Source organism: Ostrinia furnacalis, unplaced genomic scaffold (genome assembly GCF_004193835.3).
Source record: "Ostrinia furnacalis isolate ACB-3 unplaced genomic scaffold, ASM419383v2 OfSCF4268, whole genome shotgun sequence".
NCBI classification, from domain to species: Eukaryota; Metazoa; Arthropoda; class Insecta; order Lepidoptera; family Crambidae; genus Ostrinia; species Ostrinia furnacalis.
Genome location: NW_021134507.1, coordinates 40,311 through 112,399, shown reverse-complemented (window position 1 = coordinate 112,399; position 72,089 = coordinate 40,311). Strand labels below are relative to the sequence as shown.

The window sequence follows — 72,089 nt, the reverse complement described above, 5'->3', positions numbered from 1 at the left end:
CAGAATACCAACCCCATATCACTATACGAGTGTTACAATCACGCATATCAAATATCCCATTGAAAGCTTTAATTAGCAACCCCCGTGTCTAAACATGCCAAAACATGGTCAGTACAAATTAGCCGTCAGTGTCAGACTGGCAGTTAATAACCGGGTGAACTGCCGGTCGAATTAGAGCCAACTGGGCGCTGTGTGCCTAGCGAGACCATGAAAGCTGTGGAGTTTACCAAAAAGCTCTTTCTTTAATCTTAGGTTATGCTACTCATTAATGTAATGTTACTTTTTACATAGCGCAACCTAGCCCTGAGTTCAGGTAACATTCAAAAGCTTTTCTAAGGGCTATATTTCACCGGGACACCATGGCGGCGCAACCAGTCGCTGCAACCAACAAAATGTATAGAGCTTTGCGCAACCAAACGCACACCAAGTGAGTAACTCTCTATAGAGCTGTATACATGTTGTTGGTAGCCGGCGACTGGTTGCGCCGCCATGGTGTCCCGGTGAAATATAGCCCTAAAGGTGGGTTGCACCATCTTATTTTAACTTTGACAAACGTCAAAAATCTGTCAAACTCCATACAAAAAACACCGGTTATCGTTATAGTTACGGTCAAAGTTAGGTGGTGCAACTCAGCCTTAGTTAAGCAAAGCTTTTGTTAAGTTACCAAATAGTACATTCGAAATGAAAAATGTAGGTATGTCGTGTGATACCATAAATGAATGTTTCAAGATAACAACTATATGATACCACAATAAAGGTATTACAATAAACACGTAGGCTAATTGAAATATTTAAGTACCTAGATAATAAATACATGTTGCTTTTGAAAAATATTAAAACATCTTAGCAGTAGTAAGAAACGTAAGGTACAAAGCGCAGGCAAATCAATATTTTTTTATACTTACCTATCTATGTAATGTTTATAGAAAACTGAACTCTTACTCTACTTGAATCCAGGGCATTTTGATCTTACTCATATAACCATCTTGTCTGATCGAATAATTATCGTATTATCGTAAGACTTCGTTGGTATTAAATTGGCTGGCTTTAAATTAAAATTTTGCAATGTCAGCCTGTATGAGGTGGGCGCTAGCAACTGCGACACAGTCCTTGAAAGTGTTTTTGTTGCCAATAAAGATTTATTTAATTTCATTTTATTTAAAATTCCTCTTAAAATTATCTTCCAAGTCCAAAGCTTACCGGTTGTTTGGCCAACACACACACTGGCCACTAATTGAACGCTGCATGTATCAACATTATACATCACTGGATTCACTGGTTGCACCCTCATATATACAAGTTACTCTATGGTTGCACCCGGCTCTAATAACTATATTCTGTGCTTAGTGCTACGACGTTACACACTGCTACGATACAGCTACGGACTCTCGGAGTGCTACGATGATTAATACAGTGCAAATATTTGTTTTAATTAATGTTTCCAGTTACTTTCAAAGTATTTTTTATGAAATTATATTTGCAATAAAATAGATTGAGAAACTCGATTTTCTTCGCTCTTGTAGTAAATAAATATGTGTTACTCGTATCACTAGTTCTATTACTCAGACATAGCTTTAAGAGGATTTATTATTATGATAACTATAAGATTACCTTTCCAATCAATAGAACTTTTATTAGAATATAAATGTCTGATCTACTTACACCAATTCGCTAGATTAATATCTGTGTTGATACGTCACAGCTCCCCTCCACCACCCCCGCTAATCCGCAACTATCGGAATGTAAACGAGCGCCAAAAATCCGTTCCGAATTTGAAAATCACCCCACGTGATCGCTTGATGCGATTTTCTATCACTTGACGACTCAAGGATCCTGGTGTGATCGTAAACCAGTTTTAGAAGACCTCCTGTACCCCCTTAACTGTTAAGGCGCAGTTACAGTTACGCTAAACTGATCGAACTGAAGCGCGAACACGCGTACGGAAGTATGAAACTGCGTGTTCACACTACGTGATTCGATCAATTTCGCACAAAGTGTAACTGCGCCGTTACTTTTTTGAGTGTAATTGAGAGAAAGAGACACAAAGGTAGAGGTCAAGTTATACTGGTGATCGTATAGCGGGATTTACACTCATCGCCACCCCGTTTTCGTTATCCAATCTTTATTTGTGTTTAAAACGTTCCGCCGAAGATTTAAGTGGGACTTTTGTGATTCGATTACGATGGATTACTCGATCCTCCGAGTTTAACCGATTGTTGGAGTTTAGCGAATACATTTTTTCATGTACTTAAGTACCTACTTAGTAGAGATGTTTGTAAATATTTTCAGGGAATATACGAAAGTATATGTATAAAATATGCATTTAAAGTACTTACTTAGAGCTTACACAATAAATGTATACCAATTTTTTTCAGCCTAATAGACTTTTTCTTTTATTGAAATGTAGTCGTTTCGTTAATCAATCACCACCACCAATAAAATAAAAAACAGAAAAGAATACAATTTTTTTTTCTATTTTGTAAGCTATGTAATATTTATTTATACAAAACTAAACACAATACATAGGTACGTAATGCCATTCGGCATTCTACTCCACTTAACCTTAGAACCAAACCGAAAATAGAGTAAGGATATTATTGAAATTGTTTGTTTGTCTACAAAAAAAACTGAGGAACAACTTAAAAAAGATTTCCCCACAGTTTTTAGTCCTGTTCCGTCCTTCCGTCATTACCAAATTACTACCGCGTCAAACGAGCACAAACAAATACTGCGGATGAATGCGTAAGGCACGTCACACACATACATTGCAAGGCGTTTATAAGCGTAAACCATTGCACCTAATGATATACTTAAGTTTTTAGAACAGTCAATAGCACTTTAGACTAAAAATTCCTATTGAAAAATAACATTTTTACCACTACATAGGAAGTTACAGTAACTTACAGCGTTTAGCTTGATGTATGATGATGTGTCGTCTATATAAGATTTGTAGCTTAGAGCTTCATTCAAGTTGGGAAAAGTCAGAGAAAACAATTGAAGCCCTCAAAACTCAATTAGTTTTCAGTCAATAAGATAGTATACCTAAGGGACTTGCCACACTGGCGGATTACAAACGTTTTCAAAGCGGAGTGGCCGCGGATGCGCAACGTTTCCGCCTCGTGTTCGCCACGGAGCCGCGGCGTCTCCGCCGGCAGCACACTAGTATGAACATACTTTATAGTTATTAGCTTTTCAGGAAACTTATGTACTTAATAATAATTAAAAAACTTGAAATTTTATCTCAATTTACCGTCCAATTTTGTTGTTTACCTCAATTTTAAGCCGCTTGCAGGGTGACTTCTCTGACTGCTAGCTATTCAATTTTAATCATCTTTTAAAATGAGTTTAGAAGAGCTCTACAGTAGTTGTAGTGTGGCTGTAGTGTGTCACAGTCCCTCTGTGTTCCTCGCAGCGCCCTCATTAAGCATCGTGAATGGGACCTCGCGCTTTCACACGGCTCTTTGATGTGCCCGACCTGTGATGAAACCGTACGAGGCTATGTAACAGCACATCAAGCTACCCCAATTGGATTTCAACCTTAAGGTAAAGGCTTAAAGTTGAAGATTGAATGGGGAAGTTTGTTGGTGCTCTAGTTCGACCCCTAGGCAACTGTATCATATGTAAGGATTAGGTACTAGTCCAATGTTTAGACGCTAATGAAGCTTTGAATAGTAAATAGTAAGTAACTATGTATACAGGCTGTCCCAAAAAGTAAATAATCATAACTCGAAAACTATCAAAAATCGCGGAACATACATAATATGGGTGATTCGGGTAGCCCTAGTTATGCTATACCTCTGGGATTTTGCTTGACACTATTTTTGGCACACCCAGTCATGAATATGCAATAGCGACAGAGACGTATTTTCGAAGCGTTTAAATATGACTAAAGGTGAGTATATACTAGAGCATTTCCTTGTAACAGAACTACGAGCCGCTCTCAGAAATGCTCTAGTGTCAGTGTTACCCTTTTACGAACTAAACGTCGTAATACATTTTACCTGTATTGTACCATTACCATATCGTAAGAACGTCACATTACATAGAAATGCTCTAGCTTTATTTAAAACACATTCGAAATAGGCCATATTATTATCTTAGTGTTAAAAGTTACACATTCGTATCTAAAATAAATTTAATTCTAGTTTAAAGAAAACATCAAGCATTTCAAACAAACTATGTCAGTATGTAACCTACTAGGTAGTTTTATTTAGATAAAGTGCAGAAAACTGTCGTCTTTTCTAATTTGGAAGAAGCCATTACAAAAATCAATCACAGACAAATAACATTAGTAGGTAGCTAATTAGTTTGTCATAATATGTCCTTATTATTGATTCGACTTCCCCTGTAGTCACGTAAAAATGTTTGTATTATGTATTAAGTTAGAATAAGACCTTACGTAAATTATTGTATGTCTCCTAGTATAACATTATATTTGTCTTAAAACATAGACTTGGTACCTACCTACCTAATATAACTAACCATAAGTACTAACGATAAAAAAGTTTAGAGTTAATTGGTTTAGTTAAACGCAATTAACAAGCAAGAAAAATAATAACATAAAGTTGGTTTAATAAAATCAATTCATCTGCTGCCTCAAAAAAAATTTTTTTTCTGCTGCTTTATTCCTACCTAATACGTACTTCACTACAGTCAATCTGGGTATAAATTTTAATAGCTAATTTAGCTAATTTAAACTTTCACTTTTTAAACAAGCTTTGTGAACAACGAATCAAAGATAGAAAGCTTATTTGAAATAAATGAAATCAAAGTGGAAAAAAACTAAATAGCAATAATATTTTGAGCCAATGTTATGCCCAGAGCTAAAGTTACCCAGATTGACTACTGAATTTAATCTCTCTCACTATCCAAAGTAACCCACATAGTAAAAATCCGTTTCCTCCCAGCATCTTACACATTCAAGTCCCGACAAGTTCGTAAAGCGTCTTGCGCGTCCTGGAAATCAATACCGCGCCCCCGCCCCGCCCGGTGCCTTTTTGTCTACCTAGGCCCTAGACTGGAGTTAAGATTCTACCCATTTGTTGAAAAGATTTGACTGGACATCTAGGTTAGGTACTAGAATTTGGAACCGTTATTACGCTCTTATACGAGGTTGCGGGTTCGATTCCCGCACAATACAAACATTTGTGTGCATGAACATATTTGTTTGTATTGGACTGGGTGTTTTCTATGTATAATATATATGTATTTACAAAGTAGTAAATAAATAAATAAATAAATCTTTAGACAATTTCACACATCGCCAGCTAGCCCCAAAGTAAGCAACTTAATGCTCGTGTTATGGGTGCTAGCTTAAAGTATTTAAGTATGTTTATATCCGTTGTCTAGTACCCAGCTTTGCTTAGTTTGGGACTAGAACCGCAGTGTAAAATGTCCAAGGATATTTATTTATTTATCAAGGTAATTCGAAATCATTATTTTATGTCTTTTTTGTCTAGTACCTTAGGCCCTAGACCGAAGTTCAGGTGCTAGCTATTTGTTGAAAAGATTTGACTGGATATTTAGGTTACTAACATTTTGAAGCGTTATTAGGTACGGTCTTAATTGAGGTAGTTTGGGAGCGGTTGATGCCTTCTTTGTCTACCTTAGGCCCTAGACTGGAGTTCAGGTTCTAGCTATTTGTTGAAAAGAAGGTTTGACTGGATATTTAGGTCACTAGAATTTTAGCTTATAGCAACCGAATGGACGCTGGAGATCAAAAAAGTATAATTTAGATGACGATATTTTGATTCTTTCTTATTCGTTAATCGTAGTTATAGATTTTTGTCTTTTTTTACGTATTTTTATCAAGGCAGGTATTTTGCGGTCAACGCAATCTCACCTGATGTTGAGAGAGATGCACACGATAATGAAAAGTCACAGATATTATTGCAGTAGGCTCACGATGGAAAGTCACAGTCATGCTTTTACAGTGGGTATGGAAATAAACCGCATTTTGATAGCTTATAAAATGTAGGCAACCTACCTATATCTCAGTAAATTGGTAGTATCAACCACCCAACTATCTGTATTTTAATTCGAATATGAGTAAGTAAGATGAATAAGCAAAATGAATATAAAATCAAACGCCTCGCATTAACACACTACGTTAGACGTTACTACAATTGCGTCATCGAATTATCCGCTCAATGTGCTAAGTGCAGTTGTAGGGCTTCTCGGTCTATGACCCGACTTTATTATTGTAGATATTTCCTTTAAGAAATAACGGCGACCTGATCCATTGAAAAATTTTGTTAATTTATACAGTTTTTCCTGAAATTATCTGTCATAGAAAATAGTCATTGTGCGCGATAAAGTGTTGTTTCGTGGAGTATTTAAAAAAAAAGGTAAACGGTAAAAATCATCAAAAAATAACATAAAAGGTGTTGAATTGACAGGCTTTGTTTTGAATAAATTGTTCCTACGCTTCCTCGAGTTTTGATAAATCTAAATAAATGATACACAGAGCCGTTTTTTCCGCCATGAGCGACTCAACCGTTTACCTCCCCATTTACTTGGCATATATTTTCAGGGGCAGAGGCCAAGGCGTAATTACAGCCAGGGCGTACCCCCCACCCCCTCCTATTGGAGGGTCACGACCCCGCGCCGTCTATTGGCTAGCACACCCACGCTGGAATGATCCTGCATTATACAGGGTGTTAGGTAAATAGGTATATGAGCCGACACTAGCCCATGTTAACATGGGCATATAAATGGTATGGTGAAGTCAGAAATTTGATATCATCATTTAATTTTTTTTTAATTATCATACAAAATAAATTTTATAAAATCAGCTTCAAGTATGAAAATTAAAATAATTAAAATGAAGATATCAATTTTCTGANCATATAAATGGTATGGTGAAGTCAGAAATTTGATATCATCATTTAATTTTTTTTTAATTATCATACAAAATAAATTTTATAAAATCAGCTTCAAGTATGAAAATTAAAATAATTAAAATGAAGATATCAATTTTCTGACTTCACCATATCATTTATATGCCCATGTTAACATGGGCTAGTGTCGGCTCATATACCCATTTACCTAACACCCTGTATGGGCTCGAATTGACGTACTCGTATACTACGTTATACCTATTCGTAGTACCTATACAAGTACGTCCAGTCAGCGTCAAATAATTCGTGACACCCAAAGTGACCAAAAAGTTGATGACTCACACCACCTTATTCCAAATTGTAACAAAGACGTGTTGCGTACTTTTTGGCTACTTTGGGTGTCACCAACTATTTGACACTGACTGTATGTACCTTTATAGTTCCAAAATACTGAACTGTCTCATATCCATGACATTGACAGTGGGGCGCCACGCCACCGTCAATACCGGATCGCTGGCTCCGATTTTTGCCATGTTGGAAACCATATAGTTGAACGATGGTAGCGCCCCCCTGTCATTGAATTTGGTGGGACAGTTCAGCGTGGGTCATCTATACCTAGCTACTTGAGGGTAGTTACCTACTTAAGGAATATTAACGATTTTCCCGCTGGTCAAACTTGACCTTCACTGGTTGGGTTTTTATTGGCGGTCAAGCTGAAAATCCTGGCTACACAGAAGTTGCAGCGGTGGGGACGAGAGGTGAGAATAGTCCCGAAATACTCGCGGAATTTTGTCACGAAAATGTACACCTACCCTCTTGAGATACAACACTATTCTTCTTAATTAGGTACAAAAACTGACATATTAAGTGACGCTTATAAAAACTAACAGACTATCATCCCTAACTTTTAACAAAATAATATTGTAGGTACTTGCCACAGCTATATAGCCTCTATGATAGATAGATACGAAACGAATATTCAAAATAATTTTCGAAGTAAACTCTTAGGTATGCTACTTGCATCTAAATATTAAGTTCAATTTGGTGAATACTAAAATCTTGAAAAACCATGATATGTGTCTGTATCGTGTATTTTTCGTAGCTCGTAGCATTCGTAGCACCTTGTAGCACCACATAAAACCGGTGTATGAAAGTTAGCTTATCATGATGTTTTCAAACTTGTAGTTTGTGTAGTTTCGATAAATCATGTTTAAAAATAATACAGCATAGCACAAAAAGAGGAAAAAAAATAAAGAAAGAACATTATTATTATTAAATATCGCCGATAATAATCCCAATCAATAATAATAGCCATAAAAATCGCCACAAAACAAAACCGGATGTAATCTCCGACCATTCTCAGTCCAATAACCCCTATCTCTCATCTCACCATTACCACCATGGGCACTTATCATGGGAAGTTTTTGGCCGTTCTGATAACAGCTGACAACTGCTCTCATGGGAGGTGTGAGCTTTCCCTAAAAGTGCTTTTTTAGGGGCTTGGGAGATGTGTATTGGTATTAAGTTTTGTAGTGATGGTTGAGTGAAAAAGTTCTTTACAGTGTGTTGAATTTATTAAGATATCAAAGTCTTATTATAGGTTCTTTAATATAGGTTTTTTTACGTAATTGTAACGACGATTCGAAACAATTACTCTACCTTTAATATTATGTCTCTAAAAGTAAAATAAAGAATTAAATACGAGCATATTAAGTAGGTAGGTACGTCAAAATACAAACCAACAAGAGTTCTGCGAGCATATTATTATCGTCTTTTTCCAGACTAGATTTTAATTTATTTGCATTAAAATTGGTAATCATTTAAAAAAAAAATTTTAGCCTTGATCAATGTGCGTTGATTTCATGACGACTCTATATTTCTGTAGACCTGATGCTGTCTGCCGGTAAATCTGCTTTTACCACCTGTATTTACCATGTGACAAGCAAATAAATGGATGCGAGCGGCGCAGGACCGGTCTTTGTGGAAATCCTTAGGGGAGGCCTTTGTCCAGCAGTGGACGTCTTTCGGCTAAAACGAACGAACGAACAAAGCAAATAAATAAATAAAAAATAAATAAATCTGGCTGAAAATTATTCTTACGTAGATATGTCCTGATGAATTAAAAGATTAAGTAGACATAAATTAGGTACCGAGAAATGCCGTTTTTATAATAGTAAATTAAAAACCAATGATGACTAACCTTCACGTGAAACCATCTCATATGATAGGTATTATAGCGAACACGACATCTCTCTGTCCGTCCAGCGTGATCTCATAGCATAACTCATTTTATCTGGACGATAAGAAAGACGTAAACAGCCGGCCATTTATTACAAATATAACCTTATCTCGCTGTCCTCTATAACGTCTTTATTACAGACGACAGCACTTCAAGCCTTACACTAGCATCTTACGTAGTCGGAATAGATGTGACTTTGGAACAAAAAATATACAGTCTGATATGCACTGGCTGTACATACTTGGTCAGTTTATGTAGGTAGTGTACGTAGATATCAAAAGTACTTACTACTTGCTGGTCCCTGGTGTGTCGACTACCCACAGCTTGCAACGAGTGAGAAAATGTAGAAACTTCACGTTATGGAAGACACACATCATCACTTTCTAAACACACTGTCACCCATATTTACAAACATTACTATGAGGTCTCACAGTGCGCGTGGACGCACAGGGAGACACACGAACCAATCACAGAGCTCTATTAAATGCTGTGCGTTCGATTTGCTGATTCACTTAAGCAAACATCGTTTGTAATACGGGCTTTCTACTTGGTTTTAATAGATAGCAGATGGATCTTTTCACTTCAGAGCACATGAAAACTGACGATCACAAGATACTAAGGTAGTAGGATAAAAATTGGAACTACAGAATAGGGTAGGGTACTTTTTATCAACTGTCAAATTGCGACTCTACAATTTGGCAACTAAGGCAAGCCACTTTCCTTTACTTTCCAATTTGATTTTTCAGGACTAACTAAGTACATTTTCATTTCTTTTAGAGAAGTTGTCTTGAAATTATATATTAGTTATTGGTGTGAACTCTCTTATCCTTATTTCTAGGAGATTTAAAATAAAAACTTAAAATGAAAGCGAAATAGTTTTATTACAAAACAAAAGGTACAGTTCGCACTAAGATTTAGGCAACTTGCATACCAAAAAGTTCAGAGAACTATTGACACATAAAAACTATGGCGTGAAATTCAAGCACAGCTTTTCATAAATTATAGCCCATATGTTATTCTGACGTATAAACAACAATACTGTAAAGTTTCATCAAAATCCGCCAAGTAGTTTTGGCGTAAAAAAACAAACAAATCCATACATCCATACATGGTTACAAACTTTCACATTTAAGCATTTATAAATATTCGTACGATAGCGAAACGTGCAAATTTTACTGTCGCAGACAATACATATTAAGTCTGTAGTTAATCGTAAAATAATATTACACATAAATAAGGTCGACTTAAAAGTTATTAGGTATATTTCATCAGACGTTTCTCATCTGATCATGTTTATCGAAATACTTAACCTTACCGATAAACTCTGTGTCTGCTACGATAGGCGATACAGTAAACTTATAAATAAGTTACAATAAAGCAATCATACTGTGGCATACAGATTCAAAACGGATGTTGGAAAAAATCAATTTTATTATCTTAAAAATCTTGAGGTTTTAAAATGATATGCCTATAGACTTAGGCGACTTATGCCCGTTTCACCATCAATCCCTAATTTTTAAGTGACCCCTATGGTAACACATAATATGAATTTCGTTGTCATAGGGCTCACTCAAGAATTATGAATTGATGGTGAAAACGGGCATTAGTAAATTGAAAACAAAAGTTTAAATTACATGCTTCGAACTTCCATAGCCCAAGTAGGTCGTCGTCGTCGTTTCAGCCAAACGAAGTCCACTGCTGGACAAAGGCCTCCCCCAAGGATTTCCAAAACAACCGGTCCTGTGCCGCTCGTATCCAGGCTCCTCCTGCGATCAGATCGTCGGTCCACAAGTGGGGGGCTTGCCCACACTACGTCTTCCGGCCCGTGGTCGCCACTCGAAAACTTTTTTGCCCCAAGAGGTACTCTTTGATTTTGAGGTCACTGAGGTAGTTAGTATCTTAAATTATTTTTAAGTATTTATATTTATATTAACCGGCAGACAGTGGTGACTGAGTTTGTTGCGGCGCTTCTTCTCAGCACTTGCCAAATGTTGGTCTCGAAGCGCTGATAGGGTAAAAAGATTATGAGACATGTAGAGGCTCCTTAAGAGCAAAATGACGATTTGTAAGAACTATTTATTAGTCTAAACAAATAAAGAAATTTTGACTTTGAAAAAAAAAAATTGTCTGTTTCAGTTGACTTTTTCGGAGTGCGTCGAATCTACTCATTCACTGGACAGTCCCGCTGAAGCGTTAATAATTATGAACACGCTTTCTTAGTATATGACAATCAATTGGTAAAAACCATTGTAAAGTTACCAATGAGTAAATTACAGAAGATTACACTTCACACGTTTTCCCACTCAATATTCGTAGATACACACACAATTTCGCACACACGTAGGTAAGCCAAAATCTTAGCGAAAAAAACAACTCTGTTCACAGCACTACAATGTCACGTATGTGTTTATTCTGTGACTAAGTATGCCTATTTACTATGTAAAAGTTAGTCACTAATTCCAACTTCCAAAAGGAGTCCTTGGACATCAACCGCCCCACGCAAACTGGTTTTACAAAACGTAAAGTATTGCTTTTATAAAGGTAACCTTTAAACCTGGCCCTACAGCTGGCCTAGAGTTACGATACACTTTTGAACATCTTGGTATCGCCTCACCCCTAGGTCACACACAGTGGATGTATTGTTTTGTACGATAAATACCTACTCACTTGTTTTTATATTCAAACGTTCGTTGAACGGGGTATTGGGTTTTAATTGAGCTAGAATATATTTCTAGTTAGATTGTCAATGTTTTTAGCACGTATGTAGGTAATGTACTCCCAGAAAATGTAACATACTTACCTACTTGCCTACTTTGTGGACACTTGAATGGGTTATAGAATTATTGGAGGTTATTCCATAATTTAAATACAATACATGGATCAAGTAACTTACTCGTACGTATATATCTCTGTAAGTTAGTTGGTAGAAATTGCTTTTGTAGGCAGTCACCATTTATTTGCAGTTTTAGATACATGTGCTGCCATCTAATGACTTTTTCAATAGTTGGTACTTCTTTCTTAATATAAGCCCGACGAAGTAGTATGTCTCTGGAGTCCTAGATGGCGCTTAGTAACAACGCTCTAAAATAGTGAATTTTTTTGGAATTTTGTACAATTTTATTTAATGCAACAGAAATTAAACTAACTGGCAACCTCATGAGTAAGAAATCTAGTTAATTAATAATTAATTAGTGAACCAAAGAAGATTATAACCTAAATAAATAAACATTAACAAACATGTTTTACTTACTAGAAAGAAAAGAAAAGTTTTGTGTCCACTGTTTTTATTTACCATAGTTTACACATTACATTTAATTTTCTACCATGACTCCATACAATCTTACAACGAAATTACGACAACATAACAAAAACAAATAAAGACAACTACAAAATGCGAGAACACAATAATGTTGTGTCAATCCACCAACATATAGCTCAAATTAATTAAAATGCATGTTTATTGACTAAAAGTCACTAGAACCAAAATTTCACATCAACTCTACGACAAAATATAGAAATTCATAGTCATTTGACATTAGATAATACTAATTCACACCTCAATAGAATACTAATTAAAATGTATCCAAAAAGTTTAATATCTTGTGATAACTCTGAAACATTAATTACAGATATCAATACGAGTCAAATACAGCTATGAATTTCCGATGAAATTGTAACTATGAATTAGTTTTAGACTTTGTGGTATGACTCGCCTGACAGTCATGTCTTAGATATTATATCTAAATTAGTAACACTTATTAAATACGGTAGGTATATACAGTACAGATCAAGCTTTAATTTTCGTACATACAGTGACAATTTTTTGATAAATTCCCGAATGGTCCAAAAAACATCGATCTTTGAAAATAGCACAGTTTGAAGTTAAATGTAGAATGTTATTCCCCGATTATTCATAAAAACTAAATTAATTAAAACAACCATTTAGCTAATTGTCTGCTGTGAACACCACTGTCAAGATTTGACAGAAAAAGAATACCCAAACGGGAGATTAGCTAATGGAGTTTCATCCTGTTTAATAATATTTTTATGAACATGGGGGCTAAAAATATCTCCTAAGACTACTTTTAAGCTAATTTGCGACGAGAAGTCAATAAAGTAAAAATACCTACTGCTTCCACCTACAAGAAAATAAAAATAAAAATGTCATACATGATTGAAATTAAAGAGCAAATAAAAAAATACTATCCAAACATATCACGAAGTCAAAATATCACTAAGCATCTTTTAGCAATACAACATACATTTATCGAAGGATATTTAAAGTCTACATTTAGTTATAAATAGTCACTTAGTTCTTTCAAAAAATCCTTCAATAAATGTATAATGTGAACATAATATTATAAATTATTGTTGAAAAAAGGCTTTGTTTATAACAAGCACAAGAAAATTAATTTCAACAAATAAAACTGTCAAGAACTTAGGAATATTGCCAAAAAATAGAATACCACTAGATTATGTATAAATGAGACCAAGTTTACTCACCAATTATTACACACAATAATATGTTAAGCTAGAATCTTACCTACTTTTATTCAGACTTATTTAAGTCGCACAAATCTGATTCATCAATTCTTTTCACATAGAAAGATGTACTGATGTCAATCGCACATTGCTCGATGAGGTTTCCACATTATAGTAGATCCTCCGGAATTTTAAAACAATATGTGTGATCACACATCTCACCCTCATTTTATCTTACATTATCAAGGCAAATCACCTTTTTCTTCTTACAACTAATTGCATCTATTACCTAAATGCACACAAAAAGGTATTATGCTACCTTTAATTAGCAATTTTCCTTAAATATTAACACATAGGATAAAATATTAAATCTTGTATGTCCTTAATCTTCAGCTATTAATCATCAACACTTGAATTGTGAAAGTAACATCAATGTAGTTTCAAATCTTGTAATGTTTTTTTAGCATAAATGGGGATTTTGTTCCATAGTAAAAGTTAGTCTGCATCTGACATTTAAGTTTTAAGTAATACAAGTTTTCATTAAATCGCCTCTGTATAGACTACCTAAGAATATACACTTAATATTTGAATACAACTGTCACCTTGACAAAGGCTCCAACATTTACTATAGTATCTTCGTACATACTGACTCAAAGGTACAACCCACATATTTAAGCAACATCAAATGTACCAGGTCATATTATAAAGACAACTTATAGTACTCAATACCCACTAAATAATCGGGCTTATAAATGACTATATCAAGTCCCCGTAGGAATAGTAAGATTAAACATTAGATGTTAAATACCTTAATTATATCCAACTTTCGTAAACACTACATTTAGCCACGGTTCATTGCATTCTCGCCAAGTTTTTTATATTATAGTTAACATGAATCAAGCTGTAATACTCATTATAGCTTACCCTAAACATCGACAAATTCTTTGATACAAGAAAACAGATTTGTTGCTTGCACAACTTTACACTAAGAGTATATAAGAATAGATCATTGGGAAAATTCACACTGTACTTATTATAACTTAACTACGATATAAGTATACCTGCAGATCATTTAGAATGGACCTGTTGTATCAGGTACATAGTCAATAATATTAATTTTATATTAGTGACGAAACGTCTTTCATGATTTTCAAATTTTACTAGGGTTGAACCATTGATCTAACATTCCATATATTTCTATTGTATTCTTCAACATTTTATGCCAAATTACTAGTTTTATGTAGGATTAACATATTAAATGGACTTTTTGCAATAATACATTAAGTTTGGAGATCACAATGAGAATCACAAGTGACATTACAAATAGAAAGTACACCTATGAAAATATTGGAAAACGGAGATGAATTATTACGTTTATACACGGATAGTAATAGTATGTACTTGTTAATTGTAATTTATTTGTAATTTATTTTCTAACCTTCCATTTTCAGCAGTCCCATAATCACAGTCTCTCTCAAATATTTGACTATAGTTGCCAATTTTCACACTAGCTACAATCTTATTTATTACCTACACACCAGACCAGTTCAACCCAACTTCCAAATCGGACCACTTAAAACTACACTTCCATTTTAACACTGCACTTAACACTATGCGTCACTGCGCTACCTCTAAGTGTCAAAATTCACGTATTATGAGGTATTTTCTGAAGTCCCAGGATCATTCTTGCTCCGTAAATGCAAATGAGAAGTTGGCATGACCGTTGGGGTCAAGCACCTTGGCTTCGACCAGGCATTGGATGACCCAGTGTGTGGAGACGAGTGGGATATTATCTTGGTTGGCTTTGTTCTGGACTTCATGCGGGCAGTCCCACTCTGTGACCAGGGCCAGGGCTCCGGCCATGTTGAGATCGTCTTCGTTGACCACGCGCGTGTTGGCTCCCGCAAGGGTGCACACTCGGTCCCAAAATTTGAGGAATGTGCTGTCGTTGTCGCTGCATAGCACTATGAGCTTGTCCTTGAAGAAGGACGTGTTGCGTTTGCCTGATGACGGCGCCTGGAATTGAGAGCAATTTTATTAGCTTAGTATAATTTGAAGAAACGAATTATTACTCATTTATTGTTGATCTCTTTCAGTGAAAATTATACCAATTCCATTTATGACACTATTTTTTTGTCAAATTAACATGTCAACAAGAATGAGGATGTGATCCGTGGGTCACCACACGTATGACTGCAACCAGACACTAGACGTATTTGATTCACTCACCCATTCAATATGCTGCTGCTTCTGCAAGGACCACCCAGCCGGGAGCAGGTACGCCTCGACATCCACCAGTTGGTTCTTGATGCAGCTCTCGATGACCCACCCGTGGGTCACGGCTCGAATGTCACCTGCTAGACACTGAATGTATTTGATTGACTCACCCAATCAATATTCTGCTGCTTCTGCAAGGACCACCCAGCCGGGAGCAGATAAGCCTCGACATCCACACCAGTTGGTTCTTGATGCAGCTCTCGATGACCCACCCGTGGGTCACCGCGAGACATTAAATATACTTGTATATGATCCACTCACCCAATCAATATGCTGCTGCTTCTGCAAGGACCACCCAGCCGGGAGCAGATACGCCTCGACGTCCACCAGTTGATTCTTGATGCAGCTCTCGATGACCCACCCGTGGGTCACTGCTCGAATGTCAGCCGCGAGGCACTGGATGTACTTGGCGGTGAGGCAAGGACGAGGTGAGATGAGCTTGCAGACGGAGTATTTGTTCTTTGGCACATCGTCGAAGTGGCTGAGGAGAAAAGGGAGGATTTTAAGGCTAAAATTATGTTCGAGATTGAATTATTTGGCCTTCATGTAAAATTTTTAGGATTCATTTATGAACAACTTAAAGTAACACGTTTTTTGTGTTTCCTACAGTTTCGTCATCTTTCTAACAGTCGCCAGCATAACCCTGTTATGCCAAACTCGCTCCTATTACAACCACATACGGTGATCGAATCAGAAATAAGGAGATCCGTAAACGAACTAAAGTCGCTGACGTAGCCAGACGGATTAGCAAGCTGAAGTGGCAATGGGCAGGGCACATAGTACGCAGAACTGACGGCCAATGGGGCAGCAAGGTTCTGGAACGGAGGCGGCGTACCGGAAAACGCAGAGTGGGACATCCACCCACCAGTGGACTGATGACTTCAAAAAGGTAGCAGGAAGGCGCTGGAAGAAGGCCGCTATCAACCGGTCATTGTGGAAATCATTGGGGGAGGCATATGTCCAGCAGTGGACGTCCTGTGGCTGAAATGTTGATGATGATGATGATGAAGGTTACCTGTAGACGACGCCGCCGCCGGCCTCCAGCTGCTCCTTGAGGCGCTCCTTGTGGAAGGGTCTGGCGCAGAACACCACGTCTTTAGCTTTGCCTTTATTACAAGTACATAAGGTACACAATATTCACCCTGAAGTATCTGTCATCGATTCGTCTTACGTGCTGTCAATATTAGCTCTTATTGCAACCACATAAGGTACCCAATGGGTGATGGAGCGGGCTATGCTCGGAGTTTCCCTGCGTGATCGAATCAGAAATGAGGAGATCCGCAGGAGAACCCAAGCGACCGATATAGCTCGCAGAATTGCTAAAATGGAGTGGCAGTGGGCGGGGCATATATCTTGTAGAGACGATGGCCGTTGGGGCAGAAAAGTTCTCGAGTGGCGACCACGGGCTGGCGACGTAGTGTGAGCAGGCCTTCTACTAGGTAGACCGACGACCTCATTGAGGTCGTGGGAAGAGCCTGGATGCGGGCAGCGCAGGACCGTTCATTGTCGAAACCTTGGGCGAGGCCTTTGTCCAGCAGTAGACGTCTTGTGGCTGAAATATTGATGATGATGATGATGATGAATGTTACCTGTAGACGACGCCGCCGCCGGCCTCCAGCTGCTCCTTGAGGCGCTCCTTGTGGAAGGGTCTGGCGCAGAACACCACGTCTTTATATCCCACAGCAAGTTCGCCTCTATTACGACTACATAAGGTGCATAATATTCACCCAGAAGTGTCCTCATTGGGACAGTCAAAACTCGCTCCTATTCCAAGCACATAAGGTACCTGTAGACGACGCCGCCGCCGGCTTCCAGCTGCTCCTTGAGGCGCTCCTTGTAAAAAAAGCCGCGCGCAAAACACGACGTCTCCACATTCTTCAGCACATCAGACTATTTGAAGCAAATTCGCCTCTATTCCAACAATTACGGTGCTAAATTATTTGCATGTTTCGAACAGTGGACAGCTCATACGCGTTTGTTGCAAAAGCACTTTTATTGCAAGCACATAAGGTGCTGTTTTACCTGTAGACGACGCCGCCGCCGGTCTCCAACTGCTCCTTGCGGCATCCCTTGTTAAAAGGCCGCGCGCAGAACACAACCCGTTAATTCTTCAAAACATCAAACTGTTTGAAGCAAATTCGCTTCTATTCTAACCACATACGGTGCTACATTATTCTCAGCTTGTGAACGAAATACGTCACCGACACTACGAGAGATTATTGATTGAAAGGCTTTTTGGTGTAAAATAAAATTATATTGTAAAAATAAAATCAAGTTACATTGCTTTTAGTTCAGAGTAGAAAAGTCAAGAGAAGAGAAAAAAGTGACAGTCGATAAAAAACATAAAAAGAAAAAATAAGTTTCTCGCCGGCCAGGCGCGCGGCCAAGGAGTTTGGTCACACATTTGCGACCTCTACCATTTTTTTCTAGGCCGTCATTAGACAGACCTGTACAGCTTGCGAACAGTGGACAGCTCATACGCGTTTGTTGCAAAAACACTTTTATTGCAAGCACATAAGGTGCTGTTTTACCTGTAGACGACGCCGCCGCCGGCTTCCAGCTGCTCTTTGAGGCATTCCTTGTAAAAAGGCCGCGCGCAGAACACGACGTCTTCACATCTCATTAGCAACTACGCCTTTATTACGACTACATAAGGGTGCCACAGTGTAGTATCTTTCGAACAGTCACCAGCACCTGTTATGCCAAACTCGCTCCTATTCCAAGCACATAAGGTACCTGTAGACGACGCCGCCGCCGGCCTCCAGCTGCTCCTTGAGGCATTCCTTGTAAAAAGGCCGCGCGCAAAACACGACGTCTCCACATTCTTCAGCACATCAGACTATTTGAAGCAAATTCGCCTCTATTACGACTGCATAAGATGCTATAATGTTCACCCAGAAGTGTCATCAGTCGAAAAGTAGTTTGTTGCAAAAGCACTTCTATTGCAAGCACATAAGGACGACGCCGCCGCCGGCCTCCAGCTGCTCCTTGAGGCGTTCCTTGTTAAAAGGCCGCGCGCAGAACACCACGTCTTTAGCTTCGCTTCTATTACAAGTACATAAGGTGCACAATATTCACCCAGCCAAAAGTGTCCTCATTCGAACAATCGACAAATCTGTTACACAAAACTCGCTCCTATTGCAAGCACATAAGTTCCTGTTTTACCTGTAGACGACGCCGCCGCCGGCTTCCAGCTGCTCCTTGAGGCGCTCCTTGTGGAAGGGTCTGGCGCAGAACACCACGTCTTCGGCGCTGGCGCTGGCGCCCGCCGTCTCGCCGTCCTCCTCAGATGAGTAGTGGCTTTGACTCTAGGAAATGCAATAATTGAATGATTTATACTAATATTCTTCTTCTTTATTGTTCTTGGCAATACTCGTCGAGGCCGACTTGCTTTGTGTGTGCCATCTATACTAATATTATAAAGCTTCTTCGGTTTGTTTGTTTACTTGAACGCGCTAATCTCAGGAACTACCGGTCCGATTTGAAAAATTCTTTCAGTGTTAGATAGCCCATTTATCGAGGAAGGCTAGGCTATATACCATCACGCTACACGTAATAGATGCAGAGCAAAAATGAAAAATGTTGCGAAAACGGGTTTTCACGCGTACGAAGTCGCGGGCACAGCTCGTTTTCAATATACTAATATTATAAATGCGAAAGTAACTGTCTTTGTCGCTTTCTCGCTTAAACCACTGAACCGATTTGATGTTTGGCATAGAAATAGAATAGTTTGAGTCCCTGCAAAGGACATAGGACAGTTTTTATCCCGGTTTTTGAAACAGGGACGCGCGCGATTAAGTTTTTTGTGACAAACAAAATTTCACGCGGGCGAAGCTAAAGCCTGGTCCGTGAGCACGCAGAATTTTGTCAAATGACCCCAAGCTACCCATCCTTATCGCTCGCGCGTAATTATAGTCGCGACTGTGCGACGGGCGCCCGCAGTGATTGTGCGAGCGCGACAGCAACATAATTACGTGCGAGCAATAAGGATGGGTAGCTTGGGGTCATTGGACAAAATTCTACGTGCTCACGGACCAGGCTTTAGTAAAAAATAATTGAATATGGAAAAGGCCTATGTTCGACATTGGACGTCTTGTGGCTGTATATGATGATGACGATGATGAATTGGATATGGGCCATCTACTCGTATGTATAGTAAAACCGACAAAAGGTGGTTTCTAGAGAACTCTCTTGAAACTTCGTCTTTGCATACTTTGTATAGGAGATCCCTTTGTCCGAAGGACACGAATATCAAAATCAAAAACTTGGAAAATCTGCCCTTTGACCCTCTTATTTGAGGCTTACATCCAGCAGCACTGTGAAAACATCTTGACCAAAGTAGTGTAGATCACCTCTAACTCGATGGACAAATGTCATCAATATAGCTGATAGTGTATAGATGAAAAAGGCAGAATGCTTTTTGGCGCTAGTTGGTTAATTGACTGCCATTGGCTGATATGATGATGACCATTTTTTTTATCTTCGGACATATCAATAAAAATAGATATTTATGTAGCAGAACCTAAAGGAATATTCGTGATTTCTTATCCTCCTAAAATTAATCTAGAACACTTAGTGTTAGATAAGAAATCACGAACTTATGCTGGATTTCTGTATTCAATCCTAATCCAAATTGGAGGGATTTGGATTATCAACTGTCAAATTTTAATATGTTTTTGACCAAAATATCTGCGGTTTTTGATGTATTTACATTTTTATAATGTTTATAAGACTATTCAAACAATATTAAAGTGTAAATGCGTCGAACATTTTGGAAATATAATCTCAAACTGAATTCAATTTGACAGTTGTAATCCGGATTTGGACAAGGATTGAATATAGGAAACGGGCGTTAAAAGATTCATGATATTTACCTTCTCCCTCGTCCGTCTAGGCGTATCAGTGCACGTCAGCAAGAAGTGTAGTCCGGCGAACATTTTGTTGTCGCCCGCCGGGATCGGGCCCAGTTGGGAGATCGTGTCTTCGTCGTTCTCGAACTTGGTCAGTTTTGAGTTCTTCTTGCCGATGTTCTGTTTGGCTGCTCCCTTTATAAAGCCGGGCCCGGCTGTAAGGAAATAATAATAATTTTAGTAATAGATATAATATGAAACTCGCTGTAATGCACCTTGTTGGTAAAATCTACAAGACGAAGGGTAAAGAATCGCAAGTTTGAGGTTAGGACCATTCGGCAAGATATTTATCCTATTAAGTAAATTGATCATCTTCCAAGATACACAAAATTTTGCTAGGTTAACAGAACTTAAATTTTTATATACATCTAGCTGCTTGCACTAGAGGTTTGCTGAACTTTTGACTCCATCTATAACTGACCCCTGACCTCGTGTATCTTCTGTGGCATGCGTTGCACCTTCAGGTTCAATGCCAGCAACCTCTTCAAGCCTTAGGCTGCGTTTCCACTAGATATTTGCGAGGATGCATAGCGACTTATGTATTTTTAAGGAACCAATAGACGTCAAAACTGACCTCTGACCTCGTTTATAACTGACCTTTAACCCGTCAATCTTCCTTGGAGTGCGTTGCACCTCAGGTTCGACGCCGGCGACCTCTTGAGGCCTCACAGGCGGCGTGGAATTGCTGTTCATCTCACTGCTTTGGCTTTCACTGGCTAAACATCTATAACTGACCTCTGACCTCGTTTATAACTGACCTTTGACCCCGTCTATCTTCCTTGGAGTGCGCTGCACCTCAGGTTCAACACCAGCGACCTCCTCAAGCCTCACAGGCGGTGCAGAGTTGCTGCTCTCGCTTATCTCACTGCTCTCACTGGCTAGACGTCTATAACTGACCTCTGACCTCGTGTATAACTGACCTTTGACCCCGTCAATCTTCCTTGGAGTGCGTTGCACCTCAGGTTCAACACCAGCGACCTCTTCAAGCCTCACAGGCGGCGTGGAATTGCTGTTCATCTCACTGCTTTCACTGGCTAGACGCTTGCGACCTTTGTCTTGTCTGTAACCGACCTCTGACCGCATGTATAACTGACCTTTGACCCCGTCAATCTTCCTTGGAGTGCGTTGCACCTCAGGTTCGACGCCAGCGACCTCTTCAAGCCTTACAGGCGGTGCCGAGTTGCTACTTTCGCTTATCTCACTGCTCTCGCTGGCTAAACGCTTGCGACTGACCGGCGTGCTTTTGGCTTGACTCTTCACGCCTGTGGGTTGATGACAATAGAAAGTAAATAAGGATGCGCTTGGAAAAAAATCATAAAACGATATTGGTGTCGTGATGCACTATACTTATCCTACTAATATTATAAATGCGAAAGTTTGTGTGGATGTTTGTTGCTCTCACGCAAAAACTACTGAACGGATTTTGTTGAAACTTCACAGTATTATTATTTATAACCCAGAATAACAAGGCTATAATTTATGACCATATGTGACAAACTAAATTTCACGCGGGTGAAGCCGCGGGCAAAAGCTAGTCTAATATAAGAGTGAATAGGCACTTAATGGGCAGGTATGTACCACCTTAGATAGTATCCTATACATAATGAGCATTGTTAATTACCTGCTCAGTGAAATACTTTTAAAATTTCACTCTAATACTAAATCTGGAAGCTTGGCAGGGAGGGGGAGCTGTGTCTGACCTAGAGATGGGTTTGTAGCCAGCTAGTTTGGATAATAACTGATTATTATCTATTAATAGCCATTATTAGCCATCCATTGGCTAGTAACCCTGCTATTAATAGTTTCTTACGTTTTTTCTTCCACCTTTAAAATCAAATCAATATTAAAATCAAATATTACTCAAAGAAACAAAAAAGAACTAAAAAACATCAATGTAATTTATATAAACGACATTGTAGTTAAAAATGAATCTAAATATATAAAAGGAGAAACTGACTGACTTAGTGACAGATCTANCAAGTGCTACATTTGTAAACTATGAAGGGATATGTTTAATCATTAGTATAACATTAATAGCAGGGTTACCATCTGAAATCGGCTATTATTGGCTATTAATGGCTAATAACTGCTTTTAATCCGTTACTAGCCAATTGCTATTAATCGGATTATTAGCACTTACCCATCTCTAGTCTGACCTTTGAATGACTGAACTTTGAATCAAACTACAGTCAATGAATGAAAAGTTTTATGCTATTTTATCATTCTTAGTAACCTCTATTTTGATAAGAATTTAAATAATGAAACCAGCTTTTTAAGTTTATAATAAAACATACAAAGTGTTTTATGTAACTATTGCTTTCTGTACCTGAGGTAGATGCTTTAGGACTCTTTGGCGAAGCCACCCGTTTCTTAGCGCTGGATACACCCTTATCTCGATTCCTGGCACTGCGAGGACCCTGTGAAAACAAATAGTTTTATTACATCTGAAAGATATTATTATTTTATTGATAACTCCAGGAAAAAGTGCTTACATTTGCCGCCAACAGGATTCAAATCCACAACCACGGCTGGCTTCATAGTTCGATAAATTAACCATGAGGTTGTTCTACTGGCACACATTTAGGTAGTTTCAAATATTTCGTCACGCCCAAAGCGGCCAATAAGTGGATAACACAGCCTTATTCCAATTATAACAAAGACGTGTTGCGAACTTAATGGCTATTTTGGGTATCACGAACTATTTGACGCTGACTGACATTCATGATTCATGTATGAATCCTATGAAAGCCTGTTAAGCCTAGGCGCAGTCCACCGTCTTTTAGTTGGCCGATAGTTGGACCCGATTCTAATTTGTATGAAGAATCGGCCGATAGCAAATCAGTGTAATGTGCCGAATGTACGCACTTTCATACGGGTGCCCTCTCAGACGCATAACATTTTTCATCATAATTTAGTTTGGCATAACAGTATTTGCATAAAGTTTTTTCGCATAAACTTTGATATGCATAGTTTTCTAAATGCATAATGGTTTCTTAGGCATAATAATAACTTTCTCTAATTTTCAATACCATAATTTAAATAATCATAAAAGTAAAGAACATAATTTTTATATTCCTAAAGTTTGTTTTGAATAAAATACAATAAACATAATTTAATTATGTATAACATTTAAAGTCATAAATATTGTCTATAAGAACAACCAATATTGAAGAGTAAATAATTATGTATTTGTGATGTTGCGAACGATCCTCCTTCCACCTTTAATACTCTTTCGGCCTATAGATTTGTAAAAACTAAATTCTCTGTGTCATTGTCATTTTTGTTCTTAATTTTTGACCTGTCTCTTAGAAAACTTAAGCTCGTGAAAATACATTCTGTTTGATCTCGAATCTCTCTTATCTATTATAACGCACATATACAGTCGACATTTCTTTTACAACATTAAGCTTGCCTGGTCTGGAATTATGTAGATCCCGACTGGCCGTGGTCTCTTCCACGTGGTACTAGTCTGCCCTATACTAGAGTGTAATTTAAAAGCCGGAGGCGCGGAGGGAGTGCGGTCCTCGGTCGCTGTAACATATATCCGGCAGCCGGCATGCCGGGTATATGTTACGCCAGAGCGGAAGGACCGCACTTCCCGCAGCGCCGGAGATAAGGCAATCCTAATGCTTGCTTGCATGCTTGCTTGCTTGCATCCTTGCTTGCATGCATGCTTCCTTGCTGCTTGCTTGCTGCTTGCTTGCGTGCTTGCTGCTTGATTGCATGCTTGCTGCTTGCTTGCATGCTTCCTTGCTGCTTGCTTGCTGCTTGCTTGCATGCTTGCGTGCTTGCTGCTTGATTGCATGCTTGCTGCTTGCTTGCATGCTTGCTTGCTGCTTGCTTACATGCTTGCAGCTTGCTTGCATGCTTGCGTGCTTGCTGTTTGATTGCATGCTTGTTTGTCTATTTATATTAATTGTTAACTTATATTTTATATGTATAACATTTTTATATTTCATATTTTGTTAACATTATGGTATTTTGTATATTATGAATGGAAATATTTATGGCATTGGTTTAGATGCCAAAAAATGTTATGCCTAGAAATCGTTATTAAAAAAACAAGAATACAGAAAAAATATATACCAAAATATTATTATAATAAAAGTGGTTATGGCAAAAAAATATATGCCTTATGATTTATTCTGTATGAGCGTTATGCGAAATGATGAGTATGCCAAAAAACTTTATGCACTCTTAAATTATGACAATATTTTTTATGCAACCGAATATGGACCCCTTTCATACATATCCATCTCCGACCCCACTATCGGCTAACTAAGCCTAGGCTAAGGGTCAAATATTGAAATTCATACAATAACAGGCTTCTGCATTTAGGTTCAAATTTAGTTTTAAGTGTCATTTCATAATACATGCAACCTGCTCCACTCAAAACATCGTTTACTACGAGACGCTATTATCAACATCACGACAGGAAGCACTCAATGCCAATGCCGTATCGCACTATCGCATAGTTATTTAGGTCATTATCTCGTTGCCTTGACATTGACATTGGCTGTTAAGTTTTGTTATGATAAAACGTCTTGTTGATCGCGGATTTTTGAAACGAGAGATGGGAAATCTCGTTTTTATCTATAAATTTTAAGAGATCGCAAGGTGTTCTGCAAGGTATAATTCGTGGACCTTTACTATATCTTGAGCTACTAAAAGCCTAAGGGCCCTCGTCCACGGCGACAGCATCGCTACTAACGCGCGTTAGTTCGCATTTGCAACGCACTACAGAAGTGATGCCAACGCGCTACTTACTACCGCGCTACAGCAACGCGACTGCATCGCTACAAAAAGTCGCCGTGGGCGAGGGCCCTTACCTGTATAATATCTAGGTCCTCACTGTTGTCTTCTACTATGTGTTGCCGAGCACACGGAGAGAAGAAACTAGTAGACTCTGCTCTCACAAGGTACAACTTTCGGACCTATAATGTATCTATCTATGAAAGTAAACTGTGCATTATCTTGAGCTTCCAAAAGCCTTTATAATATTGTCCAAGTCCAACTTGTGTCTTCTGTTATGAGGCGTAGACAGAGCTGATGGAGATTGAGATCACACGGAGTCTTCACGACCGTGTGTGGTTTCCCGCAAGGGACTACTCGCAGACCTTAACTATATCTTACGCTACTAAAATACTGGTTTCCCGCAAGGTACAACTCCCGGACCTTAACTATATCTTGAGTTACTAAAAGCCTTACCTGTATAATGTTGTCCAAGTCCAGCTCCCTGTTATGTCGCCTGTTGCGAGGCGTAGACGGGGTAGACGGCGAGTGAGACCGCGCGACAGACTCCTTCAGCGACCGCGCTTGGTCTTCCGCAAGGGACCACTCACGGACCTAAGCTATATCTTACGCTACTAAAAGCCTGGACTCCCGCAAGGTACAACTTTCGGGCCTATAATATACTGTGTATTATCAAAAAGCCTTACCTGTATAATATTGTCCAAGTCCAGCTCCCTGTTATGTCGCCTGTTGCGAGGCGTAGACGGGGTAGACGGCGAGTGAGACCGCGCGACAGACTCCTTCAGGGACCGCGCTTGGTCTTCCGTTAGGTACAGCTCACTAGCTGTCACCATGACTAGAGTATCCCTGTTTGGATAGAATTAAAATCAGATTTATGTTCCACACATTGGTTTTTCATAAGTTTTCTGTTGACTTTTATAAAAAGCAATAAATTCAATTTTATTTAAGAAATATGAATCTGAATGAAAACTAGACACAAAGTTTTTTATATGAGAATGGATATGTTTATCTTATTCATTCACCTAATAATGTTAACAAACTTCAAGGTAAAAAAGCGGACGTGTTTCTTTTCAATGACGTTTCTTATTGAAGAGTCTATTGTGTAATAATACAAAACATGCACGTCATGACTTCACTCGTCTATTACTAACATAATAACTTACCCATCAGTCGTGCATTTGTATGTAACAGTGCCGCTATCGTTTTCCTCCACGCCCAAAACCAGACCAGGTTCATAATTCTGCTCCTCATCTACCATCGCATACACCGACTGTCCTTGCAGAGGCAAAGTCTTCATATCCCCGAAGATTATGAAGTCATCCAGTAGAATCTTGCTCTGCCCATCATCGAATTTGATCAAGTACTTATTCGGCTCAGTGATCTCCTGCACTTTCCCCGAATAGTAACGCTTGTCCACCCATTTGGCTAGCACAACTGTATCGGGCGCGAAGCCAGGGTACTCCGGTTTGACTACAACTTTCTCCACAGGGGTCACCGGCCTAGGCGACGTCGGCCGCCGTTTTTGCTTCAGCTTACTCACAGATTTAGGCGTCGCCACCAAAGTCGACAGCGGCTTTTCTTCCTTAGGAGATTTCATCGACGAATCCTTCCCATTCTCCCCGTTACTTGGCACCATTTCTGGAGAATTCATACCGTGCATAAACTCTGGCTCCTCAAGCTGCGTCGGCAACAGAGCCCGCTTGGTCTTTGTAGCAATATGCCGTCGACCTCGCACTCGGGACTTCTTGAGCGAACTCTTCGGAGTTGCCTTATCGCATTTCCCTACTTCTTCCGGGCTGGCATTGCCATTGCTTAAGGTGGAGTCACTGGACAGTGCAGTCTGAATGCCCACTGAGACCTTGTCATCGGAAATTGACCTGTTTGCCTCGTCTGACGTATCCCGAACATGTGAGAATATCTCTTGCAATTTCTTCAACAACGCATCATACCCTTTAACCGTTGTAGATGGGTTCGTGACGGATTTACGAGGGGCTTGTGGCACTAGAAAATTGCCGTCGCTCGTTCGACTACTCAATGTGGATAAAGAGCTGATGGTTGAAGAAAACGAAGCCCTGTTCGGCAGAGAGATCATGGCTCCGCTGGTGACGCTAGAGGTAGAGTTGGTGGCTGACACATCAGCTTGATATCCATCCATTGTGAACCTTTTGGAAACTCTTTGGTACTCCTTGTACATGTCCATGCTGAGATCGTTGTCAATTCTCACGACATACAGCGATAAGAACTCACAGTCCTCATTATGGCTCACGTGAATGTCAAACACTGGAATCTGAGGAGTACTGGCCGGCAATGAGTGGCCGTTTTGTAACGGAGAAATAGTAGATGGCGTTGTTGAGTTGCTGTTTTTGAAAGACTCGTTCTTTCGTTTCGATTTGCTGCCGTTCAATTTGATCATATCAGGAGTACTGTCGCTGTTCTCTGGCAATCCATGTTTTCCTTGAGCTGACGATTCGGTAGGAGTGGATGAGTCTCCATTGGAAAGTTTTGAGATCAACTTTGAAGCCACGGTCGGAATGTGGTCTGGACTCTCTAAGATCAAAGAACCAATGCTGTCAGTGCTCTCTTGATCGGTAGCTTTCTCTTTGAAGTCCTTCGGTAGCGGTTGGGATAGGTTGCTGTTTTGATCGGAAAAGGTGTAGCCTTCGCTTCGAGTTTCGTGAATCTTCCCTGGGTCGAGAATTTCCTTCCGATCTTTGACTACCACTGGGTCGCTGCTATAATTTGGTTCTTTAGGTTTTTCTTCTGTTTTTTCTTCATCAACGTCCTCTACAGGCGATGGTGACAAGACAAGTTGGAAATCTTGTGAGTCATTGAGGTCAGAGTTTTCGGTATTGATTTCTGTAACTTTTGGGGGTTCTATTTCAGCCACAAACTCTACGCTTGGTCTGGATTTGGAAGTGCTAGCGACATCTTCCTCGGCAATGGGGTCAGGTTTAAGTTTATCTAGTTGTACTTTACGGGGTGTTTTGCGGGATTTGGTAATGTCTGCGCTGGCGGGTCGACTTTTGGGAGTCTTTGGTGTTTTAAGTTTATCTAAATCTGCGCTGTTGCTTCGTTTGGCAAGCCTACGGGGACTAGATCGTGCTGGAGTGCGGACTCTAGAGACGGATGGTACGGGGTCGTCAAGGGTGTCAAAGCGTTTGGAAGCCCCGATTATCTCCGAGACTTCGTCGTCCAGGGTTTGCGTGGAATCAGGCTCAACATGGTCAAGTTTCTGAATTTTCGCACTGCTGTCGGTTGGTTCGCCACTTAATTTTCTTTTGGCTGAAGCTGCAAATGTATAGTTTTTTTAGTTTTCTTATAATTTAAAAACAATTAATTCTGACTACTATAATGAAATTAATTTACCTTCACTCTTTTGTGCCGGCGAGGCTCCGGCAGCATTCGCGTCATTCGATGCCTAAAAATATGTTTTTAGCTTATAATGTAATAAAAATAGTTTAGTACAATTCAACATCATCAAAAGTAAAAATGTTTCTATATTATAAATAGCTGAGTTATCTTCTACCCTCGGTCTTATTTATTACTGTACCTATTAAATGTCGCTAACTTTAAATAACTTTTTATTTTTGCAGTTTGATACATTTTTTTGTCATTGATAGATTTTTACTCTCCATGTTAATTTACAAACAATGAAATTGAAACTATATCAAATCAATAGTTAATCAATTAATGATTTTGAAAGATAATCCCCGAGCTGGATATTTGAGTATGAATGACTTTCCAATTCATTAAACTACTTTGTCCATACCTCTTCACTTTGACCGGAGTTGACTTCCATCTCTGCTTCGTCTAGCAGGTCATAGTCGGGGCTGCACTGCGGTTGTGTGACCTTCAACACATCCTTGGTGGGGGTGGACTCTTCAGGCGGTGATGTTTTTGGAGCTGATGATGATAAATGATATGATGAATCATAAAATTATGACTAGTACACTGCGTTTACTATTTATACATGGTTGGTGTTATAATCTTATATTATAGTTTTCTAAGTCAAGTTTTACATCACCCTGTATGTTTTGGACGTAGACACTTAATTTGATGATTAAAGAGTAAAAGTAGATGATCAAATTAAAATGTTAATTATTCTTTACCTAAAATTTTACACAAATTACATAAAGAAATTATAAGTATTAAGAGAATTTCTGCATAAGTAGTCATTTAAAAACAAAAGATTTAGATCAAATTGAAAAATAACAAATGTTTACACAAATTAAATTCATAATATTAACAATGCAAAACTATATTAATAATCTTAGTTCTAACTACAGAGTGAATATAGATAAACCTATTAAATAATGAAAATAGTTCAATGTTCCATAGTCAAGGCTGTATGTAAAGTATATTTTATTTAAATGTATCTCTACGTCAAGGCTAATAAAGTTCTAGTTGGAACGATCACTACTGGGTAACATGTTAGGACATGTCTTTTCTATGACCGGAATCAGATCTACAAAACCAGTATTGGGAGGTAAGAGGTACCTATAAGTTAACCGATACACCGAGCTTCTTTTACGGCTCGAGTAATTATAATTTTAGCACTAACAAATATGTATTGACTATAGTTATAGGTAAAGAAATATTAATTTCCTAGTTAAGAGTTCATTAGTAGAATAAACATAGTCTATTAATTATTATGTAGTACTTAACCTTTAGTTAACTATCATTCAATATCAAAATTTTATAATCATGGAAAACTGTAAAAGAATGTGTTGGTTCAAACAGTATCAGTTAGATTAGCATTAATTTTATTTTACAAAAACATAACCCTCCTTCTGGCGCAGTCGGGTAAAATTGTTTAATTTTTCTGAAAAGGTTCTACTTGAGGATTCTAACCTAAAATGTCGCCAAAATGTGAACTTTACAGCTTACACAATAAGGTTCAAATTGTTTACAATAACAACAAGCTTCGTCATTACAACTCATTAGAATGTTCAAAACATAGGGTCCAACTATGAAAATACAATGTAACTTATTACGTAAGCGTAATAATGTTCATAATTCAGTTTCAGTATATTCAACTACCTACCTACATCCCTTGAATATCGTATTTTGTGACCGAAAAATGTTATTGATGTTTGATTTATAATCCAGCCATGTTAAGATGTCCTACGAATACCCATCTTATTCATATAGACCAGAAGTAAAAAACGTTATTTCTTGATGTTCTAAGCATGTTTTCAGGTAAACAATTTTATTGCAACATAAATTTTGTTGAAACATTTGATTATGAGCATGCAGAAAACCTGTGGATCGCTAAAGTAGGGTACAATTTTGCGATTACATGAGCTACTCCTTCATTTGGTCGGGTAATGTAAATGAACGTCAAAATGTTATCACGATATCGTTTATGATAAACGTGAAAATGAATAAACATACCTGGTTCAGAAACACTGCACTCCATCTCAGCGTTAGTTTTATTTATATCTTCCATGTTTCAAATAAAATTATCTAAAAACTCAGTCGAAAAGTGGCGCTCTAATCCGAAAACATCTGTCACTCGTAATTTGGCATAATAATACACATATCTAAACAATAGGAGCTCTAATGACTACACATAAAACCTAATACTGTGGTCTAATAAGAGTAATTATACCGGAACACAAATAACATGAGAAATATTTATTTTCCGATAATCCTGCGAACAAACCGACACAAGCAAAACCCGCTTGTTGATTTGTTAGATGTTGCTAGTTAAAAAAATTATAATCGATTAGTAAAACGAGTGGACTAGTGAAGTGATACATTGACATTAAAAATATTCAATTTATTGTATTTTAATAATATCGATTTTATTTACTTGTATCATTTATGAAAATGTAATGTAAATTAAGTATACAATGTACTTTCAGCGGTCACTAAATTGTTTATTTTATTAAATAAATACGAGTTAAATCGTAATTCATGCTTTTTGGATTTACTCCAGTGGGCAGTGAATATTGAATATTGATTTTATGAAGCGATGATGGAGGACTTATTTTCAAGTTGTATGTACAGAACGGTAGACAAGGCTTAGCAAACGGATAAAACAATAAATTGCCATTATTGTCATCATTAAATACCATTTAAATACGCATTACAATGCTATAGGTACAGTCATTTTTGAACGGCTGGATAGTGGTGGGTATAAAAACAACGTAGGAGATAACAGAATAGCTTTAATATCAAGAAACATGGCTTCTCGTGGGTCTCGTTTAATAAAGGCATTAGAATTGTATACGAAATTCAAACCAAATCAATTTGACACCAGCGTTATTTTAAAGCAGGTAAGTTACTTGCGCAAGTAGTTGTATGATATTTATTTATTACGGGAGTGTTTTCATCGGGCCATATCGGACTAGTTCCAAAATACTGAACTGTCCTATCCACGACATTGACAACGGAGCGCTACCGTCAATACCTACCGGATCGCTGGTTCCGATTTTTGCTATGTTGGAAACCATATAGTTGAACGATGGTAGCCCCCTGTCATTGAGTTTGGTGGGACAGTTCAGCGTGGGTCATCTACTATACCATAAACTGGAACTTCGGATAAGAATTTTCTAGTGGAAATACACTGTATTCTGCCATCTAGTGAGTAATAGATGTACTACATTGTTTATTATACACGAAAGATGGCGTTACTAAAGCTCTTGTTACTAGTGCTTGGTTCAAAAGCCGGTACCTAGATGGCGCTTATTACAATAACATGTAAAAAGCAAACCGGTACCGGTGTAAAACGTACACGATAAAACGGAACAGTAAAACGGAGACCATGTGTGAACCGGCCGGTAGGTGGGACAAATTTTTTTCGGCTTATAGTGTCGGATTTTTATTCTATGTTACTTGCTTTTTTAACCTAAACAATATTATTGGTTGCAGGTGAAAATAAACTCCATAACGGCTGGAGTGAGCCGTAGCACGTTCACAGTGGAACGCAGCATGTGCAATGGCGGCGACACTTTACACGGAGGCTTTATTGCGGCTTGTGTAGATGCTTTGTCAACGTTCGCACACCTGGGAACTACGGGGAAAATTGCGTGGACCATGGGTTTGAATCTTGAGTAAGTTATTTGATTATTGAAGTACTAATTTACATGTAGTTTGCTAGCTATTAACAACGTAATAACACGTTCTGACAATCGTACTTTTATTATTAATTTTGGAATCTATAGACATTAGAGAAGTTCAAATTCTTCGAACCAAAGTTTCTCGGATCTCGAGTCGGTCGAATTCTCTTTCTATGATCTGAGGTCGAATCAGTCCGACACCTTCACAGTTCGGCTATTGTCGCTGCGTCTTTCCGTTCTATACATAGCCAGAACACAAGGGTGTGAAACTAATCGAGTATAGTTTGGAAATGACTTTATTTACTAAGCTCCTCCAAACTATACACGACCAGTACGCATATGCTGCGTACTGCTCGCGTATACTTTGTAGTGACTTAGGTCAATCACAGATAATAATTATGGTCAATTGTCTTACTCCAAAATATATATCGCCAGTACGCATACGGACTAATCATGTATGTATTGTAATAAGTGCGTGATTACAATTTAGACGCGAGTGAGTAGTTGCATGCTAGTCATTTTGACTTATTGACCTCTCTTTCTATTACATATTAATTCATATCTGCGTGTCTACTTTAAACATTGAATCATCTTTCGACACGTGTCATTGTTTTGATAAAGGATTTTTTGGTGTTTCTTATTCTGCCATAGAAAATATATTTGTTTTGGGGCTGATATTTCACCAATTCTCGTAGGTATGGAAATATGTCAAAATGATTTTGTTCTTTAAATAAAAGTTAATAAATAAAATAAATAATAAATAAATATCCTTAGACATTTTACACTGCGATTCTAGTCCCAAACTAAGCAAAGCTTGTACCTACTATGGGTACTAGACAACGGATATAAACATTACTTAAATACATTTTTTTTGTAAATACATACTTATTATGTACATAGAAAACACCCAGTCCAATACAAACAAATGTTTGTACTGTGCGGGAATCGAACCCGCTACCTCCGGAATAGTAAGTCCGTTTCGAACCACTACACCAAACGGCCGACAATACAAACCTAGCATTTAAAGTCTCGCATAATATTGTATTTAATGCACGTTGAACTTTCTTATCTCACTCTCTCTCATTTTAATTAAATTGTTATTTAATTTGAAATCTACCAAATCAATTTAATTTCAAAAACCACTTACAATAGTGTTAAAAATTTAGATTTATTATAGATTCAGTAATATAATAATATTTTATGTAATAATATCAAATAAATGTAATTTTAAATATAGTTCCATATTTTACTGAATTTTACTAAATCAATATCAACTAAACACACTCTAATCAAGTGTACAGTGGTGTAGTAGAAACTAATCTAGTATAGTTTGGAAATGACTTTTTTTACTAAGCTCCTCCAAACTATACACGATCAGTAGGGGAACCTGTTGAACCTTGGACAGAGTTGTACCTAAAACAATTGTATATATTTTTTAAATTATGCGGTTTTATGAAAAGTTGTCTAGGGTATTACATACGTTATTTGTCAACATTAACGTGAAGTTAGCTAAGATTCGCCGACGCCGTGCAAGTACAAGAAAAAATGGTAATTTAATATTTTACACTGACGCAGTGAGATTTTGGAGGTTTACTTCATGTCAATTTATGAAAAATGTTGCATGTTTGACAAAACGGTTATAGTTAGAACATAATCTTTATATATCTAGCTACTGGACGATATGAGTTTCAGATCCTAAGCTCAAATGGAAGTGGGTTTATTATGCTTATTAAGTGAAGTAGTCGTAATGTTGTACCTTGACCACCCAACTAGCGATGTACCTTGGTCACTGANAAATTTTCTAGATAAAATGTTGAATATTGTCATATTTTTGTTGATTGTGTAAGGCTAAACATGGACTGGAGAGCCGGCTTAAACTTAAGTGATTTGTTGCCAAAAAATTGTGAAAAATAATTAGTGCAAAAAATATGGATGGGGATCTTTTTAAAAAAATACTTTTACTTAGATATTGTTGCTAATAACTGTAATAATTGGTATTTCAAATAATAATTTAACAGAAAATTAACAAATTGAAGCGAATATAAGCACTTATTTAAATTTAAATAGGTACAACGTACACGGTCCAAGGTACATCTGGTTTGTTGTACCTAGGACAGTTTTCCCTTTTTTTTTCTAGCAGCTAGTATGCCCAAATTTTTAAAATTATACACAATTTTATGAATGAATTATGTAGTTAATTAAATGATATTTAAATATAACTGCACTAGACAAGTTTAACTATCACCATTATTTTTCAAAAAATCAAAATTCGAAAAACTGGCCTAAGTACAACAGGTTCCCCTACCTACGCAAAATTCGTGTATAGTTTGGAGTCACAGATTTACAAACAGGCACTACAAAATATACACGAGCAGTTTCCTATGGGTGCGTTCTGGCCATGTATAGAACGGAAAGACGCATTGTCGCTTCAACTTCAAACCTACATTATTTACTAATCCAACTATCCATAATTATTTACCAAAAAATAAGTAACAAATTCTTTTCATTGACAGTTTCATCGCAGCAGCTCGCATCGGCGAGGTGATAACGGTCGAGACTTCGGTGCTCCGTCCAGGCAGTCTCACAGCGGTGGAGACCTCCTTCCGAAACTCTCAGGGGGCGCTAGTAGCCAAGGGAACCACGACGCTGATGAATGGAAGGGACCAGTACCAGAAGTTGGTCAAGGAAATCTACCACTTTGATCCAAATGAAGTGGATGATGAATGATTGTAATAGCCTGCTGTATTTTTTTATCGTACTTTTAATAATATAACCTTATTATTTTTGTTAGTTCAACCTACTTAAAGAAAATTATATCGATTAACAATATTCAAAATTACAAATAGTATTTTTGTTATTTCATCAAAATCCTTTCATTTTTTTTAATTATGAGACCATCAAAATTTTTTACGAGTTACTTACACTATAATACGAGTAAGTAGATCATTAAATTACTGCCAAAGTTTTAATTAAGAAACATCCACCTATTCAGAGCTTAAGGTTTGAAATTCAAATTGCAGTCAAATGACTGCTCCCGTCTTTCTAGTGTTAAATTAAATAACTACTCAAACTTTTTTAATCTGACTGGCCATTCACATCACCACTAACTTTTATGCCTAAAAAAAAACAAACGCCAAATTTTTAATCTATTACCCGCGTTTCCCGCCACAATCACAAATCTTTTGTTTACATTATGCATGACAGAGGAATTTTTGTGTTCGGCGCAGATATAATTCATACAGATTCACGTGACAATGTATCTTCCCTGCCCTTGGAGTTGTCTTGGAGAATATTCTCGTAAGTTTCTCATGTCTTGATAAGTAACGCGACGTATATTTCAGTTTTTTCATTTGCATGCGAGTGTTATATTTTATACTTTACGTCTAATGAAATTATAGGAACGTCGTGAAAGTCACGTCTTATGAAAAAAGCTGCGCACAGAATAAAATATATTAACATGAATTTATAGCAAATAAAAGTCAAGAATGTTTGACAATATTTATGTGGACTTATTTTATTTTATTGTTATAAAAAAAATATTACCAGTACTAACTTATGTAAGAGGACTTGAGTGAGGAGGACTATTTTCAGTAGTGGACGTCGTTTGGCTAAAACGATGAAGTTGAGTAGGTATTTTAAATTTAAAATAAATCTCATAAACTCAGTGATTATTTTTTTTAAATTAATTTTCAGGTTCTTAGACGGTACGGCATTAAGAAATGCGAGTTTTGCTTACAAAAAATGGAAGAGGATAATAATTTGTAACAAAAAATTGAGAAGACGTCTGAACAGTTTCGAACTGTCCATAGTTTTGGGATCAAAGAGCCTTATGAAGTTTCACAAGAAAAACAAAAAGATTCTGAGGAGGGAAAGGAAGAAAAATTATCTGCCGAAGGGTGAATGTAGTGGTAAGTAGGTATTTTATCTTTGTATACTAACTATACTAATATTATAAAGCTGAAGAGTTTGTTTAAACGCGCTAATCTCAGTACGGCTAGCACGAAAAACTTTCGAGTTCAAATCGTTTGCGTACTCGAATCGCCATCAAGAGATTTAGTAAAAAAACTACAACAGCGCCCTTCTGAACGTGTCGTAAAGTGAACATAGTATGAGATGTGGTTGCACGAAACTTATTCTGAGAATCAAAATTGTCACGTTATCGTTTAATTCGAAGATTGAGTATCGAATACGCAAACGATTCGAAAACGAAAGTTGTTCATGCTAGATGTACAGGAATTACTGCTGGTCCGATTTGAAAAATTATTTTTGTGCTGGATAGCTCATTTATCGAAGAAGGCTTTAGACTAATAACAATTGAGCAGTTGTTGCAAAAACGGGAAATATTCAAACATTTTCCCGCAAGAAGTCGCGGGCACACCAAGTTAGTTTATTTAATACTAGCTTTCCGCCCGCGGCTTCACCCGCGTGGATTTTTCGGTTTTTTTATAACCTATGACACTCAGCAAAAATGTGGCTTTCTATTGGTAAAAGAATTTTTAAAATCGGTTCAGTAGATCCCGAGATTACCCCTTACAATTTAACAAATATACAAACACACAAACTTTACCTCTTTGTAATATTAAGTAGTATAGAAAGTACGCAATATGACAAGGGCTCATTTTGCAATTTGAAAGAATAAAATAAGGCTTTTTGTACTGTTTACTTTTCTGTTTATTTTTCAGCGCAGACAATGAAAATCACAGTTGTGAAATCAAAAAGAGGCGGGGATGACATATTTGTGCATACTAAAAGATTCAAATTATTTTAACCTGCTACGAGTATAATTATGTGGCATTTAACCTGACAATATTTGACTTATGAGGACTTTCTCTATCTCACTCTGACCGAGACAAGTGGTGAATTTTCATTAAAATACTTTTATTATAAGGAGAATTTGTATTGAAATTGTACTTTCATTTGGCCAATTCTAAAATACTACAGATCGTTTTTGATCAATCCACAGCCCCATTGTCCAAGTAAGTCCATACATTACAATGCGAGTAAATTGTAAAACATTTGACGCGCGAGCCGTAGCGACGTCACGTGATATACGAGCGCGCTCGCTCAGCTCGCTCGGATCGCTCCACGCATCGCCACATTACTGTCATAATAGAGGTGGGGTTAAGTAGACTAACCATGGTTTGCACTATCTTACTTTAACTCAGAAGTCTATCACACTCCATATATCACTCACTGGTTAAAGTTATAGTTACGGGCAAGTTAAGGTGATGCAACTTTAATTTCAGCAAGTCTTCTGGTGGACAAAGGCCTTCGTTGAGATTTCCAAGGCAACCGGTTATGCTGCTTGCATCCTGGTGCTTCACGGTACCTTTAGGACCTTAGATCAAAATTCAAGTTCTTTATTAATAAGACGTATTAGACCTTTTCCAATACATTATACACGTTCCAAATAAGAATATAGTTTGCCCTACCACCACTTTGAGACAGCATTATCGGCTGGTGGTAAAAAGAAGCGGCAGAAGAAACTTAACCTAAATTATCTACTATTTATTCCAACTGTTCTTGTTTTATGTTCTTGTTCTTCTTCTATGAATGTTCGTCGCGCTTACCCCAAATAACCAACTACCAACTTCAGCGCATCAGCAAAGCTTGTTATAGATGAAAGTTTTTGACAGAAAAGCTACTTTTGTTGGTTGGAAGAGAACCTACTGAACCTAGCTTAATTTGGCCGCATCGCCTCATCGTGTGGAAACGCTGCGTTTGCGGAATGAATGAACGCGCAGCATTATTTATTGCGCTGTTTTTAAAAAGTTTAGTCTCATTTTATTTATTGTTGAAAAAATCATACATTATCTTAGCTACAGGAAGGAACCATAGCAGCAGCATCAGACTGTTTTCTTTACAAAATAGCACCTCATCATCATCATCATCATTTCAGCCATAGGACGTCCACTGCTGAACAAAGGCCTCCCCCAATGCTTTCCATGTTGATCGAATGGTACCGTCCTGCGCCAGTGCTTCCCTGCTACCTTTATGATTTCGTCGGTCCACCTTGTGGGTGGACGTCCCACACTGCGTTTTCCGGTACGCGGCCTCCCATTCCAGAACCTTGCTGCCCCATCGGCCGTCAGTTCCGCGTACTATGTGCCCTGCCCATTGCCACTTCAGCTTGCTATACCGTCGGGCAATAGCACCTATTAGGTACTAGTACTTAGAATGCTTCGGCACAGAATAAGTAATAGTAGCTTCGGGAAGGCCTTTGTCCAGTAGTTGATGTCATTTGTCTGAAACGAACTTGATGCTACAGTTAGTTATTTACCTAAGTGTAGCCATAACCGTGGCGTCAGGTACCTATGAGTACCTAAAACCTACCGTGATTTCCTGAAAATTGTTTTTTTCTGATTTTCGTAGTCGTTTGCCGTAAAATAAATAAAACCTACTTAGATATTTATTTATTTAACCTAGGTATTCTTAAAATCTAGATGGTTGTGTGACGATACCAACGTATCATCTTACATTGCTTCTTCATTACCTAGATCCAATAATTGTATAAATACTAAGAATAATTCCATATCTTATATGAGACGTAGATCTTCTGTAAACATGTTTTCGTCTCTGAAATTATTTCGGGGCCTGATTTGTGTTGACATGGCGTACACACGCATATCTTATACAGGACAGCTGTCTTATTTGTAGGCTGGGTGCAGACTTGCGAAAAACGGGACTATTCCCACCTCTCCCACCGCTCCAATTCCTTTGTAGCCAGGATCTACAGCTTGAGACTTGCGATGCGAGACTGATATGTTGATGAATTAAATATTTGCCTCTCTTCATATAAACTCACTTGTGATTTGTTGCTAAAACCACAGCTAAAACTGTGTTTAAGCTAATAAGTGCTGTTAAAAAGTAGTCTTTAGTTGTCTTTTGTAGCTTGATTTTTGTGGCTTTTATTATACGTTTTAGTAGGTACCTATTACATGGTCAATTGGTCAGGCATATTCTTACAGATCTAAATGTAAACATCGATTAAATTACTGTTTCACTGAAAACGCATTATTTCAGTGACACATTGACACCATTTGAAACCCATTTTGTGCAAATGTGCATGTAAAATGTATTCTAAACATGGATTGGATAGTGTTGCAATTGCGCGGGCGCCCTAATCCCGGCATTACGACGGGTTTTCGGGAATATTCGGAATTAATAAATGTCTGTGTGTGACGGATCGCTCTCTACCTGAGGTGAAACATGACGGTTGTTATCATTATTTGTCACATATTGGAATAGAATAGGTTTCCGTGAGATCAAATTAATTTAAGACCTCGATTTCTTAGGCTGAGTTGCACCATCTTGCTTTAACAAACATGAAAAATCTGTCAAACTCCATACACAAACACCGGTTATTGTTATAGTTACGGTTAAAGTTGTTGCAACTCGGCCTTAGTGAATGGAATGCTGACGTCAGTGATCCAGATATTCTGACGATCCTAAGGCATCTTCGCTTCATCATAGATTACGTCTGTTAAACTTAGAATAAGATTTTTGATTTGAGCAATCCCAACTAATCCCAAATAATATTATAAATGCGAAAGTAACTCTGTCTGTCTGTCTGTCTGTCTGTTACGCTTTCCCGCTTAAACCTCGCAACCGATTTTGATGAAATTTGGCATAGAGATAGTTTGAGTCCCGGGAAAGAACATAGGATAGTTTTTATCCCGGTTTTTGAAACAGGGACGCGCGCGATAAAGTTTTTCTGTGACAGACAAAATTCCACGCGGGCGAAGCCGCGGGCAAAAGCTAGTTCAATATAAAAACATTGATTTAGAACGCCTCAGTTGCAATAATAATATACTTTGTGACGTCATACTAATCAAAATCGCTTTTTCCAACCAGTCACACGAAATTAACATCTTATAACACTAATAATTAATAAGAACCAAAGTAGGTTAATGTCCAATTCAAATTCTGTAACCAAAACTTTAATGTCAGTACTCTTATTTAGGTAATACAACATGCTCTTTCAGGTCTGTGTGCCAAAAGCTTTATACCTAACTTTAAAATGTATATTACTTTATTAATACAATTTATATTTATCCTTTTGTAAGTGCAAACGAATTAACTCCTTATGTATGTAAATTCTAATCGACTTTCTTAAGTCAACGAACAATATTCGAAATTTTCTGTATCCAGCTAATTCGTTAACTGATCACAAAGTTTTGGACTTGGAATAACTCTTACATTTCGCAACGTCTGTTAATTGTAGATAACTCGAGAAAAGTTTCCTATGTTGATTGTTACTTGATGAAAACCGGTTTGGGAGTTTATCACTCTGACTTTCGAAATGGGCGCAAGAGGGAAGAATTTGCGGTTTTTTGGAAAAGTTAGGTTCTTACGGGACTATTCCCACCTCTCGTTCCCACAATCCCACCGCAACTCCTGTGTAGCCAGGATCTACAGCTTGACCGCCATAAAACCCAACCAATGAAGGTCAAGTTTGTCCCAAGGGAAAGTTAAACTGTCATTGGACCCGCAATGAAATTAATCAGAAGAACATAGGAGTTCAAAATTAAGGTTCGACTTCCCTCCATTGCAAAGCGGATGACAGGTGACAAACAAAGGTTTGATAACCTTCAAGAAAAAATCATGCACCACGGACAATAAATATCAATTAAGGGGGTCTATCTCATGAGCAATTAGCTACCGCCAATAATATTTTTCACAAAAGTTAGGTTCTTACCTTAGACCTATGGCTCGACGAGCCAGTTTGTCTTGGACTCCATTTTGATAGGAGATGACGCCATTTTGCTTCGGTCTTGTTTAGTTTCAGCCTTAAGAGGAGAACAAACTGTCGGTCGCCGAAAGGAAAATCTTCCGCAAAATCATTGGCCCTAAACAGGAGGCGGATGGAAACTTGAAGATGCTCAAGAAACCACTGCTGCGCTACAAGACATATTTTTTATGTATAAAACTTTTCACTATTTAAAATAAGAATTAAATTCTCTTTTCTTTTTGATCCAGCTGCATGACTTTGGACCACAAATCAAATACAAGGGCACCGAGTTAATTATGTGCTGTCAATCTATGTACCACACTTTACACGTAGAATTGACGGCTTACATAAGTATGTAAGTACGGGTAGGTAAGTACCTACCCTTCACAATTTAATTTACCTTAGGCACCTCTGTAGGTTACAGTTATTTTAAGATGTATTATCTTAAAATAACTGTGTGCTAAGTCCGCTTTATAATCCTAATCTCAAAACACACAAACACAATCGTATCAATTTTTTCCAATTTATATGGTCAATGGTCATGGTCATGGCCACAATTTTTCTTCACAATAGTCATATTGTGTGCTTATTAAGCTATCAGCTGAATACCACAAAGCAACGCCCGAGCGTTGTTCCTGAAAAAAAGACATTATCTACCCGTATTAGAACAGAAATGGAGACCTCCATTACGCACGGGGAAATAAACGTTACCGTAAAAGCTAAATGGACTGGCGAAGCGAGTCTCGCGTAATTTTTAACCTAATTAAAACTGTTATTACCCGACCTTCTACGGGTTATTTCTAGGTAGAGGTTTTTTTAGTACCTAATGTAGGCTCCAGGGATTCGTTAGCTCGATTACGCCTTTGCAAAGCATTGAGCTTGACTTCCAATTACGAGGAAAATCAAACAAGAAAAGGTGTTACAGTAATCATGTAATATTACATGTGGGTGTGTTTGTACCTCGGCAAAAGCGAAACGGGTTTTATGAAATTCTAGATAGGTTATCTGCGCAAATTTGGACTTTCTGAGTGCAAATGGAAGGTCATGTTTTTTCAGGTAAAACAGTGTTATCGTGGAATGATTTGTCAGTTTAATTGAAGGGATTTTGCTTTATGTAGGTACGTTTTATTAATTCATAGTAAGTTGGCTCTCGTCATGTTTAGTTAGTTCAAACCGCCGCTGTGGTCTAGTGGTAAAACCACCTGCTTCAGACGCAGAGGTCATGGGTTCGATTCCCAGTGGGGGCAGATCTTTCTGTTCGGTTTGGTTTGTGGTAGGGCTTGTTCTAAGTCCGCCTGGCTAGCTACCACCATCTTACCTAAGTCTGCCGCCATAACAACAATGTTTAAGCATTGTTGTGTTCCGGCAGTTAGAGGTAAGATAGCCAGTTCTTCCGTGGTTGAGGATTCCGGGTGGATCAGCTCGCTTCCACCTTCGGCCTGATCATCCTTACCATCAGGTGAGATACAGGCCAAGAGCTTCCTCGTTGTGGATTAAAAAAAAACTTTTCACTAACTACAAATCGATACAGAAGTCCGAATAAAACAGCTAAAATTACAGAATGTTAACAAATAACAGCCGGACATATTTTTAACAATCTTTATCAACGACCAGCTGGAATCACAGCCGACAATGGCCACAAACCTGGTTTTGGAAAAATAGTATTTTAAAATCTCCTGCGGCAAACGAGACAGGCGATTTTTTGTTGCAAAACGACTAGCGGAGACTGCGTGTCACACCGGACTGCAAACGTTAGTTAGATTTATTTGAGAAAAAAAATGCATTTGGTGCCTTTTTCAGGTTTCAGTGGCGTCATTGTGTAAAGATTCTTATTACCTATTCACGTGATAACATCGGATTTATTTGGATTTAATGCACAAAAAAGATGTAGTTCTAGAATACAGAGTAGAATAGGTACCTACTCAAGAAATAAAAATACTCTCTTCCCGTAGATGTGGTAAAAGACGATTAGGAAACAAACATAAGAACATCAGGTTTCCTCAGCCGGTCTGGCTCTCTAGCCAGTATGGGGAGATCTTCTATTTGCTTCTAATGAATAAGAGAGGGTCGTGCTTTTGCTGTGAAGAAACCTATCTGAAGTACTTCTACTATCTAGTACCTACCTAATGATGAAAAAATGATCACATCTATCTTTGTAAGCGTGATACAATAGTAATGCCCTATTTTTAAATATTTCTTTGGATTAGAAATCCAAGAATTTGGAGAAATGTGTAGGTACAACAGCCTTACCTATATTTTTAATTTTTTTTTAGATATTAATAACTTGCTACATTTCACATCGGTGTAAGTGTCACCCGCGGACCGTCGTCGTGTCTATCGGTCTGTCACGCGCTATCAGGTGCAGCTGGTTTTTTTACAACTCTTTGTTTATTGCCAATTCGTATCGGGCAGACGTTTCAGCTATTCTGTTCGCTGTAAATTCACCTTTTAACTCCGGAGCCAGAACTTTTAACTTCCTAGCATATTAGAATTGGGTACTGTATTTTTAACCAACTTCAAAAAGGAGGAGGTTCTCAATTCTAATGTATCTTTTTTGGACTCTCCGACTTCCGACTCTTATACAGACTTTTAGTCAGGCGATAGTTGGGCCCGATTTTAATTTGTATGAAGAATCAGCCGATGTAATGGGAGCACTTTCATACCTGTCCATACTGATTACTCCGACCCAACTATCGGCTAAAAAAATCGGTGATCTGCGCCTAGGCTAAAACAGTGAATTCAATCCGCTGCACGATGCCTTGAATCTGATAGTATCGATGTTTTGAAAAGCGAACACTGAACTTTTTTTTTGTTTTTTTTTTTTTGCAATTATACTGATTACACGCTTATCTATGTATACATAATAATTGTATAGTGTTTTTTTTTATAATTCTGTATTTACTCAGATAAATAAATAGGAATTGAATATTAAAAACTTAGGTGTACCTTAGGAGAGGTGCTGAAGGATCCTTTATTTAATTTTAAGAATAGGTTTTCCAATCTTTACGTCCTGTATTTTTGCAAGTTAAAAACGATGCTATTATAATGAAATACCTACTTAAAACAATTTAATACAAAGTACTAAACAGCATTAAATCTTTATTTTCATCTTTTGCTCATGGATAGGGTTACATTTTAAGCGTATATGAAAACTTCAAATTTCAGATCCTCCCCTCGTGAGCTCTTCATGCGAAGGTTGACGTAGTTGTACCCAATCCCGCCCTGGGTCACGTTGGCGGATGCGTCAGTGTTGGTCAAGTCCCATGCCAATATTCCCTGCAAAAGAAACATTAAAGAATAAGTCACACATTCTTTATGCCTGGAGTGGGGGCTACGTACCGGAAAGCGCAGCGTAGAACGAACTCACAAAGTGGACCGACGACATCAAAAAGGTAGCGGGAAGGCGCTGCATGCAGGCCGCTACCAACCGGTATACCAACATGGAAATCATTGGGGTAGGCCTACCTATGTTTAGCAGTGGACATCTTATGGCTGAAATAATTATGTTGATTATTGTGAGTTCGAAACGGATTAAATCAACTACTCAACGAATGTTCTACTATTTTTACTTTGAAACTTTTTTATTGCTGTAATAACTCCAGACTAGCACAAAAAACATAATTTTAACAATGTTTTCGTAAAACGATCGCTTCCAGACGACCTTCGGATAAGATAATATCTGGATAAATTACGAAATTGTGCTGTTTGTCTAAACGTGAAGTAATTTAGAGATGAACAAAGAAATAAATCTCATTTTAGTAGGTACATTTTGATCTTCATTTTGATCGCTTCTAGTTTCACGAAGATTTTTGGTGTTTTGACTTATAAAACCTAATAGGCCACTGCTGCACTGGTTGGTATTAAATTAAAAATAAAAACTAAATTCTGTACCAATCAATGATTAAAATCACTATTGACTAGACACACTTGTCACAGTTAACAACAAGATTTATTTCCCTTGTATTGATGATATTTATACATTTCATGTCCTCGTAATACTACTAGGGCAAATTGCCGGCAGCTAGCTTTACATAATAGAGAAAGTTAAAATGAAAATCTACCTGTATAGTCCTTCCAGCATTTCCAGCCAAGTTGGGTATGGTGTAACTGAGATTCTCCACACGCTTCCTGAAGACCAACGCATGATGAGTAATAATAGCGTGGTACAACTGTGGTCTTAGGACATTGGTGCCCATAAACGTATGCTTACATTCCACCAACGCCACTAAAACTAACAGAGAAATGCAAAACAGCTTCATTTTTTAAACTACGAGTAAACTGTACTTCACGTATGCTTATTCGATAATAACCTGAGAGTATGAGGTCCGATTTATTTTAAGAATTTTAATGTTTATCTAGAAAAAGATAAACCCTGTGTCACCAGATTATGTTCGTCATAAGCGTTCGGACATAAGTGTAAACTTACTATGATATCTTATGTATAGTGGTAATAGGTGATATTTTGCATTATGAATATTTTGGTCGTATGTGCTCACTGGACATAATGTAGGTTTCATTTTTATCATTGTTATTGCCTTGTTATCAAAAGTTACTTCAGCGTAATGAGCATAACTTTTTACCTATTACGGAATATTTACATAGGTATAAAGATTAAACCAACAATATTTAAGATTTGGTTTATTTTTATTAATACCAAATACCTACCTATTTTATTAATTTGTAAAATACTTAAATAAGGCCTCCAGCGCACTGTATGATTGTAGTTTATCTTACTTACACCTTTGTTGTGTTTAATAGTGTTCAGTTTTTTGGGGTGGTTTTCCTCACAGATTTTAAACTTTACCAGAAATGCGCCTTGGAAAATGCAATTACTATCTTGCATTTTTATGACTTTTATCTCATATTGACAGTAACGTCACACACTCACGCACCTGCTTAGGTAATATGAGGTCTCACAGGGCGCGTAGACGCACAGGGTATTTCACAGAGGTCTATTTAACGCTGTGCGTTCGATTTGCTGCTTCACTTAAGCAAGCATCGTTTGTGAATACGGGCGTTTGTCTATGGGACAAACATCATGCCGTACTCATGCTGTGGTCACAACAGTAACAAAAAGAAAAGCTCAGATTTTGAAACTTTCCCGACAATTTCACGGCAAGCCCATATTTTAGATCACTTTTCAGGAACGCCACGTACCCAGAATATTTTCAAATTGTCCAACTATTCCCCTAATAGGAAATTCTTTCGTTTCCACGTTCTATTGGAATATTTCATAGTTTTGAAATATGTGAAACGTGAGCCCATATTTGGTACTGAATATATGATATTATGGAAATAAAATGTACACGAAAAGTGCGAAGGTTTGGTTGGTTTTTACTAACGTCAGTTTATTGATTGATAAAGTAAAGGAAAGCTTTTAGGTAAGTATTCACTTAGATTTTGTGAAGCTATTTCCTACATATTTTGTGTTGAGATTTTGTAAAATATACTCAGGGAAGCGCGTTTTAAGGATACACCCTATAAGTTGGTTATAAAATCGTTATCTAATGACTACAACGGGAGGTAGCCATAACAAGTCAGAGGTACACCATTAAAATAATTCTGAAGAATTGTGAGATGTTGTCTGGATTGATTAAGGATCTCTGGAGGGATGTAGGGAAGACTTTTGCCCAGTGACCTATTTGTTGACTGTATTACAAGTTAGAAATAACTTTAGTGCTTACTCTTAACAAATATCAAAGCTCCGAGCATCTGTCTTACGATCGATACAAAAGCTGGGGCAAAAAGCTTCAGAAAGTTACTAACAGCCGGGATACTTTTTCAGGAAGCTGCTCTCTGTGGAGTGGATATCTGAACGCTGTAAGTGCACTTCCGGCAAGTGCCTGCGTCAAAGCCGCCACCGGATGTGTCAATTTGACGCCGCCATCTTAAATCTTCGAGGGCGAAGTGTGTGGGTTTGGGCCGTCTTTTCGGTAACTTGACCTGGAGTGTTGTACTTGTGATAAGAAGTTTTTCCCGGCAATTTCTTTTTCTTTGTGAGGAATTTCTTACAAGCCCGAGGCACCGGGTAAATATCAAACTTGAGGATATGAAAAAGCGTTTGTTATTTTTTGGATCATGTGAGAGGCCATTGCTCCGTATTTTTTATTCTGTAACACATTATTAAAACTTTCATATGTCAGCAATTAATTACTTTCTTGACAAGACATTGGAAAACAGGTTCAAGGGTTTCTTTATTCTGCAACGCGGTCTGCATCCTGCTAGTCTTAATTACTTTTATAAGTTGGAAAATACTACTTCCATGACAAGGAATTGGTAAAGGGGTCAAATTATTACTTCGTCAAGTCATTTTTCATGCATACTTTACTTAAAATTATTTACTTAAGATTAACTCTCAGGAATAGTTTCTTTTGTTTTTGTAAGTTTTCATTTTTTAACGTGATTTCAATTTGTTATTAAAGTAACCGATGTTACTGTGATTCAAAATTCTGAACATTCCTTACAATTGTTTATTTACAACGCTAATCTAAACTTGTGTTATAACCCCGTGTATTATTGCTAACCGAGCAATAAAATTTGTTTTATCGCGCCAATATCGCGCAGTTTATTTGTCGCGTTTTTCCGCTAGGGGGCGTGTTGTACAGACTTTTATTGCAGTAATTATGACTGATTTAGTGACCGCCCGTTTTAGTATGGCACCGGAATGAGAATTGAGATTTTATTTGGGGCTTATTTATTTATTTAAAGTGTAATTTTGACTGTAGGTCTTTTGGATTTATTTCCAGACACATACCAGTTCATTGCATTCCCAATTTTTTAATTGGAATGAAAATGTGTACATTATTTTAGTCACGTGAGTTTTTTTTAAGAATTTCCAGAAGCAAATACGAAGCTAAAGCTCTAATTACAATAATTGAAAATAGGTTCGGGAACTTTGATAGAAAACTTCCTATATTTTTAAAATATTTACCGTACTAGGAATTTTTAGGAATAGACGAGGGTTTTAATTAAAAAACATACCAACTTGTAATACCTAGTTGTAAAAAATATCTCAGTAAAATTATCCTTAATAGCTTGGTAAGTACTTACTTACTACGTACTTTGATATAATGTTTCAAAGAAAAAAAAGTTAACCCCATTTAATGAAAAACACGTGTAACAGCCATTTTGGCGTATTTCACCAAATCAAGGAAAATAAAGTTAAGAACCAAAACCTATGAGAATCTGATAAACATCGCCCGTGAAAAGGACTCGATCGAATACGTTAATATTATCGGGAGAGAAAACGTTTTAAACTTTATTTTCTGATACGACAACTTTACGGAGATGGAAAAATTCCAGACATTTCTGCCGACCGTTTGTCCAAGTAAAGGCTAAACTTGTAAGGTGAGGATCGATAACTTGAATTAAAATTCAAGACACCAGAGCGGGCATAAAGTATGGTCCAAGGCACAGTTTAAAGTTTCGCTAAAGAGGCCATAGTTAGGTGCCTAGGTTAACTAAGGAACAGCTCTTTACTCGTACAATGATCACGATTCTACTAGGACCTAGAGGAGTTCTAATGAGACTAGTTGTAGAACTATGCTGGACTGTCCACTATAGTTTCTGTACGTTTTACTCTGTAGCTAAGATGTGTGTGTCCACTTACTGGTATAGCCATCATATACGTAAGTACGGGTCAATAGTGTTAGTAAAAATTTATCAAAAGGAGTAAGTTTTAGGGAAACAGAAGCCTTGTTTTCTAATCTTACGAATATTGTTTTATTGTAGACAAAGTTCTCACTCTATGAAATGACTTATAAGAGCTAATGCTTATCTTATAAAGCTGAATTTGCTTGGATTCAGTCTGCCCCGGTCACTGAATTTAAATGGGGTGAGCTTCACAATTTATTTTTCATTAATCATAATATCATTATCATGGGTAGCCTGATGTGAGCTGTCGTGTGTACATAATATGTCTAAGACACGTGAAGGTCTACATTCTGCCAGAACCCTAAATCCTTGCCAGCCTATTGGCAGACAAGGCTTGAAACTTCACGATTGCATTATTTTGACTCAACACTTATTTCTTTCACTTCACTTAATATGCTTCTTTAATCTTTACTGCAGTATTTGTAGTTGCTCATTTAAGCATACCACGTTCCCTAGCTCAGAGTGCTCTGAAATGAACTTGCTGAAATTCAATTTTTGGCTTATTTGTCTTAAGGATTAGCGGGACCAGCTAATAACAATCTCTTAACTTGGACCGTGGTTCAGCGAAACGCGCGAAGTGCGGAATTCTGGAAGGATTAAAAGCGAACAGCCAGTGTAAATTTATTAAGCGTCTCTGTGAAATCGAGATAAGTCGGTCCATCGACAGTGCAGGTGGACGCGGTAGCTTATCATTGGGATTCAGTGCTTCATTTGGCGATTTCTCGCGGTATTATTCTCTTAGACTAGGCGCAGACCACCGATTTTTAGTTGGCCGATAATTGGGCCCGATTTTAATTTGTATGAAGAATCGGTCAAATCAAATCGGCCTAATGTGCGCACTTCCATACATGCCCATACTGATCAACTGCCCGACTAAACTATCGGCTGACGAAAAATCGATGGTATGCGCCTAGGCTTAGTTGAAGCCGGTGTGGAACAACACTGTAAAGAAGGAAGGCAAGACGAGAGAAGGATTAACCTTGTGATTGAATACAAAGCTAAAAATAAGTTAACTTATTGTTTACAACATGAAAAAATAGGATAAGTAATCGGACTGTATTTTAGTTAAGGTTACTGTCGTTGGTTGTCTTTCGGGGCATGTTTTAAAATGGTCTCTAATATATTCTAACTCCAGTGAGCATACAGATGATTTAAGTTGGTAGTTCTTATAAAATGGTGAACCATTACGTAACACAAGCATATTAAGCTTACCACGAGAGGTTAACGTTAATTCTTTCTAAAAAATCCTCGGAAGGCGTCCTTGTCGCATTTTACATGAATATGTTTATCCTCTTAAAACAAGTCTATAATTTTGCTGAGCTATGGTGGACCACGTACAGGAAAACGCAGCGTGTGGCGTCCACTCACAGGGTGGATAAAGGTAGCAGGAAGGCGCTGGATGCAGGCCGCTACCAACCGGACGATATGGAAGTCATTGGGGGAGGCCTATGTTCAGCAGTAGACGTCCTGTGGCTGAAATGATGATGATGATGATGGTGGACGACGAATTCTATAGAGTAGATCTACTGAAACCTACTTTGTCTGTGGTCCGTCTCGGTCGTTTGCACTACAAAATGAGCTAATTAAGATATAATTGTGGCTAGAAAGAGAGGATCCGAGATGTCTTCAGTAAAGTCAGAACTTCTGCTCAACGTTCAGACATTCATCTGTAGATAACTTAATGGATTAGTTTTATACGAGAAGAGACTTGGGTATCGACCTGACTAAAATATACTCGTATAAAAGGCAGAAGATACTTCGTTCGTGTCAGTGAAATGACGTCCACTGCTGGACAAAGGCCTTCCCCAAGGATTTCCACAACGAATAATCCTGCGCTGCCCGTATCTGGTCGTCGTCAAAAAAACTTATAATTATAACGTCTTCTATCTATACTAATATTATACTTCGTCGCTGCATCCTCGAGATTTTCATATTTACCAGGTAGTCCACTTCTCATTGTACTAGGCATCGAACATTTTAGAGCATACAATACAAAAAAGTACTTGTTATGACTCGATATCCGGCGGTAGTGGGGCACGCTTACGTCACACCCCTCCAACCGTCGAGTCGTCATTCGCTTCGATAGTCAGTGCGGGCATCGTAACATCGAAATTTCTCGTTCGTGCCGCAAAAATTAAATTAAATTGGAAAAAGTGTGTGCTTCGTGTGTGTTTAAATGTGAAATGACCATAAAAGTAAACATTTCGATAAAATACACAGTTATTACGTCGTCTAGAGCGACGCGACATTTGGAGGATAATAATGGCTACCTGTTGGGGAATCAGGAGACCGGATCAAGGCCGCAAGTAAGTAAGTGCTCCGCCAACGAAAGTGCCTGCCAAGCTGCAGTCTGCGAGGAATCGCGCCGTATTGCAAAAAACATCACTCATCGTGAATCACAATGATGACTACGACCTCTCTGGCAAGAGTGTACCGACCGAGAGGCAGATGAGTTTGGGGAATATTTAAAACAATTATTTTGTTTTTACCCAACTGTAAAAGGAATGGCAAAATGTTTTCGACTATGTTCAATCTGTGCTCGTACATAGGTACGTAATATATTGGATCCTAATTTAACACTGAGTTGTGCTGTGATGTGAGTTGTGTTGTGATGAAGTTCATACCGTGTTCATGGAATTATGGTTAAACAAACTTACCTTAAGTGAAGTTTGACCGTAATTATACGAGTCGCTGCATCCGAAGAGATTTTCATTCCCGCCCTACCCCTAAGTTTACACTTAACTTACCCTTACTTAACTTTAGCGAAATCATACTCTGAAATGAATGACGACTCGACGGTTGGAGGGGTGTGACGTAAGCGTGCCCCACTACCGCCGGATATCGAGTCATAACAAGTACTTTTTTGTATTGTATGCTCTAAAATGTTCGATGCCTAGTACAATGAGAAGTGGACTACCTGGTAAATATGAAAATCTCTTCGGATGCAGCGACTCGTATAATTACGGTCAAACTTCACTTAAGGTAAGTTTGTTTAACCATAATAAATTATAAATGCGAAAGTAATTCTGTCTGTCTTGCTTTCACGCCTAAACCACTGAACCGATTTTGATGAGATTTGGCATAGAGATAGTTTGAGTCCCGGGAAAGGACATTAGGATAGTTTTTATCCCGGGTTTTGAAACAGGGACGCGCGCGATATAAATTTTCTGTCATAGACAAAATTCCACGCGGGCGGAAAGCTAGTAATCTATAAGTCCTAATTTCTTTAAAATATTTTCAATGCAAATTATTGTCATTTTGTATAATTTTGCAAGAATAATTTAAACAAATAAGTTACATAGTTTAATGGGCTGTCGACTGTACATACACAACCACAGAATATTCATAGAGTAATACAACCTTGAAACTATTGTTATATTCAATTTCTACACACCACACTAAATTACCTAGGCAGCTTAAAGCTATTTTAGTAAGTAGAACACCCTTTATTGTGTAGGTAACCCCCTTTTAATGACTGAAGCCTATTAAATAACTGAAATGCCTGATATTAACTACTAATTTGACATCGATAACAGAATTACTGTATGCGGTAGTTATACCTACTAGTCTGTCATAAAATTAGGGACAGTAAATTATTTTAAACATAAAAATATTAGTAATAAAGCTTCTACATAAAACCACAAGCTTAAATATCGAGGTATTTTATGAGTACGTTTAGTTCAATTTTGCTACAAAGCTTAGTATTATAAAATAATGTTCACACAGTGTGAAATTCTGTAGCCTATTAATTCCTTTAACTCAATCAACAAAATTTTTGGTTTTTGATCGTTTTATGAAACCTACGAACTATGAACCTGTACATAAGCAATCCAACTTTTAGTGTATTTTTATTACAACTGGAATGGGACAGAAGTGAGTAGGTAGGTATGAAAATATTTATAATCCGCAAAACAATATGCATTGTTAGAAAAATCTAGGTATTTCTCTATTGAGGACATATTCGGACAATGGCGTATTTTTGAGGATATACCGGTACATATTCGTATATCAGAATCCTGTGTATTGTGCCATATTTGAATCGATTGCCTCACAATGGACAGACGGTGTGATTCTCCGAATTGATTGGTTGCTATGCATTCAAGGTTGCCACATACAAAATGTGAATTTTTATCAGGAACTCCGGTGGTCGCACGAGTTTCAATTGAAATCGGATGTAATTTTTGTCATACCTAAAGTAGAAATATCTAAAGTTTTCGATAAGTATTTTATTCGATATTTTATTTTCGACAAAAAATGATTTTCTGGTACAATATTACTTACGGTATTATGTGACATGGACAATGACAAAACTTTCTGAAGATCCTCAAAAAGGTTTTTCACGTGTAAAATATTTTTTTTTTATTCAAGTTTTATGAGGAAAAATATTTCCATAACAACAACCCAGAATCATCAACAGCCAATTTAATGGATAAACACATAATATGATAAACAATACAGATACTGTAGAAATCCATATTTTAGGGCTTTATGAGTTCAACAAAATAACATTTTGTCCCCAGTGGAATAGAACCCGCAAAAATAGTCAGAACGTGAATCACCAAGACGAGTAGTCATCTAAAGTTGAGTACTTATAGCATTTCTACGTAACGTTGCGTTTTTGCGAATGGTACAGGTAAAATGTATCCTGTATAAATGAGAAGATCCGCAGGAGAACCAAAGTAACCGACATAGCTCGCAGAATTGCTAAAATCAAGTGGCAGTGGGCGGGGCACAGAGCTCGTAGAGACGATGGCCGTTGGGGCAGGGAAGTTCTCGAGGGGCGACCACGGGCTGGAAGACGTAGCGTGGGCAGGCCTCCTACTAGGTGGACCGACGAACTGGTAAAGGTTGCGGGAAGAGCCTGGATGCGGGCAGCGCAGCACCGCTAATTATGGAAAACCTTGGGGGAGGCTTGTCCAGCAGTGGAAGTCATTTGGCTGAAACGAACGAACGAACGAACGAAAATGTATGACATTTTGTTTTTGACAGGGTGACACGTTCTGTCACAAGTTAATGCTCTAGTCTAAACTCACCTTAAAGCTCTAACTTTGACGTAACAACCTTTGCGCTAAAATATTCATCAAACTTAGACGAGTAATTGTCATTTTATCGTGTACTAGACAGCGAGAAATATAACTTATTTTGTTATCTTGTGCCATAAAGACAGACTACTTATTTTTAGAACATTCAGTTTATTTCTTTAACTTATTCGCTGTCTGTACTGAAGTTACTAGAATACTAATTCTTTACATTACTCGTTGAAATCACATTGGACTCAGTTTTATTTGTAAAATACTTTCATATTTGAACTACACTATAGAATGGAAGGCATTTGTCCAGCAGTGGACGTCATTTGGCTGAAACGAGTCCTAAGATGCTAGATGTGTAATCGTTTATGGATGCACTACAGCAGTCCTGTTATATTATAATTTCTTCTTATCTATGCCACAAAAACAATTTGAATGAGATTTAGCAGTTCGGTTGGCTAGAAGATTGTATGCGTAGATTGTAGGCGATATCAAATAAATCGCACCTCCCGCGACAAGCACTTTCAAACGTATGCATCCCCACTTCCCACCAATATTGGCATCATTTAAAAGCCTAGTTCTAAACTTCATTTCATTATAGGAAAGGTTTTTACCCCAATAATGTGTCTTTAGAAGGATCCAGAGTCACTTCTTCAAAAAATAGGTACTAGTTACGCCTGAGCCAACTTTTATGGCTATAAAACTGTTAAGTTGAGATTAATCGCTATCCATCTCTTAAAGAGGACACGTGAGATCATTAGTTGGTTTTATAACCATAAAAATTGGTCTAATTGATCCCAGAGGTGAGCCCCAAGTGAGGTCTTTTTTCAAGTCACATTTATGGTAGGTATATGTTAATCGTTTATTAAGAAATTAAATGTGTTTTTATTTAAGGATATTTACTGGGCTTTCAAATAACACCAATATTGTTGGGCACCATGATTTGATGTTGAGTATATTACCAAAGATCGGAAATGAAGTAAATAATAAGTATAAAGTTTTGTTGCAGCCCTGGCCAATACTGGCAGCACAATGAAATCAAACTATAATATAATGGAGCTGATGACAAAAGACGCCCACTCGTCTCTGAATATGTTTGGACCTGTTTTCGCTCGAGATATCCCGGAAAAGAGGCACGCGGGAAATCTTGGAGATTTATCAGATTTATAGCTTTGACCAGTGTTCAATTATTTGGGAGTTCTTTAACGTTTTGATATACGCGTAGGTGTAAAATATATATATAAATATAAATATAAATCTTTGGACAATTTCACACAGCGCCAGCTAGCCCCAAAGTAAGCAACTTAATGCTTGTGTTATGGGTGCTAGCTTAGCTTAAAAAAGATGATGATTTTTGATATTATTCTCCGACAGGAGACAGACAAGAGGTTTTGATGTTAGTTGTTACCGATGACGCAAAGAAAGAAAGAGTTAACGGATTCGCGATTCTCGAATGGAGACTTCGTCTTAGTGATTGTAGGCTGGGATGGCCTCAACTTCGATGGACAGACGACTTTAGATAGTTAAGTGACAGTGGCTATACGAAAAAAGCAAAGATCCTGCCCTTTGGCGCTCCAAGCGGGAGGCTTATGTCCAACAGAGCTTGTGATTGGTAGTATTATTATTCTGTGGTCGAATATAAAATGTTTGTTTTTTCTCCAAAAGTATTTTGATTGAACCTTGGACCTTCTAAACTGGTAAAACTACCACACCATAGAGCAGTGGTTCCCAAAGTTGTCTAGGCTACGACTCATTTAACACAAGTTCCCAAACTCGGGACCCACCTATAGGAAATTTCGCCCGCTGCCCAGCGGTTGTATCGGGTAGGGTGGTGTGTCCACTGGCCCTGCCTGTAGAACGACAAACATTGAGTGCAATGTTCGCTTGCGTGTGACCCACCACTGGGTCACGAGCACGACCCATAGTTTGGGAAACTCTGCCATAGAACATAGAGGCCATAAACACGTCATCAATCATAGCAAAGAAAGGGATTGGGTGAAGCTCTCTTTTTTCCGCGTGCGTATGAAGCGAATGCATTACCATACATACTTAAGCGAGAAACAAGATTCCGTCTTGGGTGTTGTATCACCCTTTATTGTAAACTAGCTTTTGCCCATGACTTCGCCCGCGTGAAATTTAGCTCGTCATAGATCGTTGTAAAATTAAATTCTATCGCTTGTTCGTTCGTTTCAGCCAAATGACGTCCATTACTGGACAAAGGCCTCGCCCAAGGTTTTCCACAATAAACGGTCCTGCGGCACATGGCTCGTAGAGACGATGGCCGTTGGGGCAGGAAAGTTCTCGAGTGGCGACCACGGGCTGGAAGACGTAGCGTGGGCAGGCCTCCTACTAGGTGAACCGACGATCTGGTAAAGTCTATATTCTGATGTAAACTGTAAAGTTTCATCAAAATCGCATACGAATAAAATAATAGACTTTTAAACTTTAGAATTTATTAAATCCATTAATTAACACGTAAAATTGGCTTTATTGGTCATAAATTAGCACAAAATACAAGTATACCTGAAATACGCACACTGGAAAAATCTCTTAAGCAGTGAAGTGATAATGAAAACAGTTTAATAATTCCATTAGACAGGCCTAAACGAACAGTAAAGGTTATAAGGTTAAATTTTGTTTAAAATACAATCATTTTAAATACGGACAAGGAATCCTCTGAAGCGTACAATTGAATTATTTCATATTTTCGTTTGTCCATAATGAACATTGTTTATCCTTTGTGTCGTATTTATTATGGAAATCCTTTGGCTTACCCCGTACCATGACCGTGGGTAAGAATAACAGACCTTTATTTAATTTTGTTTTTAAGTACAATAAAATTTAAAACCATTATTTAATTTAAACGATGGATTACTTACCTACCTGGTAGGTGTCTGGTGTTGGTAATTCTTTTATTTCATAAAAAAGTTTTTTATAACATTTTATGCGTGTTATTATTTAACACATCGCAACGCATTGAAACTAACTTACGCAATACCGTATTCACAAACGATGCTTGCTTAAGTGAAATAGAACGCACAGCGTTATTTAACGCTCTGTGATTGGTTCGTGTGCCACCCTGTGCGTTCACGCGCACTGTGAGTTGACGTCATGGTAATCTTTGTGAATACGGGCGTTATTTGTTAAAGGCTTAAAACGTAATTTCTAGCTGTTTTTTGTTTGAAGTTGCTAAAGACCGTATAATGTTTAATCTAGATTTAGACTTATTTTAGAACCAAGACAACATTTAGCCTAGGCGCAGACCATCGATTTTTCGTCGACCGATAGTTTAGTCGGGCAGTTGATCAGTATGGGCATGTATGGAAGTGCGCACATTACACCGATTCGGTTTGGATGATTCTTCATACAATTTAAAATCGGGCACAACTATCAGGCAGCTAAAAATCGGTGGTATGCGCCTAGTCTTATTATTTTATAATGTATCGTAATTCGTATAACACCTCTTTCGTCTCCAATCTTCATGGTAGTGGCGCAATATGGCCGCCCTCGTTTTGGCGCGAAAATGTGACAGTTCTTTACTTCGTTAGCGGTGGGATAGGATCACGTCTTAGGGCTGGCACTGTTTCATTATTGTAACTTCGTTTCTGTTAATTCAATTTATTACGTCTTATTTTCATGCCAATCATCATTGTTTTTGTTGAGCCGTTAATAAAAGCGATTTTCTCTGCTGGTTGTCATGTCTTTTGTTCTGAATTTTATCTCGCTCAGGACATAAAAATTATCGTAGTAAGCTCATCCAAATAACCAATTTAGCGAGGGCCCATGTTATCACTACTAAAAATGAGAAGGTGCACAGAAGCAACCCTTTAGAAGTCTAAGGGCTGATTTTTCAATCGTCAGGTAACTTTTAACTGAAGAATAAACTTGTCATTTTGACATATTTCCCATACTGAAATTTTCAATGTGTCAAATTCATTTTTCAGTTAAAAGTTATCCGACGATTGAAAAATCGGACTTGACCAAAAGTAATAGGTACCTGTCTCTAACTCGGTGATTAGACCAGTTGCATCTTAGACAAAATTATGGGTTGGAGTTCTAACGGAAACAGTAAAAGAAGTATTTCAGGTGAAAAGTAGTTTTGTATAGGTATCACAATTTAGATATTCGAATTTTTAATTCCACACAGCAAAACTATGTGAAATTTTTCTAAAAATCTTCTAGTAGACTTATACTATACACTACTATAAACTACTCCTAGACATTTGTTTGATCAAAAAAGGTAGTGTTTTTAAAGATGCAAAAGTATTCTAAAGACTACCAGATGCAAATCTGGATTCAAATCACAAGAATTTCAACGGAACAAAAGAAAATGAAAAATATCGACAACCTATTCATTCTTACGGCGAGAAAAGTCTGCAGTTGTAATTTAAAAGATGAGTTTAATTATTTTTATGGCAAAAATGGAGAATGCAACCAATAATAAAATGGATGTTTCAAATATTAATAGAGTCTACTGTAAAGTCCATCTAGATTTCATTTGATTATTTATTATAGTTTTGGACTTGGTACAATGAAAAATCGCATTTAAAATTGGTTTCTGTATGTCGAGACGCATTAGAAAAATTCACACTTAAGTTAAGTAGGGAGGATTTTTTTTCTCGTCTCTATCGGGAATGGAATCTTTGATTCTCATTAGCATCTTCCACGCCATCGCGCCACAGCGTCGTCAGGCAGTTACAGCTGTCGTATATTTTTGTAGCCACGTTCACGAGTTTTATTGAAGTTTGCAGCGAATTTAGGTATTGTTTCTTATTTTTAATTAACGCAGCAGTGGAGAATTCCCGTAAGTTGTAAAGGTACATGAGTTTTATGTGCGGCAAGCGGCGTGTGAAATCATAAAAGCGCACCAGTATAACGGCAGTTTGCGGCGACATTGCGTGCTAGCCGCTGCTGCAGTCGCATTTTTAGTCTGCCATTATGGCAATAAAATGAGCGATTTTTGAGTTCTTTATATTCGCTATCAACGCTTTCCTCTATCTTATATGTGTTAGTCGAGCAGCGTGATTCTATACCAGCCTTAGGGTTATAATTATTTGGGTAAAGAATTAATCTAATATTGTATCATATCAACCCTTCAGGTGAATTCTTTGTAAAACACAAACTCATTTATTAAAAGACAATAAGAAAAGTTGTGGTAATGTGACATTTTAAAAGTAGTAAAGCAAGGAATTAGAGTTGCAAGTTTTATGATGCAGCATAATGATGATCGATGGAAAATTTAATCGCAAAGAATTTACTGTAAATCACAATAAAGTAGGCACCAAATATGCCAGAAACCTTCGCTATCAAATAATAACATACTTGTTTTAGTTGACACAGAGTTAGATCGCTTATTTAATGGCCCAACAGCGGCGATAAAACAGAAATGGACGGTGTAAGCAACATTGTCTTGGAAGCTTAGGCCAAAATGGGACGACTTTGTCGCAGATATGGCTTGGATGACATTCATTGGACCTTTAACGTATAATGTGTCAATACAATTTAACAATTTTGTTACTAAGAAAGTTTAATTAAAGATCTACTATTACAATAAAAAAACTGAACTCCACATAAACCTTATCGGAAGATGCAACGACAGATTTAGATGGTTTGTGTCATGAACCAAATTATTGTTTTTTCTTTCTATTTTCTGGTAAATACTTACTTAGTTCAGATCACTGAAAAAATCAGAAAACAAAAATTAATAACACACATATTTTTGTGTTCTATCGTAAAGTTTAAGTTTTTTGTGTTCTATCGAATTATAGGATTAAGTTATATTATAAGTTAAGTTAAAATAAATTGCTTTAGTAAGTGATAATTTAAGGTGAATATTTTATAGAGTAAAGGTAGACTAAATGTTAATTATTTTAGCAGTGAGCAAAGAAGATGTTTAATCGAATTATTTTGTAAAGAACTCATGTTTTATAATTATTGTTTAGTAGACTTTAGGGGTTTTGAAATACAGAGCAAGATTAAGGCTTTCTAGGAAAAGTTCTTAGTATTTTGAAGAATAGTAGAGCTCAGACCCAAGGCTTTGAGCCTTAGACGAATTCTGTATACTAAATAATAACAATTAATTCTGTTATTCAATGTTCCATGAGTGTTTTTGGCCCGTCTGGGGAATGTAGGCCAATTTTTAGGGTTCCGTAGCCAAAATGGCAAAAACGGAACCCTTATAGTTTCGTCATGTCCGTCTGTCCGTCTGTCCGTCTGTCCGTCTGTCCGTCTGTCCGTCTGTCCGTCTGTCCGTCTGTCACAGCCGATTTACTCGGAAACTATAAGTACTACAGTGATGAAATTTGATGGGAATATGTGTTGTATGAACCGCTACAAAATTATGACACTAAATAGTAAAAAAAAGAATTGGGGGTGGGGCCCCCCATACATGTAACTGAGGGATGAAAATTTTTTTTCGATGTACATACCCGTGTGGGGTATCAATGGAAAGGTCTTTTAAAATGATATAAAGTTTTCTAAAAAACATTTTTCTTAAAGTGAACGGTTTTTGAGATATCAGCTCTCAAAGTCGTAAAAAGTATGTCCCCCCCCCTCTATTTTTATAACTACGGGGTATAAAATTCTAAAAAAAATAGAGGTGATGCATGCTAATTAACTCTTTCAACGATTTTTGGTTTGATCAAAGTATCTCTTATAGTTTTTGAGATAGGTTGATAAGTTTATTATATTTGCTGCTACGGAACCCTTTGTGCGCGAGCCCGACTCGCACTTGGCCGGTTTTTTTTAAATATTTATTTGTTACCTCTGGTAATATTTGCACGTATTTTTTTTGTTTGGATTGTAGAGTCCCAGAGAAGTCCGGGTTTGCTTACATAAACTCTCAGAATTCGGTTCAAAAACAACCTAACAACCAATATTTTTCCCATAATGTTAAAAGCGCAGAAGAATGAAATAAAATTCAAATAATCAACTTGTCCAGATTTCAGATAACCTGCTTTACCATATAATTTGAAAGAAAAACGCTCGTTAACTACGATAAGGTTCAGGCAATTGAAAAGCTGTAATTTCCTTGAAATTGATTATAACAATATTTTAAAGAAGAAAGAAGAAGAAAGTTCTATTTATTTCTAGGAATGAACAAGGTGTTATGAATATGGTAGAAACAATACAATCCGTTCTTGAATTTAATATAATTTACGCTTATTTTTTGAAAAATACGACTATAGTTTCTCTTCTATGCTTCTACGAGTAAAATTCCTAAGTAGGTATAAGGTTACCTACTTCTTTAGTCAGTGTGATATTTTATACAAATAATGCTATCCATTACACTAGTAATCTATACTTCTATACTGATATTATAAATGCGAAAGTAACTCTGTCTGTCTGTCTCGCTTTCACGCTTAAACCACCGAACCGGTTTGGATGAAATTTGGTATAGAGATAGTTTGAATCCCGGGAAAGGAAATAGGATAGTTTTTATCCCGGTTTTTGAAACAGGAACGCGCGCGATAAAGTTTTTCTGTGACAGACAAAATTCCACGTGGGCGAAGCTGCGGGCGGAAAGCTAGTTTACTATATGTACGAGTATGTAGGTAGGTAATGACTTACCTAGGCATCTTAGTGCCTACTTGGTGTAAATAAACACAAAGTAAAACATATTCTGTAGCAGCAAAATAGGTACTTAGGAGGTGTAATAAACACATATACTTACCCAACAAACATACCTTTTGGTCTAGCGTTTATCTTAGTTAGTTCCTGAGGTAAGGGAGCTGCACCGAAAGGTTGTTTTTGTATCGTCAAACGTCAGCGAGACTACTTATCTCCAGTAAAGCTACCACGAAAACCTTTCGAGTTCGAATCGTTTGCGTGTTCGAATCGCCATCAAAAGATTTAGTACGAAAACAGAACAGCGCCCTTGTGAACGTGTCGTAAAGTGAACTTAGTATGAGAAATGGTTGCACGAAACTTATTTTCAAAATCAAAATTGTCACGTTATCGTTTAAAATTCGAAGGTTGAGTATCGAATTTTGTCGACTACGCAAACGATTCGAAGACGAAAGTTGTTCATGCTAGAGGTAATTTATATGCTCTATTACGTCATTATAATGTTAGTGTAACTGGGACGTGTTTTTGTATCGTCAAAAATACTATCGCCAACAGTCTTAACTGCCCATTGAAAGTCATGTCATCTCGTTCTATCGCAAACAATCGCCATTTGATTAGAGCGAGAGTAAAAACAGAAATGGATAGTTAACAGTGTGGGCGTGTGTACGTCAGCAAGACTACATAATAATTATCTCCAGATTTATATGCTCTATTCGTTCGTTCGTTTCAGCCGAAAGACGTCCACTGCTGGACAAAGGCCTCCCCCAAGGATATAGACTTTACCAGATCGTCGGTCCACCTAGTGGGAGGCCTGCCTACGCTACGTCTTCCGGCTCGTGGTCGCCACTCAAGAACTTTCCTGCCCCAGCGGCCATCAGCTCTCCGAGCTATGTGCCCCGCCCACTGCCACTTGATTTTAGCGATTCTGCGGGCTATGTCAGTAACTCTGGTTCTCCTACGGATCTCCTCATTAATTTCTGATTCGATCACGCAGGGAAACTCCGAGCATAGCACGCTCCATCGCATCGCTGTTTGGGTGACCTTGAGCCTTCTTATGAGGCCCATAGTAAGCGACCACGTCTCAGATCCGTACACTATCACGTCATTATAATGTTAATGTAAATAACCCCTCCCGTACCGCTCCCATACCCTAAACACTGACTGAGTAAAGCGCAAGATCTATAATATATTAACTTTGTAAGTACGAAGTTATAAAAGGCAGCACACATTATGTAACAAAGTAAGGTTTTGTTAACATGCATGTTGCGATGTACTCATTAGTACTAGCTTTAAAATAATTACAAAGACTAATGAGTCCGATAAAACGGGGTGAACAACTTTAGTAGCAAACGCTGCAGTGTTTTACAAAACGATTATGCTATACAGGGTGTGAAAAACAGAGCAAGATTGAAACTACGTCATCAGATCTTCATGTAGATCCTTGTTATTATGACAGCAACTGATCAAAAAGAGATGATGATGACATACTACTGGTAATTATATTTAGACAGAATAACAGAATAACCTATAAAGTTCATATTCTGTAGTGTCCTATTTTGTACACAATTTGTGTGACTAGGTGTGACTAAAATAGTTCAGATTCTTCTTCGTCGTTTCCTCACTGATGAGGATCGCGACCACATAATATAGCGTTCTTCCACATATTGCGGTCATAATATTTATTTTAGGTAGGTATTTTTTTAAATTAATTACTGCATGAATTTTAGTTGCTTAATAAACTTGGCATATCTCGATACTTCAGCTGTTCAATCTACTTTACCAATTTCAAAGTCTCATTATTTAAAAGATATCATATTTTAGTTTAACTTGAGCACAGAGCAGTCGCAGATAAAATGGCTCCCCCAGGCGATTCTAAATAAATTGGATATTATTATGCAAAATCCGTCCATTCATGATGTAAATTCAGTACTACTTACCCGCGTCAAGGAATACTAATATATTGATGGAAAGAAAATCCCCCGTTTTTCTAGCTGAAATTTTAAAGGGTCTTTTAGAATAGGCGGCCAAATCGCACGATAGCAGTGCGGCTGTCGCACTGTAACTGCACGTTGAGAGGGTAAAACGGCCTATTCAAACCTGAGCGATATTCGCTGCCGCTGTGGGTAGAGGTACATACCACGCGGGTTTCGCTCAGGTATCAAGTACCGCGGCTAGAGCGTTTTCTCTGCCGCAGACGGTAGCGAATACCGCTTAGGTCTGAACAGGCCTAAATTCTCTAAGCAGGCTACACACCAAACCAGACCAGTTCACATAAGTCGAATTTTGACATGTAAGTCAAAAGTCTTACAAAGCACAGGTCGTCGAAATAGTTTTTTGAAATAAAGCCGCCGCGCTTCATGCCACCGGGCTGTTAAGGTCATTAAGGTGCCTCAGTAGATTCCAATATCTAGTTTACCAGAGGCGAATTAGGGATTTGGCCCACACTCTCCACGCTGGCCGGATGAAAAGACATCCTAAGAAGAATGGGAGTGGCCCTATTCTGCTTTTCTGAAAATATACGCGCTAATTGCCTTAGTCGCCTTTACTTTGACGACATAGAGAACTAAAACTTACGTGAAGTTCTAGTTCTGTAAGTCGTCAAACGTTCTCAGAAACTGTCGTGCGTTTGACGTAACTAATATGAAAGCGCTCTAACAAAAATCCCTGGAAATATATGCAGAACGATCACGAAAGTAAAGTGAAGGAATTAAAACAATTCGCATCCCTCAGTGCACTCGCGATATTTTGTAACGACTCCCGATCGGAACTCTTTTTAATGCAAATACGTCATTAGGCTTTCACGATAACAATTTGCGACGACGTCGAATTTTAATGTATGGTAATGCACGTTCGGTAAAGAGACGTTTTTACGTTTTATCCGTTTTTTCCGAGATATTCGGTTTCGTTTTTATGAATTTGAAGTAACGCGTAGCGATACTTGGTAGGTTTTTTCGGGAGCTTCGACGCCATGTTTTAAGAGGCTTATTGATCGAAGTGTTTGAGTAAGTGAACTAAGTGTATAGTGTATTAAACATAGAGGTTTAAAGGAACTTTAAATGCATTCATTAATTCGGCCTGATCATCACTTACCATCAGGTTACAGGCCAAGAGCTTCCTCATTGTGGATAAAAAAACAACTGAGATATTCCTTTCCATATAAATTGCTTAAAATTTAGTAGGTAGGTAAGAAGTACATTGATAAAACTTCAGTCAGATTATTCATTTTTGTTGCATTAACATCATCATCATTACGTCATGTGGTATCCTCTGCAGAAGCACGGCCCTATCTAATATACCAGAGGTAATTTAATCTATTTGGCCTAGTATACTACGGTCATTCTCCGGATCTGGATTATTTTGTTGATTACCCCGACCTTTTTTATTTTTGAATTTAGAGTAAGTTTAGGTAAAACATTTCAAAATAGACATTATTACGAGCATATTTTTTATATTGGCCCATCGGTAGCAAGCAGGAATAAAAAGTTTTGCGACATCAAAANTTATGGCTATAAAACTGTTAAGTTGGGATTAATCGCTATCCATCTGTTAAAGAGGACACGTGTGATCATTATTTGGTTTTATAACCATAAAATTTGGTCTAATTGATCCCAGAGATGAGCCCAAAGTGAGGTCTTTTTTCAAGTCACATTTATGGTATATGTTAATCATTTATTAAGAAATTAAATGTGTTTTTCTTTAAGGATATTTATTGGGCTTTCAAATAACACCAATATTGTTGGGGCATCATTATTGTGTCAAAAGGAAATATTTAAAGTTCGCGTCGCAGGTGGTGCGATTTATTTGCTGTCGAGTGTAGTTATATCGTATTTAATTTATCAATGTTTATTTAATCAGTAATCGATTACATAAGCATTGAAAGCGGTAATAATAACGGATTAATTTATACGAGCAAATTTGTTCTGAAATCGGGAGCGCGGACACGTCGTGGTAATCAATTTTTGACGACTTACGATTTTTTTAAAATTACTTAACTAACTATTATTAACTATCTCTGTGGTTTAGACGAGTCCGAGTGTACATAGAGTGTACAGCACACATTGTTTTACTCACTAACACACTTCCCTTCTATTCACATCTTTCGTTAGCACCTTCATTAAATTTAAAATCCGATATGCCGTGTTCATTATCTAAACACGGGGTGACGTCACTCCGTGGTAACATAATTACTCGCGCCGCCCGTTAATTGCTCAAAGTTTTCTGTGCATCTCATTAGGAGTTCGATCGGAGATGCCAACTCAGACTGCGAAGTCAGCGGTTGTATGCAATTTTGGACCTTATGGTGATTAAACAAAGGTTTTTTTGTGATGGAAATGTTTTTGAGTTGTGGAATTACGGATGGTCTTATTGCGTGGGTTTGATACTAAACCTTCTTGACCTTTATATCTCTGTATGAAGACAATACCTACTTATTGAAAATTAAATATTTTAATCGTAATAATGCAATGTGCCGTCTCATTTGTATTTTCAACCGACTTCAAAAAAGGAGGAGGTTCTCAATTCGACCCGTATGTTTTTTTTTTTTCTATGTTTGTTACGCGATAACTCCGCCAATTATGAATAGTCCAGTCAATAAAGCATTATAGATGGAAAACTGTAGAACACAATTTCTGACTTCAGGACTTTATTTAGACTAGTTAGTAGGTGAACATAGCAAAAGTCCCCGCCCTTAGCCCTTGAGCCGGCGGGGGGAGGGGGGTTTAAAGGTGCCACTTTTCGGTTTTTCGCTTAATCCTCGGAAACTATGCGCCCTAGTGACATGACTACTATGAACCAAAAAAAGCATATTCAATTTGCTACAGGTGAGATGGAAAAGTTTTTCTATAAATTGTAAAGTTTTCGCGGCATCTGCTCTAGAAGGTCTGTAATATTGGAAATTTTATTTTTATCTTACATGTTCCCATCAGGAGAAAATCGACTAAATCAACATTGAGCAATCATTCTAGACATGCCGGAGCATGTTAAGCCTAGTTCCAGGGAGGGGACTGCACCGTGCGTATATTTAGACGAACTACTTTGAGCCATTTTTGACTCCGCATCACTCAAAAACTACTGTGCATTAACACTTAAAATTTGGCTCATGTGTTGAGACTTGCAAGATATACATCAGTTTCAAATTTCATAAATATGCCTCAAACGGTTCTTTAGGTATTGACGTCCAAAAATCTACATGTCTGACCTATAGACCAAATTCTAACCACTTCCAGATGACCTCGAAGGTTCAAATTTGGCATCCAGAAAGGTAGTTATGTAAATGCAAAGGAACAAATAAAAAACCAGTAAATTTTAACATTTCACATGTGATAGATAGATTTTAGTGTTCTAAATGTCGATTTTTGAACGTCAATACCTAAATAACCATTTGAGGTATATTTATGAAATTTGAAGCTAATGTATATCTTGCAAGTCTCAATACATGAGCCAAATTTGAAGTGTTAATGCACAGTAGTTTTTGAATGATGAGGAGTCAAAAGTGGCTCTAATTGGTTCGTCTAAATATACGCACGGTGCAGTCCCCTCCCTGGAACTAGGCTTAACATGCTCCCGCGTGTCTATAGTGTTTGCTCAATGTTGATTTAGTCGATTTTCTCCTGAAAGGAACATGTAAGACAACAATAAAATTTCTAATTTTACAGACCTTCTAGAGCAGATGCCGTAAAAACTATACAAGATAAAGAAAAACTTGACAGTCTCACCTGTAGCAAATTGAATAAGCTTTTTTTGGTTCATAGTAGTCATGTCACTAGGACGCATAGTTTCCGAGGATTAAGCGAAAAACCGAAAAGTGATACCTTTAAACCCCCCTCTCCCTGCCGGCTCAAGGGCTAAGGGCGGGGACTTTTGCTATGTTCACCACCTAACTAGGCTAAATAAAGTCCCGAGGTCAGAAATTGTGTTCCACGGATTTCTCTCTACACCGTCGTTAAGGCATTCATTGACTGGACTAGAACCGATTTGAACAAATCTTTTTTCGGCGTATAGGTAATACCTCAAGGGTGGTCCCATTTAAATTTAATAATAAAAAAAACAACCCCCAAGGGTGGAAAATTGGGGATGAACTTTTTTACACGCAATATCTCCGCCGATTATAAACCAATTTTTTTTGGTCTTAGTGTACTGCCTACCTTCAGTGGTAACATCAAGGTAATAATTAGTTAACTAAAAAGCAAGAAATAAGTAAAATTTTATAAAAAAAAATAAAACCGACTCCAAAAAACCTACACTAAAACGTAGAAAAATAATTACTAATTACCTTCTTATTTATTAGGACGAATTATTAATATTTATGTAGGTATACCATGATTGATACTTTTGGAGTCGGTGCAGGCAAACTTTACATGTTTCATAATCTTGGCACCGACTCCAGAAGTATCAGTCATGGTATACTTACATAAATATGAATAATTCGTCTTAATAAATAAGTAGGTAATTAGTAATTATTTTTCTACGTTTTAGTGTAGGTTTTTTGGAGTCGGTTTTATTTTTTTTATTCTTTACTTTTCTAGTGACTGTGTGCAAAAAATTAAGCGTGTTCTATCTATCTATCTAAAGAGATAACATCGGTTACATCAGACAAAAGCAGTCTCTAACATTTTATTTTCATAAAATATGCTCAAAAGTATTTAATTTTCAATATTACTCGTATTATTGTATACGAATTGTGTTATATTTTTGTTAGTAACTTACTTGAAAGGACATGTTATTGACAGCTGCTGATAAACGATGCATTTTATTTTATGGATTGAAATAACACTGACAACGGAATCCAACTCTATATTTTTTTTTACTTTTCATTAAAACAATTGCGCATCACAAAACATTGGGCGTTTCGTTGTGCACGTCTCAATTTGCAATCCCCAGCAAAAACTAAGACATATTTAACGTTTTCATTACAAAAATAACGGGTTGTATGTGTGCTTCATCAAAATTCCGCGCGTTCGTTAACTTCAGGCAACAATTTCGCTACAGCCCGGTCTGTTTAGTGGCAGCACTCGCGGTAATGGCAGAGGATTCGACACTAATCAACTCGGCTCATCAAGCTAAACACATGGCGTCTTACCTCTTTGTATTTTTTTTATGGATGACAAGGCAGGTACTTATTTGACCGCAATCGCACCTGGTGTTAAGAGAGATGCAGTCTAGGATGGTAGATATCTGCCATGTACGTGCCTATTCACTGTCGCCTTGGGCTATATTTTGCAACAAAAATGTGTCTTTACGCCACCATTAAAAATTATTTAATTTCTTCTTCAGTCACATCAAAAAATAAAAGAACCTCATCCATACCTACCTGGTGGTATTTTTCACCCGTGCCTGGTTTAAAAGTAATTAAAAAGTTAAGTTACATTTTTGATTAGCAGCATCTGCTTCTGTTAAAGACACTTCTCATGTCATCTCGCTCAACTATTCGTGCAACTTCTAATATCTTTGGACAGATATTAGAAGAATGATTTCTCTAATCCCATACTCGTATAGCCTCGTTTCATCCCGCCCAAATACGGTCGCCGTACCGCGAACACACACGGGAACAACACTGAACTCCGACTTCCAAACGCTAACAAAGGAAGCGGCAAAACGCGAGATTTCCGCCTTGACAACTCCTAGAGATTGTTTCATGACGAATTAAAACGGCAACTTCGTCTGCAGTATAATAAATCCGCCCAAATGAACAATTCCGGGCTTCGAGCACGTACCGAGGTGGCGATTTCGAAATTTTGGGGTCACCCTGAGAAATTTAACGGTTGCATTGTATATTTATCACAATCAGCCAATTGATGTACTTTTTAAGAGCTGTCAAAACACAACTCTCCAGCAATGGGAATCTATAACGTCACTTTTTGCGAAAAATATTTTTAAGGCAGCTGAAAAACTTTATTTAGATTTTATGATTAATTGAACTTTTTTAGTAGAGCCAAGCCAAATGAACAATTCAGGTTTTCGAGCACGTGCCCGGGTCGAAATGACGTGGCGATTTCGAAACTAAGGGACCACTTAGATAAATGTTTCAAATTGTGTATTTAACACCAATCAATTGACGTGTACAAACACAATTTTCCCAGCAATGGAAATTTATGACGTCACTTTTCCACAATTTGTTTTTAAAGTTTTTCAAAGGAACTGAAAAGTTATTTATTGGGTTTTCTTTTTATTGCCTTGAAATTATCAGCTCATGATTTACTAACTATAAAAATGATAGCGATAAAAAATTGCAACTTTCTGTCCATGCCGTGCAACTTGCTACTACTCGTAGTTCAAAAAATAAATATTTTGTAGGTTGTACCAGTTGTACTCGGAGTAAGATTATGATACCTAGTATACGTATACATTTAATGTGTTTGTGCGCTGGCTCGTATGTACATAAGAACGTTTATAGTGAATGTTCAAATAGTATAAAAATAATTATAAGGTACATTTTTGTTTGGAAAATATTAGGTGCGTTCGTGTTGAACGAATGGCTTTAATATTTCAGCAAAACCTGTAAAGTTCGACTCAGGTAATATAATATTCTCAATGGAGATTAACGAGTAAAACCGGATGAGTATAACGTGGGATTAGAAGTAATAATCGATATTTTATGCCCTAACTCGATTCCCGATTTATAATATTGATAGCTTCTAGAAGCTAGACTATCGTTATAATTTTAAACCTGTTTTTTATTAGTTCCGCAGTTAAACGTGTGCTTTTACGGTCTATAGTAAAGTCCGGTGAATTTTATGGGTAACATTATGAGCGATGTTAGTCACAATGCATATGAAACTTGACAATTATTGCCCTAAAATACGGTCAACGGTAAATCGACGTAACACTGTCTTATCTTATGTAGTTTAAGTGCTATATTTGATCTCAGGTGGAATGGGGATGTTGCCTGGGTCAAAAAGCAAGAGTTTTAATTAGTCCGTCAGTTAACTTATCAAAAAATACTCTACACGTATTTTTCACTTTTTCAAACTAATGAAAATTTAAAGAGATAAAGCGCCCCAAAGTTCATAAGAAGAGGCCCGTGACGTCAACGCTTGCTTAAAAATGCCGCACGTTGTGACGTCGTGCGCAACTTCAACGCACCATAACTATGTAATTATTTGTTAGATTGACAAATAAAAATATACGTGTCCAATATTTTTTGATATTAAACATTACGGACTAAAAAATTTTTTTTAGGCAACTAGCCTATTGTGTAAAGCAATCGTTATCATTTAACAGTTCTTAACGTACGATTATTCTGTCAAACGCTTTGTTTAACTGACTCTATCGTTATCATTTGACAGTTCTTAACGTACGATTATTCTGTCAAATGCTTTGTTTATCTGACTTTATCGTACGTTATGAACTGTCAAATGATTACGATTGCTTTACACAATTCCACCTCTGTGTGCCTACCATGAGTTTACGTTAGGTGAGCTCGCTAGCGAATACGTCAAAAAATTCTATGAAGATTTTATTTCTTGAAAGTAGCCGCTAGGGGCGCTGCACAATATGTCATACATTTAAATGTCATTTATTTACGCAGTCGCTAGCGAGCACACCTAACGTAAACTCATGGTAGGCACACTGATCATTACAATATTGGTACAAAAGAGATGTTGGGGACATCGATGTTTCTTCGAACATTTTTTGCATGGTGCTTATGAATGAACAAAAGATTTTTATGATTATGATAAAGTGATGAAGAGCACCATCATCAAAGTACGTAGTTCTTCAAGTACAAACGAATTGAGATACAATTGTTACCGCGGTCTCATTCGATCACTTAAGCTGAGTTGCAACACCTAACTTTAACCGTAACTATAACAATAACCGGTGGTTTTTGCATGGATTTGACAAATTTCTGACTTTTTAAAAGTTAAAGTGAGACGGTGCAACTCAGCCACGAGTTATAAAAACTTTTTCATAGCATATTTTAATCTTGCTCAGTTAACCTAAACATGCATTTACTGTACCTACCTATATCTCCATTATTAAGTATATTTTTGCATTTTTCGTATCTCCAGAGTTATTATCCTAATTTAAAACCACTCAATAATTTCACGGTTCATTGGCTGTCTAGCGCTGCAATCGTTATAGATCATCTAAAAGAAACGTACCGTGGAATTTTATGGCTATAACGGACTGGAAAATTATTTTTATTCTCTATAATCGTTAACACCTGGCTCCTGACGAACAATTCCGTTGATAAAGTTAACGATAAACCAATTAAACATGATAAAGGAAGCTTTTTCGGCGGATTAATTACATTAAACGCGAAACGGGGTCCGTGCGACAGGCTTTTCCTATCAAGGATAATGACTGCTACTGTTTTAAGTCACGGATTTCTTTTTAAATAGTTTTGTGTTTAAAATCGTCGCATAATTATTTTGTGCCAGTTTTTTTTTAAAGAGGTGTCTGTGTGTTAGTATACTTAGTATGAACTTTTTTTATCCGAAACATTAAGCTTCTTTGGCTTCTTGTTTTCGGTTCAAATTTAGAATAATGATCTTCTTTTGTTTCTAAATTATTTGTTTTTTTCACCAACTCCGTTTAGAGGTTCGTTGCT

General features: G+C 37.5%; 4 protein-coding genes across 4 annotated transcripts; 2 read left to right on the top strand and 2 right to left on the bottom strand.

Annotated features, from left to right (window-relative positions):
* Positions 1-12,381: 12,381 nt before the first annotated feature.
* On the bottom strand, positions 12,382-31,190 carry LOC114359255 (TP53-binding protein 1). Its single transcript, XM_028313548.1, has 11 exons — positions 30,894-31,190; positions 29,269-29,402; positions 28,866-28,917; positions 26,663-28,787; positions 26,186-26,345; positions 23,074-23,164; positions 21,842-22,009; positions 20,712-20,902; positions 19,003-19,145; positions 16,099-16,318; positions 12,382-15,576 (listed from the first exon to the last, which is right to left on the bottom strand). The coding sequence occupies exons 1-11, from the start codon at positions 30,946-30,948 to the stop codon at positions 15,241-15,243; spliced, it is 3,675 nt and encodes a 1,224-aa protein (XP_028169349.1). The 5' UTR covers positions 30,949-31,190; the 3' UTR covers positions 12,382-15,240.
* Positions 31,191-31,648: 458 nt separating this feature from the next.
* Positions 31,649-36,378, top strand: LOC114359256 (uncharacterized). Its single transcript, XM_028313549.1, has 3 exons — positions 31,649-31,780; positions 32,376-32,557; positions 35,077-36,378. The coding sequence occupies exons 1-3, from the start codon at positions 31,688-31,690 to the stop codon at positions 35,288-35,290; spliced, it is 489 nt and encodes a 162-aa protein (XP_028169350.1). The 5' UTR covers positions 31,649-31,687; the 3' UTR covers positions 35,291-36,378.
* LOC114359257 (uncharacterized) lies at positions 35,734-37,406 on the top strand. The gene is made up of 3 exons (XM_028313550.1): positions 35,734-35,860; positions 36,257-36,471; positions 37,246-37,406. Exons 1-3 carry the CDS (start codon positions 35,757-35,759, stop codon positions 37,329-37,331), a joined length of 405 nt encoding a protein of 134 aa, XP_028169351.1. The 5' UTR covers positions 35,734-35,756; the 3' UTR covers positions 37,332-37,406.
* A 6,834-nt stretch (positions 37,407-44,240) lies between these two features.
* Positions 44,241-45,615, bottom strand: LOC114359258 (uncharacterized). Its single transcript, XM_028313551.1, has 2 exons — positions 45,356-45,615; positions 44,241-44,570 (listed from the first exon to the last, which is right to left on the bottom strand). Exons 1-2 carry the CDS (start codon positions 45,551-45,553, stop codon positions 44,430-44,432), a joined length of 339 nt encoding a protein of 112 aa, XP_028169352.1. The 5' UTR covers positions 45,554-45,615; the 3' UTR covers positions 44,241-44,429.
* Between the last annotated feature and the right edge of the window lie 26,474 nt (positions 45,616-72,089).

What these genes read in the sequence shown, in the direction of transcription:
- LOC114359255 (XM_028313548.1), bottom strand. Translation starts at nt 30,948, where the DNA reads ATGGAAGATATAAATAAAACTAACGCTGAGATGGAGTGCAGTGTTTCT. An exon ending in ACTCCGGTCAAAGTGAAGAG is followed by an intron (nt 28,918 to 29,268) that starts GTATGGACAAAG and finishes ACATATTTTTAG; the next exon opens with GCATCGAATGACGCGAATGC. An exon ending in GGCGGCGGCGTCGTCTACAG is followed by an intron (nt 16,319 to 19,002) that starts GTAAAACAGGAA and finishes TTTTCTCCTCAG; the next exon opens with CCACTTCGACGATGTGCCAA.
- LOC114359256 (XM_028313549.1), top strand. Translation starts at nt 31,688, where the DNA reads ATGGCTTCTCGTGGGTCTCGTTTAATAAAGGCATTAGAATTGTATACG. An exon ending in CCAGCGTTATTTTAAAGCAG is followed by an intron (nt 31,781 to 32,375) that starts GTAAGTTACTTG and finishes TATTGGTTGCAG; the next exon opens with GTGAAAATAAACTCCATAAC. An exon ending in ACCATGGGTTTGAATCTTGA is followed by an intron (nt 32,558 to 35,076) that starts GTAAGTTATTTG and finishes TTTCATTGACAG; the next exon opens with TTTCATCGCAGCAGCTCGCA.
- LOC114359257 (XM_028313550.1), top strand. Translation starts at nt 35,757, where the DNA reads ATGCATGACAGAGGAATTTTTGTGTTCGGCGCAGATATAATTCATACA. An exon ending in TTGTCTTGGAGAATATTCTC is followed by an intron (nt 35,861 to 36,256) that starts GTAAGTTTCTCA and finishes ATTAATTTTCAG; the next exon opens with GTTCTTAGACGGTACGGCAT. An exon ending in GCCGAAGGGTGAATGTAGTG is followed by an intron (nt 36,472 to 37,245) that starts GTAAGTAGGTAT and finishes TTTATTTTTCAG; the next exon opens with CGCAGACAATGAAAATCACA.
- LOC114359258 (XM_028313551.1), bottom strand. Translation starts at nt 45,553, where the DNA reads ATGAAGCTGTTTTGCATTTCTCTGTTAGTTTTAGTGGCGTTGGTGGAA. An exon ending in ATGCTGGAAGGACTATACAG is followed by an intron (nt 44,571 to 45,355) that starts GTAGATTTTCAT and finishes TTTCTTTTGCAG; the next exon opens with GGAATATTGGCATGGGACTT.